Source organism: Eurytemora carolleeae, unplaced genomic scaffold (assembly GCF_000591075.1).
Source record: "Eurytemora carolleeae unplaced genomic scaffold, Eaff_2.0 scaffold131, whole genome shotgun sequence".
NCBI classification, from domain to species: domain Eukaryota; kingdom Metazoa; phylum Arthropoda; class Copepoda; order Calanoida; family Temoridae; genus Eurytemora; species Eurytemora carolleeae.
In genome coordinates, this window is record NW_019396496.1 from 144,372 (window position 1) to 201,275 (window position 56,904).

Here is a 56,904-nt window from a genome sequence, read left to right on the forward strand (position 1 = left end):
CTCTGTTGGCGCTGATATATAAATTAATGGAGATATATATATATTAAAACCTATTCAGAATTAGATTTTTCATTTAATCTTTTATTAGCTCCGAACCAAACAAAGTAGTTACGTCAAAACGGCTCAGCCGGTCACTTGACTCTGTCACCAGGGTTTATGCGATAAGATTATATTTTTGAATATCCGCAAAAAAACCTGCATGAACTGTTAGTGAAAGAATTTATCAATGTACTAAAGTCCTGCAGAAACATTATAAGAAAGAATCTAATTCAAATTCAAACCTTGTTTTTAAAAGTTACTAAAATTTAAATTTTAGATTATCTTAAATACCGATCTATCTATCTATCTATCTATCTATCTATCTATCTATCTATCTATCTATCTATCTATCTATCTATCTAACTATTTATCTATCTATATATTTATCTATCTGTCTATCTATCTATTGTGTATTTGAATAATATTTCTATATATTGTCGTCCATGATATATCTAAGATTGAGATGATATATCACCTGAACAACTAAGAATAAATAAAATGATGGATTTAAGGAAACCAAACATAGAACAAGAATGTGACGGGATATGACAAACGAGATATTGGTTATTATACAGGGTGTCTCAAATCATGCAATCAAGTATTCTCAATTTGCTTTGGTCCCAGCTCAGACAGCTAAAACAGTTCGATCCTTGTCCCAACAAACTTTGACTTTCGATCACAATTTGACCAATTAAACATCGATTTTTCGCTTTTTATCTTTTGTACTGTTCTGACGGTCAATTCGTTTTTTAATGAAAAAGTAGTAAAAGACAACTGAGTAAGTTTAAAGATTGTCGAGTTACAGATTAAAACCAGATTGAATTCAAACTGATGAAACAGAACGCATCAAAGGTTTACACCATCAGATTATGAAAGATTTACACTATCAGGTTGTAAAAGGTTTACACCATCAGGTTGTAATAGGTTTACACCATCAGGTTGTAATAGGTTTACACCATCAGGTTGTAAAAGGTTTACACCATCAGGTTGTAATAGGTTTACACCATCAGGTTGTAACAGGTTTACACTATCAGGATGTAAAAGGTTTACACTACCAGGTTTTAAAAGGTTTACACCATCAGGTTGTAAAAGGTTTACAACATCAGGTTGTAAAAGGTTTACACCATCAAGTTGTAAAAGGTTTACACCATCAGGTTGTAAAAGATTTACACTATCAGGTTGTAAAAGGTTTACACTACCAGGTTTTAAAAGGTTTACAACATCAGGTTGTAAAAGGTTTACAACATCAGGTTTTGAAAGGTTTACACTATCAGGTTGTAAAAGGTTTACAACATCAGGTTGTAAAAGGTTTACACCATCAGGTTGTAACAGGTTTACACTATCAGGTTGTAAAAGGTTTACAACATCAGGTTTTGAAAGGTTTACACTATCAGGTTGTAAAAGGTTTACACCATCAGGTTGTAAAAGGTTTACACCATCAGGTTGTAAAAGGTTTACACCATCAGGTTGCAAAAGGTTTACACCATCAGGTTATAAAAGATTTACACTATCAGGTTGTAAAAGGTTTACACCATATGTTTGTATATCTTTGTATTCCTGTACCTACATATGTATATCTATGTATTATTCCTGTATGGGTATAAAATGTATTCTTTTATCTCTATATGTGTATAATATGTATTTCTGTATCTGTATATGTGTATATCTATGTATTCCTGTATATTTATATGTGTATAATATGTTTTCCTGTATCAGTATATATGTATATCTATGTATTTCTGTATATTTATATAGTATGTATTGTATGTATTTTGACGCCTGTATTGTATATGTACATGTATATAGTATGTATTGTATGTATTTTGACGCCTGTATTGTATAAGTTTTGTTTATACTAGATCAAAGCATTTATCTTCCATTATCTTGCACTCCCAGTGTTTATCCACATTCACTAAACAAACAAAAAAACAACAAATCTAAAAATGGAGTTTCAAGCCTGAAAGAGACTGTAGGCATAATATCAAGTGACCATCCATTTATAAGGGGCATGCCTGATTCACAATGGTATCCTTTAAATCTTTGTCGGATTGACGATGGCACAGTAATTCGGTGTGTAATTGGTATAAAAAATTTATATTTATATTTTTTGAATACACAACAAAGTTTCAACAATTAAAAGTACTTCTGTAGATAAATAAGGGTAAGTCCGTAATCCTTGATCATTCAATAATTCAAAGGGGGTACTGTTGTGAATATACCCTTACAGTCCCTTTAAAGGGAGTGTCAACAAAACTAGATACTAAAGAGTGCTTTTTACGATTTTAATGATATTTTCTCCATTATTGGAGCTCAGACATTCAGTAGAATATATATTACTATATAAAAATAGGATCAGTAACCAATTTCGTTGCGAGTCCCTTTAAAATGAAATTTTGTTGAACTCTATGTATGGATCAGAAATCAGGATTATTATTTGCATTATTACAGGATGGAAATAATATATATATATAATCATAAATTTATAAATGTTGATGGTTCAATGGTTTTGCACATTTTAAACCATTCAATATAAAACTGATGAGTAGGCTTCAGAGAGAGGAAAATTAGAGATGAAAATTAACGCAAAATGTTTCCTCTGAAGAGATGAATTGGGTCATTTGTCCCAAACTAAAATCTTCTAATCCCTATACCTTTGCAACCTGATAGTGTAAACCTTTGAACTTTCAAACTTAGAATATTTTATCTAACAGATCATTCATAGTTTAAACTATCTAAGATCTTTGACATTGGGTTGCAAAGATTTAAGGATTAGAAAATAAGAGTTTAATTCCTTTGATGATATAAGTTGCATGAAGCACTAGAACACACTACTCTAAAAATTGCATGATCCAAGTACAACATGTACTGTATATGCATTCAGTCGTATCGTCCCGTCCAGACTACTCAGTGTAAAGTTGACCCGGCACGTTTTATGTAACAAATGTAGCCTGGCAAGATGACAGTGCGGAGAGATCACTTGCCTCAAACTTCTAACATCAAACTTTAAAATCCTCGTATCTTTGAAACCTAACTTCGCAGACCTTGTTGCATCAAACTATAAACTCTGCAAGATCTAAAAGTAAAATATTGAAATATAAAAAATTTACAGTTTTGCACCACATTGTATACGTTCCTTTTGCACCACATTGTATACGTTCCTTTTGCACCACATTGTATACGTTCCTTTTGCACCACATTGTATACGTTCCTTTTGAAAGGTTACATCATAAAAAAAATCTTAAGAATGCCAATTAAAGTATCATCATATTTTTTATTTACATGGCTTTAAAATAAAACTTACACATTTGTGATTTAAAAAATTGGAAACAGGAGCATTCATCGACATTAGACATAGGCATCAAGAAATTCAAGACGTGAGAAGCACTCTCAATTTTAGATTTAAAACTTGATTTAAGAATATTTTCAAAACTCCCCTGCATGGTTTAATATAATTCCCTGATTTTAACCCGATAATATTAAATATCCCCTTTATTCCCCCAGCTCTCCTTTTTATATTTCAATGGTGACAGATAAAAAGGATATCATGACATACAGTCATGATATTTTATTCAGTACTACCAACCAATAAAGTTGGAAATAAGCTCAATAGACATGTTTTTGCTAAATTTAATGTTCAATAAAATTGCGCAATTTTTTATTTCAGACATCGCTGAGGGCTATGTAAGGCAGCTTCTCTCCTTCAAACGCTCAATAATTTGCAGACATTTTTATCAAAAGTTAGTTATTTTAACTTTTCCTCGGCTGCTTAGAGTCCCATAGGGAGAGAATGGGAGGGCCCGCGGGTTTGTAATTAAGATATTATAAAGAGTTATAAAGGAAATCCTCATATTTCAAGTGGTGAAAACCTTAGGTAATTTTAAAGAAATTAAAAGAAATTAAAAAAGTTAAAAGAGTTCTTTTGTACAAGAATTTTAATCCATAAATTAAGATATATGAAATTTAATAACTTTAAAAATTATTTTAACTAAAACACTAGACATAAAAAATACCAACATCAATTTCAATATTAATATCAATTTCAATATCAATTTCAATATCAATATTTATATCAATATTTATAGTTTTAAAATTAAATCGTGAATCTGTAATAAAATCAGACACGTATAAAAGGTGGGGGGGGGGGGTATGGGAGCTAAGCTAAACCCCTTTGGAGAAATGAAAACTCAGAATTCCTGTGCACGCCTCTGAATTAAATTTTGTGTTCTAATTTAACATCAGAAAAACAAATGAAACAAATTCACACCCGAACAGACAGACAGACGAAAATACAATTTCCTAGACAGCAAGGGCGTATATAGAAAAATATCTAGGGTGGGCGAAATGTGCGCGAAGCTCAAAATCCCCCCCCCCCCCCTAGGAGGACAAAATTTAAACTGTAAATTCAAAACATTTGGCATCTTGGATATCAGGCATAAGTAAAAGATACTTTAAGGTACATACAGTCTAATTACCTTGCAAGTACTACTTTATCTCTCCTTTAAACAAAACTAGCAGAAAAAAACATTTTTCTAAACAATCGACATTTTATGATATTGTTATGTTAGTATTTAAACTAGGGAGAGTAAAACACAGACAGACAGAGACCCTGACACCACTGTAAACTGGACAAAAGTAAAAATCATAATTTATCTGACATTACTGATATACGGCTTTGCAACCTCGTATTTTCTTTATTTTCGATTGTAAGCACAAGCATGAAAATAAATGTATCCGCTTAAATATCAAAATTATAAACATCTTTGGTTCTCAATTTCTCTTCAATAAAAGGAATTATAATATTTCAATCAAACGTACTATTTACCTGCTCTACGGATAGACAGACAGAGATACAGACGACAGACAGCTGGATCCTTTAGATAAAAATATATTTATAAACCGTAGAGTGCATCCTGCACCTGTGTATACAGATTAAACCTTATCCTGCTTTAACCCTGCCCTTTACATAATCTTGAGATAGTTGTAAATATCTCATATTTTTAAATATCCCCCGGCCCCAACTTCAAGTGTAAATCACCTGGTGATTTTTTTAAGGCGGAGGAATCTATTTGTTTATGTTTATATGTTCATTTATATACAGTCCTTCTTTTATTCATCATTCATTCATTCATTCATTCATCCTTTCATTCATTCATTCATTCATCGTTCATTTATCCTCATATAGTCCTTCATTCATTCATTACTCATTCATCCTTATACAGTCGTTTATTTATTCATCATTCATTCATCCTTCTACAGTCCTTCATTTATTCACCATTCATTCATCCTTATACACCCCTACATTCATTTATCATTCATTCATCCGTATACAGTCCTTCATTCATTCACTATTCGTTCACTAATTCATTTATTCATCATTTATTCATTTATTATGCATTCATTAGGCATTAATTTATTCATTCATTCATATAAAGTCCTTCATTAATTTATCATTCATCCTTATCCAGTCTCCTTCATTCTTGCATTCAGTTTTTAATTTATCCATAATTCATTCATTCATTGGTCTATTTCTTCAGAAAATATTTATAATACCTGTTTTTAAAAATTCCCCCCCCCCTTTTTCAAGATTTCTTAGTTTCCCATTGGGAAAACATAAATATACAAAACTCAAGGAAGCTTGCAACAACATCAATATTCGTAGAATTTGATGCGAACTGCCGAGAGCAAGGTATGCAGAAAATATCTTAGATGGGAAGTAAAACGCTCTGGGGAATTTTTATATTAAAATCCCCCCCCTCCCTCTTTCTTTCCCCATATCCTATATGTGCCGACTTGTTTCAATGCTTTTAGGAATCTAGGGAAGACGTTATAAAAGCACGTTAATTTNGATTGAAGATTAGAGTAATAAAATAATAATACATGATTGAAGATTAGAGTAATAAAATAATAATACATGATTGAAGATTAGAGTAATAAAATAATAATACATGATTGAAGATTAGAGTAATAAAATAATAATACATGATTGAAGATTAGAGTAATAAAATAATAATACATGATTGAAGATTAGAGTAATAAAATAATAATACATGATTGAAGATTAGAGTAATAAAATAATAATACATGATTGAAGATTAGAGTAATAAAATAATAATACATGATTGAAGATTAGAGTAATAAAATAATAATACATGATTGAAGATTAGAGTAATAAAATAATAATACATGATTGAAGATTAGAGTAATAAAATAATAATACATGATTGAAGATTAGAGTAATAAAATAATAATACATGATTGAAGATTAGAGTAATAAAATAATAATACATGATTGAAGATTAGAGTAATAAAATAATAATACATGATTGAAGATTAGAGTAATAAAATAATAATACATGATTGAAGATTAGAGTAATAAAATAATAATACATGATTGAAGATTAGAGTAATAAAATAATAATACATGATTGAAGATTAGAGTAATAAAATAATAATACATGATTGAAGATTAGAGTAATAAAATAGTAATACATGATTGAAGATTAGAGTAATAAAATACTAATACATGATTAAAGATTAGAGTAATAAAATAATAATACATGATTGAAGATTAAAGTAATAAAATAATTATACATGATTAAAGATTAAAATTTTTATCTTATATTAGATCTTTATACAGCACAGGAAAATTTGCGTACATTATGCAACATACGGAGTAGAGTAAACCATAATACAATATGACCATGTCCGCAACATGTATTGTAAATGGTAATGATACATTATACACATGCATCAAAGTTGTCTGTCATATGGAAATCGGACTTACATTGTACAAATATATGTATATATTCAATATTCATATGTATTCATATTATCTATCTATCCATACTTATTTCTAACAATCCATCCTAACATATATTTATCTATCCATATCTATACTTATTTCTAACAATCCATCCTAACATATATTTATCTATCCATATCCAAACTTATTTCTAACAATCCATCCTTACATATATTTATCTATCCATATCCAAACTTATTTCTAACAATCCATCCTTACATATATTTATCTATCCAAATCCATACTTATTTCTAGCAATCCATCCTAACATAAATTTATCTATCCAAACTTATTTCTAACAATCCATCCTAATATTTATCCATCCATATCCATACTTAATTCTATATAATGATGCATGTTTATGTTAATATTGATATATCTGCCTAATAATGCATGTTTATGTGAATATTGAGATATCTGCCTAATGAGGCATGTTAATGTTAATATTGAGATATCTACCTAATGGTGCATGTTTATGTTAATATTGAGATATCTGCCTAATAATGCATGTTTATGTTAATATTGAGATATCTGCCGATTAATGGATGTTTATGTTAATATTGAGATATCTGCCTTAAAATGCATGTTTATGTTAATATTGAGATATCTGCCTAATGATGCATGTTTATGTTAATATTCTCACTAGAAATCTACATCTTGTTTTATAAATATTGGAATTTATTTGATAAAAGATCAAATCTAAACTTGTCATTACAGATGTCAAAAATATTACGGAACTCAATTCGCAATTTTTAATTTTATATTTTGTATGAAATCTTTTATCGCTGCCTGCCGCTCTTACGTTATTTGAGAAGCTGAACAAAGATTGATGTTTTTATTACTTAGGCTTAATTTAAAAAATTGCATCAACTTTCAAGACTGGGTTGAATTTGAACTGTCGCAACGCCTTGGCCTTTGATTTTACCTCTTGCACTCACTTATCACTCTAGTATGCCGAGTCCATTAGCGCCTGATCCAATCAGGGTCCAGCCATGTGTTTGTTGTCTATTCTGAACCAATAGAAATAGTATGGCGGTAACATCTATCTTTCTATCTATCTCGTTATCCAATTAGAAATGAATCCTTATACTGGCGCTAAAACAGTAAGTGGAAATATTTACTTCTACTGAAACTATAGAATATACTTTTGTCCTGGACATTTGCATTTTTAATCTATACAGGGATTGATTTTAGCTGAAGTTTTTTCACCGATAATTTAGTGAGACATTGCAACCTTTGTATCACTGTGTGTCCAGTGTTCAATGTTCATTATTCCAAATAAGTCTTTCATTCCTACCCCATTGATAAATTTCTATACACGCCCCGAGTTGTAATATTTCCCCTAATATGTCACTGAAAGAGCTGCGTAGCCAAAATAATTTAAATATCAATGGATGTTAATGAACTCAACTTTTATATAGTTTTGTCATGCTGTCTCTGCAATTATCTATCTATCTTCCTATCTAGTTGTCTTTTTATAAAATCTTTTTATAAAATTTTTTTAAATCTTGTTATAAATCTTTTATAAAATCTATCTATCTATCTATCTATCTATCTATCTATCTATCTATCTATCTATCTATCTATATATCTATCTATCTATCTATCTTTTTATCTATCTATCTATCTATCTATCTATCTATCTATCTATCTATATATCTATCTATCTATCTATCTATCTATCTATCTATCTATCTATCTATCTATCTATCTATTTCTACCCTATTTAATTTATAGTAAAACTACGTGAGAAATATTTTTTCAAACAGATTAAATCTGTCTGATTTAAATCAAAACATGGTAGAGAGGAGGGGTTGATAAATACTTTTTTTTAATATTTGAGGTAAGGGTGAGGAGTTGAAGGAGTAGATACCCTACCCTTTATATTCATCCCTGGTAGGCCTGGTTGCATTTACTACGGTCTGATAGATAACTGGGCCTGGTTCTTGGAGTAAATATATTATGTAAACATTTCCTTCGTTCCAAGTTTAAGATTACACAATTGATAAAAACTACGTGTTGAGTCTTTAAAAGTCGAGAAATTATTTTTTGCTAAATGTGTGATTTAAGCTGGGTATTATGGTATCAAAACTGATTTCAGAAATAGAACTAAAAAAATTATTTATATTTGAGAGAACTGAACACAGGACCTCACAAATTTGGCTCTTTTACAAACTTGTAGATTTGACTTTTTTGACTTTTTGACTTTTTGATGTCAATTCATTTTACATTCATTTTTTCCTTTTTGGTCACTTTGTTTTTTAATGTACACGTCGACACTCCAAATGTTAGTTAACCCAAAAACATTGGACACCTGAATTTTATAAAGAAGAAATAGAAATAAAGATGTATTTTTTAATCGATAGTTTAGTTTTTCATTTAAATCTATCTATATACTTTGCTTGTCTCTTTGTTTGTATCCAATAAACGTCAAAACGGCTGCACCGATCGGGCCCAAATTTTAAATAAAATTTTTAAAATCCACGATTTAAAAAAAATAAAATCCTCAAACTTTTGTTTTGTTTTTGTTTTACAATGTATACAAAGAGAAAATGTTCACAATAGAAATAGAAGATGGGCACGAAGCACCCTATGCCTAGTATTTAAATATTCTTCTCTATATATTTAAATATATCTCTATATATATTTAAACATTCTTCTCTATATATTCAATAAATCTCTATATATTTAAATATTCTTCTCTATATATACGCCTAGATTAAGCTAAAGACCTGTTTAGTGTTTATACAGGTTCAAGGTTGTTTATTCTCAGAAAACTATAGGTTTTAACTCTCATGTCTACTCACCGTTCATTTGGATTTATTTAAGGGCTGCAAGATTTTGATCATGGCGCTTCATTTTAATTTAATTTTCATAAATTAAAGGTAGTGGCAATTGAGTCTTTGCCACAAACTCTGATTTTCTAATTCCTATGTCTCTATTTCTAATACAAGAGAAAAAGGACATAACACCAATACAAGAGAAAAAAGGGACATAACACCAATACAAGAGAAAAAAGGGGCATAACACCAATACAAGAGAAAAAGGGACATAACACCAATACAAGAGAAAAAAGGACATAACACCAATACAAGAGAAAAAAGGGCATAACACCAATACAAGAGAAAAAGGACATAACGCCAATACAAGAGAAAAAAGGATATAACACCAATACAAGAGAAAAAAGAGGTATAACACCATAACAAGAGAAAAAAAGGCATAACACCAATACAAGAGAAAAAAGGGCATACCACCAATACAAGAGAAAAAAGGACATAACACCAATACAAGAGAAAAAAGGACATAACACCAATACAAGAGAAAAAGGGGCATAACACCAATACAAGAGAAAAAAGGGGTATAGCACCAATGCAACAGAAAAAAGGGCATAACACCAATACAAGAGAAAAAAGGGCATAACACCAATACAAGAGAAAAAAGGGCATACCACCAATACAAGAGAAAAAAAGACATAACACCAATACAAGAGAGAAAAGGGCATACCACCAATACAAGAGAAAATTGTTGCACAGCAGAAATTTAATACTTTGAAAACTAAGAATAAAAATCAAGTCCAACAGTAATCTGACATTAAAGCCTTGATCTCTGACTGAAAGTACCCAAATCAAAATAAAAAAGGTGTTATCTCTGTTGTCTGTCCATATTTGTTTTTGTTAAAAAATATATTTACATCTTTCTCTAAACATAAATCTGGCTTGACTGTTTGTTTTTTCTATCCAATAAACGGCAAAACGGCTAAACCTTGCTTTGGAACAATATTGTTAACACTACCCCGTTGAGAGTTTATGAACGGTCACAATTTAAAAATTTTGTCCGGAAAAAAATGTGGATTTTTGAAAATTCCTCAAATTAAAAAGAAAATCCACAAAAAGTTTGCTTACTGAAGTACGATGAAACAATGGCAACGAAAAGAATCAGTTAATTGCTAAAATTGTTACTAGACCTGAGTAGTTTATATATGTACCACTGCAAACTAAACAAAAGAAGAAGGTTAAAATGCGATTTTACAAGAACGACTTTCTCACATCGTACGAGGAAACCAAATTATATCCTTTCATATTAGAAATTCAAAACAATTCTCACAATCTCTTCAATAAGAGGATTTATGATTAAAAACATAAAAATAACTCGATCTGGCGTGCAATTTACTTTAGTTTAGTGTGGTACTAAATGTATATATATAAGTAAGCAATTTACTTTACTTTAGTGTGGTACTAAATGTATATATATAAGTAAGCAATTTACTTTAGTTAAGTGTGGCACTAAATGTATATATATAAGTAAGCAATTTACTTTAGTTTAGTGTGGTTCTAAATGTATATATATTAGTAAGCAATTTACTTAGTTTAGTGTGGTACTAAATGTATATATATAAGTAAGCAATTTACTTTAGTTTAGTGTGGTANTAGATAGATAGATAGATAGATAGATAGATAGATAGATAGATAGATAGATAGATAGATAGATAGATAGATAGATAGATAGATAGATAGATAGATAGATAGATAGATAGATAGATAGATAGATAGATAGATAGATAGATAGATAGATAGATAGATAGATAGATAGATAGATAGATAGATAGATAGATAGATAGATAGATAGATAGATAGATAGATAGATAGATAGATAGATAGATAGATAGATAGATAGATAGATAGATAGATAGATAGATAGATAGATAGATAGATAGATAGATAGATAGATAGATAGATAGATAGATAGATAGATAGATAGATAGATAGATAGATAGATAGATAGATAGATAGATAGATAGATAGATAGATAGATAGATAGATAGATAGATAGATAGATAGATAGATAGATAGATAGATAGATAGATAGATAGATAGATAGATAGATAGATAGATAGATAGATAGATAGATAGATAGATAGATAGATAGATAGATAGATAGATAGATAGATAGATAGATAGATAGATAGATAGATAGATAGATAAATAAATACATGGATAGATAGATAGATAGAAAGATAGCTAGACCCAAAAATATTCTCCCTCAAGCCAGTCCAGTACCCATGAATACATACTTGATTGGATTCAGTGAATTCAACGATACGAATAGATATTTACAAAAGAAGTTCATCATTAATATTTTTGTCGATGTAAATTTTAGTATTTACGAGTGTAAATACGTATATATGTTTGTCTTGGCACGAAGATTTTGGTTGTGGAAGGACGTTTTGGGTTGTGGGAGGAAGATTTTGGTTGTGAAGGGAAGATTTTGGTTGTGGAAGGAAGATTTTGGATGTTGAAGGAAGATTTTGGTTGTGGAAGGAAGATTTTGGTTGTGGAAGGAAGATTTTGGTTGCGGAAGGAAGATTTTGGTTGCGGAAGGAAGATTTTGGTTGCGGAAGGAAGATTTTGGTTGTGGAAGGAAGATTTTGGTTGTGTAAGGAAGATTTTGGCTGTGGAAGGGAAAATATGGTCGCACGACATGCAAAACTTGTGAAGTAGGTTTTTCTAAAATGAATTTTAAAAGAGCAAAAGGTTTGATTTGTAACTCTGATCCAATTGACTAGCTCCCTTTTTTGTTAAGACTAGAGCATTTTTCATTTTTCAAATTATTGTTATTTTTTATAAAATTTTTAAAGAAAAGAACAATTTTAACTTTTCTGGCAATTCAAATTATAAATTAAAAATTTAAATCATAATGCAGTTTCGGAATTAGTTCATGCAGTTCATGCAGTTCATGCAGTTCATGCAATTCATGATAAATCCAGGTATTTATCTTACTAATCTACAGGAATCTAGAGCAAGGTTGTTTCAAACATATATAATTTCGTGTTAAATCTTGCAAAATAAAATTCTAGATTTGAAAATAATTGAATTGGCCGATTTACGTTTTTCTGAGATGCTGTTTCTTTGCTTGGAAGTTAGGGGGAAAATATCTTGGATCAGTGGTTACCCCCTTAATCATTTTCTTTTTATAGTTTGTTTCGTGCTAAAAATCAAAATCGAATAATCGATTTGATTAATTACCTTTTAAAAAGGAAAATTATCATTGGATGCGATTGGATGTCATGCTCTAAAATTAATGTTTTATGACTTTGAGACTTCATAACTCCTCTTATTTTAATTCCATTCATTGGTATGAGAGAAATAAATTGATTTGGTTTGGTTACATACTAGAAATTGATTTGGTTTGGTTACATACTAGAAATATTTGGTTTGGTTACATACTAGAAATATTTGGTTTGGTTACATACTAGAAATTCATAACATTTGTCTATTCATACCTTTACACTTTTCCTGTACTTTCTTACCTTCTCCCTCCCACACGCTGCCTTATTTAAGAAACAGAATCTTTAACTCGCCAATTGCAATAATGGGACTAATAAATTCTTGCAGAAATGGACTTTAAGAGAAAGTAGTATAAAAGATGCTATACAGCAAGGTTATAATGCAAAGAAAGTTATTTTAGAGGTGTAGGCATCTTTTGTACTGCAGTGTACTGTCTTTGGGTGGTAATGGAAACACAAGACGGATGTCACAGCCTGACATTGGATCCATCTTTCACATAAAAATCAATTAAATATTCTGGTCATAGGAAAATAATTTGTGAAATATCAAAATTTTCAAAATTTAATACTTTTATCTGCCTCGGATACTACACGAACACTAATGCATGCATCTATACTTGTTTACAAATTCCGCCCACAGAGAACTGGTTTCAATATGTACGCAGAGTATACGCAACTGCAATTAACTTTCCTTGAATTATAACCTTGCTATACAGGACTTGCAAGTTCCCCATTCAAGTCCCCCCCACATTCTCATCCATAAAACTTTTCTTTCTTGGAAAAAAACTTTGATGAGAGAAAAACACTTTAATTTTTAATATGAGGCAACATGGGATTTTGGCATGAAGCCGAAAACTCATCCTGAGATTGAAAAGGTTAGAAAAAGAGTCTCTTATAACATTGGTTAGATCAGCCTTTCTATGTCTAAGTTCTGTAGCTTGGGAATCTTATGTTACCAGGCGCTGTGGCTAGGAAAGTTTCGGGGCCGATCGCTAGCTGCAGTGGCTATGTGAGACTAGGTGATCGACCCTTGTACTTTGTCTATAAATGGATTTTATAAAGGTTGTAGATTTTAAAATAATAATTCTAAACCATCTCTAATAACACACTCTATCTAGTATCTATTGTTTGATAACAAACTTTCATAGTACACCATATAGACTTTAATTTCCCTCTTGGTTAACTTTGAGTTGGTGACGGGAAATTATAAAATTAATTGTGTCCGCCGGCAATATGTAAGCTAACAAATATTTTCACATAGCTGGGTAGTTAACCGAGGTTTCGTGATTTTCAGTAAATTTAAGAATTCCAGGATTTACGCATTTTTGGTGTTACAAATTATTTCTTGCAAAAACGAAACCGAGTTAAATTTTCTAGCATTCATAAAATCTACCAATAAAAGCTTGTCAAGTTTTTATGAATATTTAAAATGGTGAAATATTATTAAAATGTAAAACCACTCTCTGAGAAGGGAGGAGAGGAAAGGGAGATTCAAAGACGATATTACCGAAAGAACACCACCCTTCCTTACGCCTAATAACTCCTAGAGAAATCCTCACGGACTCTGTCTCAAAATTCGGCATATTGGGATAGTGTGCGTAAGTGCGAACCATTGAGGAGGTGGGAGGGGGGGATGAACTTGCAACTAGCAAATTTTGAAGAAGCATGAAATCTAAGCTGCCTCCTCTGGTATTTATCCAATAAAGTAATTAATTAATTTTAAACAAGTCACCCGCGGTTAATTAAAGATAAACCATACTGCTCCTCCATTCGACTATTCATTCATTTCATTCATCTTTTCATAAAGAAAGAAATCAATTATTTATTGATAAAAAAAATAGTTTTATAAAAAAAAATATCCATTTTGACGTACTGAGTGACTACTTTGCTAATGGGGCTGTGTAAGAAATAGAAAGTGGACTAACCAGGGTTCTTCTATTTCAATTTAATCACGTGTTGGTCCATAATTCAACAATCTTTAGGGTTGTCTTTTTATACTTTTTCATTCAAAACGCTAATGCTGTCAAAAAAAGTATAAAAGAAAATTAGCGAAAAAGTTATGTTCAGATGGTCAAATTGTTCTCGAACGAAACATGTCATTTTAGTTTTAGTTTATGAGAAGTAATCGACAAAATTCTCGTCAATTTTTAAAAATCATTTCCATATCAGAATTGTCGGATCGAGATTGAATAAGATATTCATCCTTTTTTTCTAGCAGATCGATTATTTTCCATTGATGTTTCTCTGATGTGTAAACGGATATCTTCCAATGGAATAAATTGTTAGAATTATACACTATTCAAGCTAAACAAATTATTATTCGTATTCGTTTTCTTTTATTCTATTTTAATTCAATCGTGTTTTGATCTATATTTCAACCATCTTTAAACTTACGGTGTTGTCTTTTTTGTACTTTTTATTAAAAAATGTATATGCCGACAAAAAAATATAAAACTGAAAAGGCATAAAATTTAGGCTTAAAAGGTGAAAATTTAGATAAAAAGTCAGAGCTTCGGAAATGGCACTCTTTAAATGGAAGGTCACTTAAAGCGTAGATAAAAGAAAATCTTCTGTGGAAAAAAATAAATTATATGATTGAGCATGTAAAATTATAATTGATCAATAAATTGATTAATTGATTAATGGTTGGTGAAACGAATGCCAGGAATGTTCCGAAAAACAATTATTGAAGTTATCACCGAAAATATTTATCATTATGATAATAATTAATCTTTAATAATGCATTTATTCATTTATCTGTCTGCGGTTTACTTTGATTGTTCAGGAACTGTTCAATCCATCTTCGATCTCAAGCGTTATATTCAACTGTCGGAGTTTAGTTTAATTTATTGTATAGCTAGCTGATTTTGAATATACATGCAAATATATATATATATATATATTATGTAGAAAAATGACAGATTTGAATATTTCTGCTTTGACAACCATAAAGTTCTGTTGAGCTAATTATCTCTTCTGTCACGTCCAAAATACTTAATGTCACACTACATATTGCGCTAAAATTAGACATATGCATTTCTGACAATATGCATTAATCAAGCCCGACTGCATAGAAATGCATTTTAGTAACGTCAAAAGAGTAAAAAAGAAATGAAAAGAAGAAATACAAGTTTAGATGATTTATATGTCTTTTAATTCAATTTCTTTTATTAGGTTGATCATTTTTTACTAGAACTATATATGTTTTTTAATTACACTTTTTACACATAGGGTTACCCACAAAGGATGAGAAATGGTAAAGATCTATGTAAATGTGTGCGTGTTTTCGTGTTTGTGTGTTCACTATGTTTGTGTCATTTGTTATATATGGAAACAAATAGGAACATATATTGATATTAATGGTATTTCTTATTTATTTGTTGATCTGGGGGTGTGTAAGGGGGGGGAGGAAAGGGTCGGAGAGGGGTGCAGGTGCAAGGTGTTAAGGGTTAATACTATTGGAATATAGATATAAAGTTATGCAAACAAACACAGGGGTATTCAGAAAGAAACTTTTTAATAAACTAAGAAATTAAAAAGTTTCTTGAGTCACTTTTCAATATATATATACATTATTCATAAACATACATAGATATATAATATAAACTTTATATTTTACCGAACTGATCATTGTTTAAATTTATAAGTTTTATTACATTGTTTTCATTTCTTATTCTCGATTGATTGAAACAAATGGAAACCGCAATACAATTATTTATACAATAGGCAATAAATCTGTATTTTCTCAATAATTTCCCCCCTCCTACTCCCTTTCACTTCATTCCTATTTAATCAGGAGAAATTAGATAATTCTACAACTGTACAACCGTACAACTGTTCAACAGTACAACTTTTAAAATAGGTGCAGTTAAGACGTACATTATTATATATCACATGATTATGCTAATCATGCTACATATTTATTTGAAACGTAGTTCAAATGAGTAATAGTTTTTACGTAGAAGTTTACAAACATAGATAGCAAATAATGTACAATGTACTGCAGGTTTACATGGAATTGTACATATTTTCTGTACAATTATCAGCTATACACATTTTCTGTTTAAATATCAACTGACAACGTCAAAATTTTAAAGTCTGCTTCTGTGCCATTGCGTTTATTTGGATAGAAGCTGAAACTACGTTGCTAAAAGTAAATTTTTTAAATTCAAATTTTGCATGTCATCACTGTAAAACAGGTGGTGATTGACACAAATAAATAGTTTTAAAATTTTTAGTAAACATCTTTTAAAAGTGATCAATGAAATATTAATCAAGAATATTAAATCTTGTCAGAAGGTTTCTAAAAAATGTCTCATCGAAATTAAAGTAAATTTTTTATCCAGGCAAGCAGTGGAGTGAGGGAGGGGGGGGGGAGGGCAAAAGTCTATGATTAGTAATCACCGCCACCCAAACATGTTTTGCGGCATGCGCGCTCCTCAATTGGTAATCTCCACCACCTCAATTTGTAATCACCGTAAAATTTTGTTTTCTGAGATTTTAATTTAATGCACTTTTAACACAATTTTCGACATCTATCGGGGTTTCATGGCATCTGTATTGACTTAAACTAAATATTCAATTTGTTTTTCAGATTGGTTTGTTCAACAAAAACTGAGAAACAAGGCATCGTTTATTTCAGCCGAATCTTAGATTCAATTCGCTGATTTAATGACTGCATTTTATGAGTGGAGTTAATATACTAAAAGGTTGGGCTGCACCCACTAGTGAAAATGAAGTATTAAGTTCACTAATTATATTTTAGTGCTTCATTGCTAATTGAGGATCGCGCATGTGCAAAGGTTCAAAAACGTAATTTTATTTCCAGCGCTAAATAAGGCATATTTATAGATTTATTTTTGAAACTGAGAAGCAATAAAGAATTCAATATGGTCTTATTTCTAAGAAATTAACGATTTAATGTTAGCATTTTTATTTCTGATTGCAAATTGAGATGGTGGAGATTATCAATAGAGGAGCGCGCATTCAGCTAAACACGTTTGGGTGGCGGTGATTACTAATTGAGGACTTCTGCACCCCCCCCTCGTGCAGGTTGTTGGCCTGACAACTGACGACTGCTGAGAGATGGGTTAAAGATCAAAAATCCTTTTCAACATATTCTGGGTGTGTTTTTATCTGGTTTTCTGACGCTAGCTTTTCTCAACATTTCATTTAGATACGCTTTCTATAGTTTTCGGCTACACAGCGTTCAAACAATTTTTACTTAGTTTTAAGAAAAACAGCTTTAATTTTGCCTTCTGCAGGCGGGTACACGGGGGGGGGGGGCAGTAGTCCTCTTGCCCCCCCTGGGATTTAAGGAAAGAAAGGCTTAAATCAGGCGTGGTGGATAAAAAATGAGCTTGCCCTCATCTTTAAAGAGGTGTTTTTCCCCTTGAAAATGTTCTTGGCGAATCTCCCCCCCCCCTCTCTTGTTAAACAATTATGCAAGTGTTTGGCATGTCTTCCCTCAGCCCCCCATGAAGGTCAGAGGGAGTTTACATTAGGAGAGGATTTAGGGAGAAAAAAGAGGACGGAGGACTAATGATAGTCTTCAGGAGACTACTCAGAGAGTAATATAGAACTTAACTCTTAAAATGTTACGATCCCAAGGATGTATGTTGCCTTATAGACATAGTAATCGAATGGCTTCTTAAATGATCTTGCAAGCAAACAAAACTCCCCCCCCCATGCATAAAATCCTGTGTACGCGCCTGTTTGCTTTCGTATACTATTTTCATTTTTTAAAGTGTACTTCTTTACAAACACTCAGAGAAGTTTACTTTGAGCCTTCTTTGATAAAAAGGTTATAAAGTCACCCATTGTCTCCCATGAACAATGACAAAGCAGATAAACCATCAACTCCGTCATCTGTAGTTTCGGAAATTCACATAATCTTAATCCATCATGATTGGCTGAAGAAATTCTTTTTAAATTATTATTACTCGTCTCAACATCTAATTTTCAAAATCCTTTTATGATTGCAACCTGATGTCGGCTTTGAATTCTGTTGAAATATTACAGGTTTATATATTCAGATTACAAATATATAAAGTTCAGAAATAATAGACTGAGGTGGGGAATCAGTTCCTTTCATCCATCATCATATGTCTTGTTCCATCCCACTTTGAACTAACCAGGGCTAGATGCGTTTGGTTTCTTCAGTTTGAATTAAATCATGTTTTGGTTATATGCAGTAAATGCCCTACTCCATAAGGTTTTCTGAAACCCGTATCTATCCAGGTACAACTCTATCTCACTTTATTATCAATGTCGAACCAGACATGATCTATCTTTATCATGAACTATCAATGTCTTAACTCGGACAGGATCTCAGAGTCTATCAATGCCAAAAAATATTTTGTTACCCCCCCCCCCCCCCTTCAACCCTGGACCTACCCTGAACTATTTCAGGATATTTTGTAACTATCTCCCCTTCAACCCTGGACCTCCCTTGAACTATTTCAGGATATTTTGTAACTACCCCTTCAACCCTGGACCTACCCTCTTTTGTTCTCTCTATATTGCATGTTTCTAAAACCGGTTTGTGTTGTGAACCTGCAATAGTCTGCATTCCTGTCTACAGTCTATAGATGTGCGTCTGTGTGTCCATTTGTCTGTCTATCCATCTGTCGCTGGGAAAAACTGCAAGGATAAGGCGTTGAGACCCTGGCTTGGAAATTTATGCATTACTCATAGCTGTCTGATATCTGTACTGTGTCAATCCATCTGTCGGTATGTGTAACGGTTTTTGTGTTTAATTGTGATGGTGTCTATATCTGTATTGTTGTCTTATATCTGTATCTAAATATCTGTATTGTTGACAGTATATCTGTATCTAAATATCTGTATTGTTGTCTGTATATCTGTATCTAAATATCTGTATGAGTCGGTCTGATATGTCTAAATTGTCTTATTTATTCTTTTGTCTAACTTTAATGTTTAAAGGGACTGTAAAGAAAAAATGAAAAGGGGTATGTAATAAATATCGTGTGACACAATATCTGTAAACCTGAACTATGTTGTACATTATTAATTATCCATGCTGTAAATAACTATGTAACATGATTAAACCTGTATTGTGATTAGCTTAACTACGTTTAAATTTATCCGCGCTAATCTTGTAAATGCGTACTAATCTTGTAAATGCGTACTAATCTTGTAAATGCGTACATTAAACTTAAACTATGCTGTATATATCAACGTAAAACTTGTAATTACTTCGATTTACGTTAATTTGTAACATTGATCTCTCTAAATACAAATTAGTTGGAAGATACTCTGCTTTGATTATGGTGATAGAGTAATTTGGTCCTCGTTGAAACATACCAGCTGAGATTGTGCCCATTGGTTTGGCATTGATCGCTTAAGAGCTTGTGTCCGTGTTGACATTGATAGCTGACAAGATCATGCACATTGGTTTGGTATTGATCGCTCAAGAGCTTGTTTCAGTCTTGACATTGATAGCTCGCGTTGTGTCCATGTTGACATTGATAGCTGATAAGATCATGCCCATTGGTTTGGCATTGATCGCTTAAGAGCTTGATTCAGTTTAGACATTGAAAGCTGAGCTTGTGTCCGTGTTGACATTGATAGCTGACGAGTTGTACCTGGATTGATACAGTACTGGTAGCAGTTTTACGATTACGGCAGTTGGAGATGACCCATAAGAGCTCTATCTGATGTTCCTGTCTCGAGAAATTTTTCACACTTTTTTATCAATTTCTCGAGACAGAAACATCTGATAGAACTCTTATGGGTCTCGATCAACTCCTAAAATGCGCAGGTTTCAGCCTATACCCCCTTTAATTTTTCCTTTACAGTCCCTTTCAGCCCTAAAACTTTCTCTGTCTGAAGTTTGAAATCTGAAACTAGTTTTTATATCTTTATTCTGTTGTTTACTGTATTTTATATCTTTATTCTGTTGTTTACTGTATTTTTTTTTGCAACTAAACGAGTTTAATTGACAATTTATGTTCAAGTCATGTTAAGTTGTAAAATGTTCAATTCACAGTTTACAAATCATCAAACCCCNGCTAGGGATGGGGTTCAGATGTATAGCTAGGGATGGGGTTCAGATGTATAGCTAGGGATGGGGTTCAGATGTATAGCTAGGGATGGGGTTCAGATGTATAGCTAGGGATGGGGTTCAGATGTATAGCTAGGGATGGGGTTCAGATGTATAGCTAGGGATGGGGTTCAGATGTATAGCTAGGGATGGGGTTCAGATGTATAGCTAGGGATGGGGTTCAGATGTATAGCTAGGGATGGGGTTCAGATGTATAGCTAGGGATGGGGTTCAGATGTATAGCTAGGGATGGGGTTCAGATGTATAGCTAGGGATGGGGTTCAGATGTATAGCTAGGGATGGGGTTCAGATGTATAGCTAGGGATGGGGTTCAGATGTATAGCTAGGGATGGGGTTCATTTATTAATGTTTAAAAGGACCTTTCATTGATTAGAGATAATATGAGAGATCAGGATGAGAACAATTTATAATCTTATTTTCTAAATAGTTAGCTGTCTGTTTCGTTTCCACAAAACGTTTCTAATTCAGTGAACGGTCCCTTTCATGATTGTATATATTTAAAGAGATTGGTCACGTTTTCTGATTTGGTCAAAGTTTGTGGAATATGTTCACGTTTTATCAACGTTTAATGAAAAAAAACGCAAAGCAATTGGATTAGTTTAATTTACTAATACAATTAAAGGGGTCAAATGAATTACGTTTTTTCATGTTTAAGGAATTAAAAACATAGCAAAGATATAGGGAAATTAAATTAGATTTTAAGGCGAACATTTTTGTTTTTGTTTTTTATTTTTACTCTTTTACTTTTAATGCCCAGGACTAACTTGTCTCAGCCTGGTCAGAATCTAAATGAATTGATACTGGACCATCCTAATATATTCAATCCAACTTTTATTCATTAATCCCAGCTTTCTGCTTATAAACTTCTTTTCAAATTTTTCTTCATTTTATCTTTCTTATTTTTTTTTCTTTTTTACCTTCGTTTTTTTCATTAATTCTTTCTTTTATCAAACTTATTTTCAAACTATTCTTTATTTTAATTTTTTCATGTTTCTCTTCTTAGATTTATTCACACACAAAGATATAAATACATATATAAATGGTGTAGTTTAAATTAGTTTAAATAAATTTTTGAAAATACACCAACTTCTTTTCAAACAATTCTTTATTTTATCTTTTTAATTTTCTTTTCTTTATCTTACCTGCGCTTTTTATTAATTAATTATACTTTATATTATCTAAATTCTTTTTATTATTTCATCTTTTTACTATTTGCGTCTCGAATTTTTCAAAAAATTCTTTTTTTATTTGTTGTACAATATTCATTATAACATTTTATTTAAATTTATTGTGCCATTTTGTCTCTGTCATCTTTTTTATCATCTGTTTGCCTTTCTTTGCAATTTCACTTCAATTTAGTAATCAAGAAAATCCAAACTTTCTCGAAAAAAAATTCCTGCCGTGATTCAAATTTGTAATTAAGAATGATTTTATTTATGAACCATACTTATGCATTTGTCATTGTTCTCATCAGCAAAATGGGACCAACTGCAAATGCAAATGCATGGTTCGGAAATTTTTTAAAAAAGATGTTGATTATTTATAATAATATATGGTTAAATACAAAATTATAAACAAAAACTGTTTTTAGTTTGGTTCAGGTTATTTAATAATGAGAAGGTGAACTAGGAGCAGAAATACTAGAATACCTAGAAGAAGAAATTTAGGAAACTTTTGAATGGTCACTGGATATAACTGTCAACAGTTTCTTTCAACGAAAAATAAATTTTAAAAAAGCTTGGAGAAATTCTTGAAACTAGAGAAATATCTATAAAGGTAGAGTAGAGAAATGCTAGAAAAGTAACTAGAGAAATATCTATAAAGGTAGAGTGGAGAAATAATAGAAAAGGAATTAGAGAAATATCTATAAAGGTAGAGTAGCAAAATGCTAGAAAAGGAACTAGAGAAATATCTATAAAGGTAGAGAAGGAAAATCCAGGAAAAGTTATTATAAAGTTGAAAGTGACTTGAAAAGATTTTGTGAATTCCATCAGGAAATAGCTTTGAAGTAGGAATACTCTGTAGGTTCAGTATATAGACATATCTAATATTGAAGAACCTGGAGTAAATTCAGTGTATTGAAGAACCCGGAGTAAATTCAGTGTATTGAAGAACCTGGAGTAAATTCAGTGTATTAAAGAACCTGTAGTAAATTCAGTGTATTGAAGAACATGGAGTAAATTAAGTGTATTAAAGAACCTGTAGTAAATTCAGTGTATTAAAGAACCTGTAGTAAATTCAGTGTATTGAAGAACCTGTAGTAAATTCAGTGTATTGAAGAACCCGGAGTAAATTCAGTATATTGAGAACCTGGAGTAAATTCAGTGTATTGAAGAACCCGGAGTAAATTCAGTGTATTGAAGAACCTGTAGTAAATTTAGTGTATTGAGAACCTGGAGTAAATTCAGTGTATTGAAGAACCTGGAGTAAATTCAGTGTATTGAAGAATCTGGAGTAAGTTCAGTGTATTAGAGAACTTGGAGTAAATTCAGTGTATTGAAGAACCCAGAGTGAAATTGAGTGTATTGAAGAACCTGGAGTAAATTCAGTGTATTGAAGAACCTGGAGTAAATTCAGTGTATTAAAGAACCAGGAGTAAATTCAGTGCATTAAAGAACCTGTAGTAAATTCAGTGTATTGAAGGACCTGGAGTAAGTTCAGTGTATTAATTAAATTGTTGTAAATTCAGTGTATTAAAGAACCTGTAGTAAATTCAGCGTATTAAAGAACCTGTAGTAAATTCAGTGTATTAAAGAACCTACAGCAAAGTCAGTGTATTAAAGAACCTGTAGTAAATTCAGTGTGTTAAAGAACCAGAAGTAAATTCAGTGTATTAAAGAACCTGGAGTAAATTCAGCGTATTAAAGAACCTGGAGTAAATTCAGTGTATTAAAGAACCTAGAGCAAAGTCAGTGTATTAAAGAACCTGTAGTAAATTCAGCGTATTAAAGAACCTGGAGTAAATTCAGTGTATTAAAGAACCTAGAGCAAAGAGTACCAGGAGTAAATTCAGTGTATTAAAGAACCTGTAGTAAATTCAGTGTATTGAAGAACCTGGAGTAAATTCAGTGTATTGAAGAACCTGGAGTGAATTCAGTGTTTTATTTAACTTGGTGTAAATTCAGCGTATTAAAGAACCTGTAGTAAATTCAGCGTATTAAAGAACCTAGAGCAAAGTCAGTGTATTAAAGAACCTGTAGTAAATCCAGTGTGTTGAAGAACCTGGAGTAAATTCAGTGTATTGAAGAACCTGGAGTAAATTAAGCAACCTTTCTTGAATACACAGAACGCAGAACACACTGCAAACAATTAGTTCCACACATTCTTAGATTTATAAATCAATAGATAGAGTTCCACACATTCATAGATTTATAAATCAATAGATAGATATTATTTATATCATTCTTATATTTGTATTATAAGTAAAGTATGTTAGAACTGGGAGGGGTATGGTTTTGATGTGGAAATGAATATTCCACAGTCCTTTCTGCTTTTCTTTCCTGAATCTTCTTTTTTTCCTTTAATGAAAGGAGAAGGGGTTTGAGACGCCGTTCATGGCTTTTAGAAAAATTGATCTTTGGTAACACTTGTAAATGTATGGGAATAAATAGGTTATCCTGAGTTAGAAACTTTTCAATAGCTCTAATCTATAACGCCTAAATACAATTTCAGCAGTGGAAACTTTATCCGTGGAAAACGATTTCACATTTTTCCTATTTTACTCCTGTATGCCGAGTCCATTAGCGCCTGATCCAATCAATGTTCAGTCATGTGTTTGGTGTCTATTCTGAAAGAATAGAAATAGTTTGGCGGTAACATCTATCTTTCTATCTATGTCATTATCCAATCAAAGTTATGAATCCTTGAAACGGCGTTATCAGTAAATGGAAATATTTACTTCTACTGAAACTATACTGATTTTTTGTGGCTTCTTATTGTTTGATGTATTCAGCAGACAAAGCTTTCATTGGTAGAATCCTTGGTCCGTCAGACCACAAGAGATATAGATTAGTTGCTATCTCAAGAGATTACCAACACAAAATTTCAGACCTTTTGTAATTTTATCTAAGCTTTTTAATCCCTGGTTTCAAGTATCTGCAGATATGAACGACTCTTGACCCTCCTGAAGTTTAGGGCCAATCAATAAAGACAGCCATTATGGCTTGATTGGCCATGCTAAAAATCAGTATATGTCATAGAAAACTTAAAATGTATGATTGTAATATTTAGTTTTTGTAGCAAAAATAAATAATAATAGCTAATAATTTAGGCCGAAAAAATAAAGTTTTGCTCAGGCCTAATTTTACTAAACTTACTCCCAGAATTTATACTTTATATTAAAACGTAGATATTGGGATTACTGGTATATTCCTTGGACACATTTAGGCTTATAATAAACTTACTTTTGGGGAATAAAAATTCTATGTATACATATCACCCCTCCATACATCTATAACTATTTTATAATTGTTGGGTGCAGAAAATGAATGATTTAATTCAAGGTTGGATGGTATGATAATCTTCTTTGGTTATTAGACTGAATTATTGATCCTACCGTTAATATTTTGACCATCCTAACATTATAATCTTTTGTTTTATGTTGATAGGTCCTTAATTGATCATCCTAGTTGTATAATCTTTGGTTGCATGGTAGGCTGCTACTAGTTACTTAATCAACCATCCTAGTAGTTTAATCTTTGGTTGCCTGGTAGGGTGCTACTAGTTACTTAATTAAGCATCCTAGTAGTTTAATCTTTGGTTGCCTGGTAGGCTACTACTTGATACTTAATTAACCATCCTAGTTGTTTAAACTTTGGTTTTATGGCAACAGTTACTTAATTTAAACATCCTACCAGTAAAATCTTTGATTCTCTGGTACTAGTTACATAATTGATAGTCCTACCAGAATAAACTTTGGTTGCTTGGTACCAGTTACTTAATTGACTATCCTAGCAGTATAATCTGTGGTTGCCTGATATCTACCCGCAATTCTAGAATAATGATCTTAGAATGTTAATATATTATATAATATATAACATATTGTGTTTTATATATTGGTTCATTTACAGGACTGCTGTGATCGCATCATTTATATAAACATATAGATAAATCTTCTCACAGATTATACATATATGTAATAATATACTGCATAAACTGTATATAAACATATAGATAAACCTTCTCACAGATTGTACATATATGTAATAATATACAGCACAAACTGTATATACCTACTGGTAAATGTACCCAGCGTTGCCTGTGGCATTTAAAAATCGTTTAATAAAATTTATATCGGCTATCTTTAATTTTTTGTGAGACATTTTTTATAGAGTTCATTTTGCTAGAACAGTACTTCTCGGGGGTACTGAAGGCTACCAGTAGGGCCTGCATGCACTGCATAAAGAACGCATTACACTTCTTTTTTATAGAAAAATTTGTAAAGTAACAAATCAAATTTTATTTTTTTGAATTCTATGTCCTGATAAATCTAAAAACACAAAAGGATTCAAATATTGAATAAAAAGTCTGCCAAGTTTTTAAATAAGATTAATGTCAAAAGTTTCCATGGATTTTCAACTGAAATATTGAAAATGAAAGATTACAATTTGAATTTTTTAAATTTCCTCTTTTTAAAAAGAAATGGAAAAGAAAAGTTCAAAATTCTCCTTAAACATTTCCTGGATAGTTTCTTTATTCTATTCTTTCTTTCTTTCTTTTTTCTTTGTACCGTTCTTGTACCTTCTTTCAACCTTTCGTTTTTTCTTTTTCTTTATCACTATATATCTAGTTAATTTCTTTTTCTTTCATATTTCTTTCCTTTTTCATCCTCTTTCTATTTCTTCATTTTTTCTAACATTCTTAATTTTTTGATTTTTCAGTCTTTCTAACATTTTTAACATTTTTATATTTTGTATCGCTCTACATATATGTGTATTTAAATAATAAGATTGAAAAATAAGACAAGTATCACTAACAATCAGATATTCCAAGTATGGGTTTGAAACTAGAGATTTAAACAAACAAGAATCAATTATTCAAAGAGCGTGCGTCTGCGTAGATAGTTAAACTTGCTTATCAAATATAACTGGAATTAAAGGGATTGCTCACTTCATTTAAAATAGAAATAATAATATTATTTTTGGGATTTTAGAAAACAACTAGTTAATATATTATTTTGACAGGGTCTGGTTTCCTAATTACTAAACTAGGTCTGCTACTCCAGATTTCTAGATTGGGTCTGCTACTCCTAATTTCTTAAACTAGGTCTGCTGCAGCTAATGCCTGGCCTGCTTATTAATCACGATCATGAATCGATCTTGAATTTTAAATCTATTTCTTAAACTTTCTGTTAGAAAATATCCCCCCTCCCCCCTCCCTCCTCCTTAGTAGAATAAATTCTATGTGTGGGGTTTAGGAATAGACATAAAGGATAGTTAATAGACTAGTTTTTTATACTTAACTTGAAATTTAGGAGTTTTAAATGTGAAGAATTTCGAATTTACTTTAGACAGAACGAATTTACCTTTAAAATATCCAAACCATGAAATTTTTATTATTTCTACTTTACTAAAAACTTTTAAACCCAGATTATTTTCCAATTGAAGAATAAGTTTTCGTTAAAAACTTTTTTTTCTTTTGCATTTTAAAACAGTAATATAAAACGTAAAGTTTTAAGACTATTTTACCAGATTAATCTAAGCTTCTCTATTGAAACTTTTCCAGGTTTGTACAGAGTGTTTTTTTTCATTCTGTAATTTATAATTATTTAACAATTAAGGTTGTCTACATTTACGAACTTTTGGTATATAGCAACACAATTATTTAGATTTCGTCATTAAATGTTCAAAATGGCTACTGTTCCCTTTGGCACACAATGAGATATAAGCTTTTCAAATATCACAGAATTTAAAAAAACACCCTGTAGAATGTTGAAGTTAGGTTATCTAACGAGATTACAGAAGATTAGAGTTTATTAGAGTAGAATTAGTCTAATACTCTTGTAACATTAGGGTCTGGAGAATATACTTGTACTACACTGAAAACTTCATTTAAAGTAGCGTACCGACTTTCAAGCAGCTGATGGAGCAAGTTGTACATTAAACATACAGACTATGGACTGCAAAACAATACAGAACGCAGTATAAATTATTCCCTGCGAGATTAATATGAATATCTAGGAAACCATGCTTTGCCTGGAAACTAAACTTTTCCGTAAATATCAATCCCTTCAATTTGGAATTTTTTAGTCAAGCTAAAAACATTCCTATGGTTCTTTCTAGCTCCATAATCAAAATTTGAGACAAATCTGTCCAGGGGTTCAAGAGTTATAATCGGACATACAAACAGAGATTGTTAATCTATTTATTTTGATACTAGCCTGGGAACCCAGCGCTGCCCAGGTTACTATAAAAGTAACTCTCGTCAGTTACCCGCACTTGAATGCTTTTAAAGGGGAACTGAATTTTCGCTTTTTAAGTCGACTTACTTTACTTACAATCTCAAGACCTAGCTAAAAACATTCCCGTGGGTCTCCCGAGTTCTCAAATTAAAATTTGAGGCAACTCGGTCCAGGGGTTCCCAAGTTGTGATCAGACAAACAAACAAACAGACAGAAAAACAGAGATTACAATTTTATATGTTAAGATATAAATAGATACTTGGTATCTTTATAGGACTGCTAGGAGGGGTTGGGGGGTGTAAACTATCCCCCCTGTCTCCGCTTTACTAATTGCAAGAAAACAAACAATGAATTAAAAGCTTAATTTCCTCTATTTAAATAGTTGAAAAGAACTCTTGTTCCTGGGTTTGTTTGAAGAGAAAACCTGATGTTAAATTTGCATAAAACCTGTCATAAACAATCCGTCTAAACTACTTCTGTTTGCATAATTTCAGGCAATCATGGCAGAGACTTAGCAACCGGGGACATGCAGCATCATGGAGATAAACTATCTTATAGCAGCTATCTAAACTATCTTATAGAAGCTATCTAAACTATCTTATAGCATCTATCTAAACTATCTTATAGCAGCTATCTAAAAATAGTTAGATTCTTGTCATTTCTCCATTGTTTCTGAAGCAAGAAATGTGCTAGTCACTTTTGCAGAGAATCCACAAATAAAAAAAATCACTTTTAAAAGCAAAAACATGGATATATCAGACAACGTTTTGAAGGTTACCGTTGTGAGTCAGACATACCACTCTATCAGTTTTTTGTCACTTGAAATAACTTCTACAGTCGCTGTAAAGGAAGTTGTTGAACATATTATAAAGGGTATAGGATAAACCTAAAATGAAGGGTATATAATAAACCTAAAATGAAGGGTATAGGTTAAACCTAAAATGAAGGGTATAGAATAAACCTAAAATGAAGGGTATAGAATAAACCTAAAATGAAGGGTATAGAATAAACCTAAAATGCCAAATCTGGTGAAAGTGTCTGTTTCTGAAATCAATGAGTTATCATCGTCCAAGGTTGAACCGTCGAACGTTCGAGCGCATAAAATCTCAGGTTAAAAATACAACAGTTTGTAAATTTAAAATATAAATTTTCTAATTTAAAGTAAATATATATTTAGATTGTATTCCTGGTGGGAGCAAGATTGTTTCTGAACAAACAAATAACAAGGTATACAGTGCTCAGTAGGCGGTCCGTGTATAGGGAGTCTTAGGGAGTAGATAGAACCCCTTCTTAGAACCCCCTTGTAAGTAGATGTCCCCCCCCCCATCCCCCCCGGCCTCAAAGACCCTGAAGTGCCAAAGGGTAAACACGACAGTCGATAAGACCCTAAGACCCTCTTTGAAATTCGATGATGATGATGGACCATCATGAAGTAATTAAAGTAGTAGAAGTTAGTTCCACATTTTATTGAAAATATATTTCGGTTTGGGTTGATTCTCATCAGTTCTAACGATATCATAATCATCACAATAAAAAATAAAAACTGTTTAAAAACCACAAGTTAACCCTTAAAGTGAGTAAAATTGCAAGTATTCTGAGCCCCCCCCCCCACCCCACGAAATATATGTTTTCAACATAAACTTTTATTCCTACACATACAGGCTTCATGATGAAATGTTTTATAGGAAACTTTTATGAAGAAATATTTTAGGATCTATGAGAGTATTTTTTTAAAAATGAAACTTTTACTAGGGCTCAACCTTGCAATAAAATGGAACGCACCCAACCCCCTGCACCTTATAGTTGATACACATATATCCCCCCCTCCCCCCTCTCCCCTCCTCCTCCGAATCTATGTTAGAAAGTCCCGGGAAAAACCTGGAAAAAAAACCTGGAAATAATAACTTTGGAAAAAAAGTCCGAATTTTATCAAGTCCTTGGAAAAAATGTCAGTGGAAATAAAGTCCTGTGTTTTGGATTCCTGGGACTTTTTTTCCTAAAATAGTGTGGGGGGCTGCCAAAAAAGTCTCAGGAAATAAGATCCCAGGAAAAAAGACATGAAGAAAATAAATCATAGAAACAGAAAAACATAGAAAAAAAGGCCTTTTTTCCATTGTGAATCATGCATTTTCACTTGTTATATGACTTTTTTCCGGAAACTTTTTTTCCAATGACTTTTTTGGCGGTTACCTCCTCGTCCATACCTCCTGTATCCTCCAGCTCCTTTGTCTTATCTCCCCCTCTTTATATTCTTTTTATAGTTTCCTTTAGATTACCAACCCTCCCGAATATCTTGAGCTGAGTTTTCTCTTTGTTCTCTTGGATCTTTCTAAAACTTTTCTAATTGATTTATTTCAAAACTATTTTACAAGAAATTAAATTAATGTAATTTATTCAGCTCTCTATTTATGTCAATATGTAGGAACATTTTAGAACCAAGTTTAATTAGTGTAATCAGGATCACATGTGAAGAAGAATGCAAGAGCAATCCTTGCACCGGAAAGAACGGGTTCGATGTAGTGCTCATTCTCCTCTCCAGCAGTAAACAGTACTACGGGATATCAGGGTATATTCATAAACTAGGAGACATCAAGATATGTTCATAAGCCAGGAGATATCAGGATATATTCATAAACTAGAATATATCTGGATATATTTATAACTAGGATATATCAGGATATATTCATAAACTAGAATATATCTGGATATATTCATAACTAGGATATATCAGGGTACATATTCATAAACTAGGAGATATCAAATCAGGGTATTATATAAACATAATATAATATTATAATATATATATAATATATATAGAATATATAATATTATATATATATAATATTATAAACATAATATAAACATATAAACTAGGATTTATCAGAATATATTCATAAACTAGGAGATATCAGGGTATTATCATAAATAATGATTTTCATATTATAATGAAAGACAGTTTTCAAAACATTAAATTAAGTTTAAATAAAAATGAAAATAGATATGTAACGAATTACTTGTTTACAAATTAAGTTTTAAAATGCACTGACGGGGCCACCAACCCGAGACAAACAAAAACAAAAACACAAAAAAACTGTTCGACATTAAAATATGAACAATAATGTGACAGACAGACATGTAAAAAGACTGACAGACACTAAAGGACATGAAGATTGAAAAGATAAAAGTATGAAGTGTCACGTGATGTGCCTGGTTGCCAGGAAATGACAAGACAAGAGGGAATAATCGTCTTCCCAACATTTTACAGGAATATATATTCCTTAGATCTAAACTGGGTCTGCTATCACAGTATTGCTAGAGGTAATTTCTTTCATAAAACATAATTTAAGCAGAATATGAATAAAATATAATTCAACCGAAATCCCAACAAACTACTACATGAGCCGTTCAAAAGATTGTAAATAACTAAGGAAGTGAGTCTTTGTCACAAACTCTGATTTTCTAATCCCTACATTTTATCAACCTAATTTCGCAGACCTTAGATATTTCAAGTTATGAATTCTTTTAGATCAAATAATCTAAGTTTGAATTATTAAAGGTTTACAACATCAGGTTGCAAATATATAGGGATTAGAACATTTTAGATTGTGGCAAAGACTCAATTCCTTTGTATAAGGATTAACGTGTTATTATTATTAACACAAACCAAAAAGCAGGTTTTCTATGGCCAAATATGAATTAGGGTTTTATTTTTACACATAGAGAATAGAATATATATAGAGAGAGGAATTTACTAGAAAAAAGTGTAAAACGGCCATTTTGTTGTACTGTTTCCATACTGCAGATGTACTTCACATATTTGTGCTATATAACCTGTTGGGCCCTGGAATATAATTTTATTGAAAATCTAAAATTATTGTTAAAAGAAACCCAAATTATGAAATAGGCTGGTTTCATAGTTGACCAATGATCATTTCACATAGACTCTATGCCTTCCACTTTACAAACGATGATTTTCCGTTATAATTATAAATCAAATGATGTTTTTATTCACCTAATTCATAATAAAGTTTATTTAACAGTTAAAAAAATTCGAAATTGAAATGAATAGTCTAGGGAACAAACTGTATTAATGTGCTCTACTGCATATAATTTGTGAACATTTACATGATTTGTAAACTTTGAACTCTCTTTAAGGCTGAAAGGGACTAAAAAAATTCATACCGAGAGATTCTTTTAATTCCTCTCTATATATTCTATTCTCTATGTTTGTACAGCAATTTTTCAGACAAAATGATTTTCTATTTGTTACATATTACTTTCAGAAATGGCAAATGAGACGGATATTAGAAAAATGGCCAAATCAAAAGAATTTTAAGTTTTTCACACCAACCTAGTATCGTACATTCAAGGCAATATCATATATTTAGATTTTTAATATAATGTTAAAAATTGTAAGTAAATAATTAGGTTCAAAAGTAAGGTGTGAATATTCCCATGACATTCCTAAGCTGTTTTTAGATGGATGGAACACGTTGTTAAATGCACAATTTCTGTGACAGGGCCCCTCAGAGGAATATTCTGATGTCTGACAGGGCCCCTCAGAAGAATATCCTGAGATCTGATAGGGTCCCCCAGTATAATCTATCCTATTGAAGGATCCTCCAGTAAAGTCCTGTCCACTAGAGGATAGGTAGAGGACGGCTGAGTAATGAATAAGCGTATCCTCGTAAGTGAGAATATCAACATGCGGTCTCCAGTATTCTATAGAGCTCACTTCTCCGGTTATTAAGGTCAAACCTAAAAAAACGGCAAGATAAAAAATGTATTAATCGTACATACAAGAGTAAGTTTTACCTAAAGGTTGGGTTGGATAAACATGGTTTACTCCGAAGGTTTCGTGAACCTTGTCCTGCAGCAGGTTTCTTACTATGTTCAGTTGTACCCTGAGCTCTTCTAGATCCGTCTTAATCAGATATAAATCCAATCCATGATAGGATTCAGTAATTTCCCAATCTACTTGATCTGAAACCCCTTGACAGAAAACAGAATTAAACTTTTCTTTTCTCTTTCAATTATTTCTTTTGGTTGGTTTCATGTTCGAGAAACAAGAACTTTCCGAGGTTTTAATTCAAAAAGTGCAAATCATTTCTTGTCGAAAACAAAAAAGTAGGAAATCCCCGAAATTGAAAACAATTTTACAAGGTAAATAAAGAAAACTATATTGCAGTTTTCAAACTTTAATTTTTTTACTTATTTTGTTTCTTACTATTACTCTATCATCATAAATCTATTAATACTTTTGAAGTGACGTATTTTGTTGTTGTTCTTGTTGTTGATGTTGTTGTTGTTGTTGTTGTATTGAATTATATTCCTGATTTTGTATGTTTATAGTTCCATTCTCTGTAGTTAAGCTTCCACTACAATTTGAAAAAATAAATAAAAAAGTGGATGTTAATTGTTATTAAAAACGCCAATTTACACTAAAAAAGAAACTTTTTAAAAAATTCTAGACCTATAAATTAACACAATTAGGGGGATTAAGCTTCTCTGTTCTCTGTAGCTTTAGCTTTAAAGAAAATATTTTTTATTCTTCACAAGATAACAAGAACACACAAGAAGAAAAACTAATATAGCGACCTTCCCAATATCAAAAGAGAACACAAGAAGAAAAACTAGAGTGCACTTTACAAGATCAGAAGAAAATATTCAAAAAGGGTATATAGAACTTTTTGAAATAAAAATATTTAAAAAACTGTGAATGAATAGCATTAAAGGGACTGTAAGCGTAATTTCATGTAAAAGATGGCAATCTCCGATTAAGAACAGTAGATATTAATGTAGTTTGAAAAATTGACCTTTTTTCGAACTCCTAGAAAAACGACAATATCTTCCATATAAGAATCTAAGGGTAACGTTGCATCTTTGCATGGATGGTCACTTGAAATTACCCTTACAGTCCCTTAAATTAATCATTACTAAACGTGTCTAAAGCTAAAAAAATAACGTGTCCTTGCCGTAAAAAAAGAATTTTTGACCGTCTTTTTTTTTACCATCATTATGAGGCCTTACTTGTTTTCATTAGATTTTTAAATATTGTCTTAGTAAACAGATATTATTGTTTTAGTTTTCTAAAAATAATAACATTCTGGAATTTTTCTTTGTTAAAAATCTGTGTTTCCGGCCAACATACATTCAAGATAATGCGTCTCTGTGAGCCGAGAGTAATTTTACGCTCCGTGAACAATAATATGTAAATCTTAAATACTTTAAGTTTTCTTATCTCTTTGCTAAAATGGGGAATGTTAAAATAGAATTTTTAAATCTCCAGACTAAAAAGGGATTGTCAACAAAATTTCAAATGAGTGCCAAAATCGATTCACGCATTCACTGTTTACCGTTTTTATTGGAAAGAAAGAAGACATAGAAAAAAAGTTGTCATTTTTAAAGATACTAGGCTTTTAGGGCACTTTGCGTCAATCTTCTATTTAAACTTTTAATTGTGGCTCTATCTGTGAGCATCTTCCTCTTTGTACAATATAAAACAAGAAAAATAGTTCGCAGATTTAATAATATTTTTCACGCATTTTCAAAATCAATCTTTGGACACACATTTTTGTAATTTTTAGCATCCATAAGTCATGTAAGGTCCCACACAAAAGAGCCGGATATTGTAAATGCTAAAAAACAAAGATAAAGTAACTATATATATTACCTATCAACGTCTATCGCGATGAATGGTTCGATGTTTTTATATTTCTGCAGTAAGTTATGTACTCTTAGTTCTACTGAAGCGTACAGCTGTTGTGACAGAAAGTTTTGTACATGCGAAATTCCGCAAGTTTTTGTGACACATGTACTGTACAGTGTTCTTTCTCTGTCGTACTCAGCACTGCAGGGTACATAACAAATGTTTTTACTTGTGCTATGATATTGAGCAGAACTTTTATCACAATTTTTAGATTGTATCAGGAATTTGTCAAGCGTACTTGCTTTACAATATAATTCTTCACTATTCATTTTTTCACTAAACTTAAGTTCCGCACTTCTACATCGTAAATTCAATATTGAAACTAAACTTAAGTGAATCAAGATATTCATGAAGAAATTAACCCAATTGGTGAATAAATGACGTGAATGAAAGATGAGAATAATTGGGTTGAATATTAGATAATTGGATTATAAAGTAATGTATTTACTGAAAAGTGTAGATTTACAGATAAACTGTACAATTATCCCGGTTATAATTGTAAAGGGTAAACTGTAGCGCGGGGGAAACTGCTGTGTAAATTGTAATATATAAAACAGGTAAAAATAAGTTAAAACAGTTATCCATCTACACTCTACTGTCATACCTATCTATCTATCTACAGGGTGTTTCCTTACAACTGATATTTTTTATTTACTTATACTTTATAAATATATTATTAGTTAAACTGGATTGGGGCTTTTACGTTTTAAGAAAAACCACCATTCATATGAACTTTTCTAAGTTGGTTTAGCTGTGTGTTTCGCGACGAATCCTTCTCAAAACTAAATTCGTCGATATAGTAATAAAACCCTTTACCTAGAATCCATCCTAGGTGACCGAATATTTGTATCCTGTAAGCTTTACTCCAAATTCTCAACTTAGATCATTCTTCTGTAACTTACGAACTGTAGAATCAAATCTAATAAAAAAGGACAATCTTAAGCATATAAAAACACTAAATATATCATCAAAAGCAAAAGGATAAACGAAACTGCTTATCATGACTTCGCGGTATCTGACATGTGGGAATGAGAAACCTACGGGGCATATTCCTTTTAATGCAAGCGGGAAATTTAAAATAAGGCCGCAGAAACAAATGTCGTACTTACATATGCTGGCGTCCTGATCAATGGATAAAAAGGGTTTCTGTCTTAACTCAAGCATACAATATCTGAAATAATAAATCTGACAAACAATGCAAGTGACGGGGCAAGTAACATGAAATGTTATCCGACCAAGGCCCGTCTCAAGAATGAGTCTGATTTATCATTTCTCAGGCAGCTTTCAGTAAGGGGAACCAATAATAGATGATCTTACATATTCTGATTCTATCAGACCAATCAGAAGGTTCCAACTCACGTTTACAGTGAGTCTCATTAAACACTGGTGAGTTTGACTATTTTCGAAAGCTCAGAATATACGCGTAACACTCCGGCGGGGGGAGTGTTTCGAAAAGTAGTCTAAATATCCTCGAAACTAAAAATAAAACCCACACGCAATCAATAAGGAATAAGAAAAACCCCCTTAAACATAACCTCAAAGGCACATGAATAGAAAACAATATTTATTGCAATACAACGAGTTAACAGTAACATTATTCAACAATATATAATTTGTTACAGAAAATTTTTGTATAAACTAATATAAACTATATAAGATGTGTATGAGATCAATATATATATGGCAGGATTATGGTCACAGCCGCAATTTATGAATATCTCAGGTACATTATTTCTATCTTTTGTTATGTATATGTATATACCATTGTAATATCCGCAATCTATGACAGGTTTTTGAAAAAGAGTTACAATATCAAAAAAAAAACGGACTACGTTGAATAAATATCTTTAGGATTTTCATGGGACCGACACACAAAAAACAACGAAAACTGGTTAAAATGAAGAAAAAAAATATCAAGGATTAAAAGGTCTCCTCAAACTCTGTCTCCAGAGCATAATCCTCATCAGAGAACATTCTTTTCTCAGACTCTATGGCTTCTGCATAATCGAAGAATACGGGAGTTGCAGCCCTTTTCTTCCTCTTCCCTTTTTTCTTAAGAAATTGCACGGATCTAGTCTTCATGGGAACCACCTCATCCAGCTCCTCCTGGATGGTTCGAAGCCTTTTATGACTCCGATCTTCAGGCTCCAAAACCTCTTCAACCTCCCCGTCCTCGGTACAAATAACAACTTCTCCTTCCTCCTCGGACTGAGACCCTTGCTCCAGGGTTTCAACATCCTGAGGAGTACTAACGGAGAACTTCACCTTTTTGTGAACCTGCTCCTGGTTATTATCATCTCTAGGTCTCTTCTTTGCTGTCGTCCTCTTCTGCCTTGCTATCACCCACTCTGGCAGAGCTGGGAGATCTACAGACCATTTTGCCCTGAGAGTATCATCCCCACACTCTATCAGTTCATTGAAATAGGCGATCCTTGCATCCCGGATTTTCAGCTCCTCTCTCAGTCTTGTTGTGCAGTTGACCTCTTCCTTCCATTTATTCGTGATGGTTTTCAAAAGAACTCCCTCCATAAACACAACGGTTAAAGCTTCACAGTTGAAGATCCTCCTGTACATATGTCTCATTGGATCATATAGGTGACGATAGAATTTCTGAAACTCAATATCAGAACCCATTCTCCTTAAGAAATCCGATATCAGGGTAGGGTTTTCACGAGCCCACTCCATCACTACAGGAACCTGCTCACGTTTGAGTTTCTTGCACTGCTTCCCTATTGAAAAACTGCGCACAGTGACAGGATCCATCTCCAGGCTCTTGATTTGTAGAGATTTGGGACGTAACAGACCTGAGGAAAGTAGAGCTGGCTCCTTGAAGTTGCACGCTGAAATCTGCACTGGTGAAATCTTAAATGTTGCATAATGCATGAGTTCTCCAGATACAGATGGAAGCTTGGAATCTTCGTCCCATCTGAGCCCTTGCTGAGTCCATATCCGCACCATCTCAACAAACCAGGACCTGCACTGATGAAGAAACCTGCATCCTCCCCTGGTTAGGGAGGGCCATTCTCCAAGAGTCTTTTTCCAGAGCAATACTCTGGGAGGAGCCTCGTCCATCAAAGGAGAATCTTCTGAATATCTGAACCTGAGACATTTTATTAGATCAGATCTGGAGACTGCAGTTTTGAACGATTTATCATGCACCTCCGTGCTCTCTAGTGTAGTAGCGAGCAGCTTGAGAAACCAGTCCGCAGCAAGCCACTGGTCAAACCTTCCCACGTAAAACAGAAAAATTTCAGGGTCCGGTATATAATCCCTAAGGATTATTGATGCAAATACACAGTAAGCTAGGTGACCTATCTTTAAATCAGCTATTGCATATACCTTGAGAGCATCTGGGATCTCCTTCCATCTTACACCCCACAGGTTGTCAGCTGTGGAACACATCTTGTTCATGACCACGCCCAGCACTTGCATTGCAATGGCATTCATGTTCCTGGCTTGCATAGCGTACCCAGCAACCAGAGCAATAGAGCTTGTCTCAAGGAAACCTTTCATTGTCACTTCTTTCTCCGTGATTAAGCTATAGAATTTTATCAGACCCTCAACATCATGCTTCACAGCCACTCCGGTACAGATGGGGAGCAAGGAGAAGAATCTGATGATACTGTCAGGGGCCCGGATATGGTTTAGGATATAACGCCCTTTGGCATCCCGGAACAAATCCAGGCTGACCATAAGGGCGTGGTTCAAACCATTACCAAGCATAACTTTGACTGGCAACTGCTGCATCCTGTCCTCAGGTTGACCCATAATCGTTTTTTCTTCCTTCTTTGACATAATCTGTCCCTTCTTGAAAGGTATGCGTCCAGCTATCCTGAGAGTGTCATAAAGAGTGGATTTGATTTCCTCTACATCCATACTAACTACATGTGTTGGGAGGATTTTCTGGTCCAAGGCATACTTGTCCCAGAACCACGAGGTTATATCTTCAATTTCTTGGTCTGTAGACTTGCCTACAATTATCTCTTTGACCTCAACTTGATCAAGAATATCCATTGTGATACCACGTTGGTAAGACCAGAAATCTACCTCAGCTCTCCCAGGCAAGTTCCAATCTCCAGGTCTCTCCATAGTACAGCTCAGGAAATCCAATAACGGAGTACCTGTAGGTAAGAGATTGCGCAGGGAATCAAGTTGAGGATTCTGCATCCCATCCTTCTCAGTCTTGTTTAAATAATCCTCCATGCATCTCCGATCTCTCCCTCTATTTATCACTGGTTCATATCCACAAAATTTGGTAACGAGACTGGGTTTGGAGTAGGGTTTGTTTTTCCCCCACATGTTAACCTCCGTCCTTGGAATAAGTATGGAGTCATCTTGGGTTGCAGGGATGGATCTGGCTCGGGCCATGGTCTGGGCAGCTCTCTCTCTTAGCTCATTGGTTTCTGTGTGAAGTATGGGTAGAGCCATCCTCCTCTTCAGGTCCTGCTCCGTGGGAAGTCTGAACAATAAAAATGTTAAAAAAACCGGAAAAAACTTTAAAAATTTAGAAACTTGGATAAGGTAACAATTCATATAACTCAACAAAAGTTGGGAGGGGGGTATAATCAATGAGTAAATCTTTGAAATGGGAGAAGGATTTGGGAAATCGTACTCAATTACAGGAGTGGGAATCCCAAATATATCCTTCTCCATTATGTCTAAGGTTTGAGGCCGGAAATCTTGNTAGTACTAGAGTTTAGACATCGCCAATAATACGACTGGGAGAGCCAAATTCCTTTATCAACCATTTTTTTAACTCAGAAAAATTATCTGAACAATCTAGAGTCCTGGATTTGATGTCTTCTGATAGATGACGGTTGTAGATCTGTGCAGCTCGTTGCTTTGAAGTCCCCCATCCCAACAATCCTATCTCAATTTCATCTATAAATTCATATACAGTTTTCTCAGCATTGTCAGTAAATACTCCAATGTTTGAAATGTCCCCCTTAGAGTTACCAGCTGCATGTGCTTCAGAAGCTGAGTATATAATTTCAACTTGTAAAATCCAATTATTAGCCTGATCTAATAAAGATTTTACTGAATCTACCAAATTTTCATCAAAGTTTTCAAATGCAACATATTTCATAAGAGAGTCCTGACAGGACTTGACATAAGCATTGATCTTTCTGATGTCATCATTACTCTTTTTTATACTATTTAAATCAGAATGAGTTGAAATCTTGGTAGCAATTAATTGCCGAATTAATTTTGCAGAGTTTTCAATTGACTCATGCATTAAAGAACGTTCATTATCCCTGTTTACTCTTGGCCTTGATGAGTAGGAGGATTCGTTGGTGAATAATCTGGAGTCATCCAGGGTGGAGTCGACTTGCTGCTTGACGTTGGCGATGGTCTCGGTTATGAGGGAGATAGCACATTCATCTGATTGTTGCTTTCGTTTTAAAGATTTAATCTCCCTTTTGAGACTCTCAAAAGGATTGTTCTGAAGGGGGGGGGGGTGTTGAGAAGACTGGAGGTGACTGGCATTTATCTTAGAATCAATGTAAATTTTTATGCCACGATCTAATTCATCTACCCTGTGTTCAACTGCAGTTATTCTAGTGCTGTTTGTAGATGAATTATCAATCACAAGATCAAGTTTGTTAGAAATGGTTGAACATAAATTGGAGATGGATGTCATTGACTCCTCTAAAGTCTTCATTTTGACATTTAACTTATTGTTAGATAATGATCCCCCCTGATGGGAATTTCTAACAACCTCGACAATATCATTAAGGGATTTGGAAATGGGAGATTTTCCTAAAGTACTTGAGGTTCTCTTTTCTGTCTCTGGCTCGATACAAGTGGATGGATGGCATCTCTGATTACTCGACTCAGATTGAATATTATCACCACTAAGAGTGGGGATGGGGGGGGTTCTTCATCATCAAAAACAATTTCATCATTACCCTCTGATTCATCAGTGCTAGTGGAGGATTCCGAGATTAGATTGTTCAACTCTCTACGGTCGCGTCTTTCGGCTTTGACTTTTATAAGTCGCAATTGAACAAGGAAGTCGCTAAGTTGAAATGTGTAATGATTTGCTAGTTTACGCAAAATGGCCTCTTCAGATGCTCTCTGAATGCGTCTTTTAAAACGTTCATAACCGTCCACTACCACTAATAATTCGGGGGGGGGGATGGGCTTTCATAGCCGATATCCATACATTAAGATCTGTGATTAAATCTTTACACATTCTCTCAGCTCTCTCCTGTTGTTGGAGGAGACGAGGGTTATTACGGGTTTGAAAACGAGTACCTAATCCTACCCCTAATGGTGTCTCAATTAACCCACTCCCCAATGGAGATATATTGGGATTGGATCTAGTGATATCTAGATCTACATTGCTTGAAATAGGGGGAGATTGAATGGGATCATTAGAATGTTTGCCCTGATTTAATAATCTGACAGCGGATGAAATTCGGTCTGATTCAGAATCTGACATGGATCGTTTTCGCGACCCGTTCACGGGAGTGCGATTTACCGGCATATTTGAAGTGGTTCCCTTTGATCAGTAAATTAGTAGGTACAGGCAATGATAAGGGTAACAAGGGATTATGTTAGGATGTTAACTAGCAGACAAGATGAAATCATTGTATTGAAAATGTAGAATATTAATTGTATTTTCCTACTCTATATAATGGCAGGAATGCTAATTTTATTCATAATAAGAATGAATAAAGAATTGAGAAGGATTAGTGCGTAATAATGTATGACTCCCTTTTAATCTACGTTTGCAATCACTGGCGAAACTAAGAAAAATAAGGGAGTTGATAGGTGATAATGAGTGAACGCTTGAATAATAGGTTGGAATTACAGGCAGATCTAAGATAGGTAGATTTAAGAAGTATTGATAAAATTATCAGCTTGTTATGTTTGTTCCGGGTTGAGACCGCGGATTTATAATTGAACTTTCAGATAAGATGTCAGCTCAGAACTAGGGTGTGCTCCGGACCCAAACCGGAGACTTATAATTGAACTTTCAGAAAAAATGTCAGTTCAGAGATAGGGTATGCTCCGGGCCCAACCGAAGACTTATAATTGAACTTTCAGATAAAATGTCAGTTCAGAAATGGGGTGTGCTCCGAGCCCTAGTCGAAGACTTATGTCTGAATTCGTATTAAACAATATAATTCAGAGATAGGGCAGGGGATAAGGTATCTTTTACTTTTCATGATTTAATGTTTGCAATTGCTGGCAAAATTAAGAAAAGGAAAGACCCAATCCGTAGAAATATAATTGAACTTTCAGATATAATACTCAGTCTGTATCAATCCAGATATGAAGCTCTTGTATCCCTCAATATGTATCGTACAGATAAAACTTGTGTTGACTCTCAGCTATAATACACAGTCTGTATCAATCCAGATATGAAGCTCTTGTATCCCTCAATATGTATCAACTCAATCTTAAACTCAAGGTTCCTTAAATCTGTATCTATCTTTCAAGATAAAACTTAAGCTTAAACTCTGTTCTCTTACAAGAGACAAATTAAGGATCTTGTTCAACTGACTTATATTTTATTGGTATGAAATTAATAAACGTAATTAAAGTAAATCATAATACATGATAATGATATGGACTGATAGGTCTTCTCAGAAATTAACAAACATAGTAAGGTACAGATAATCTTAACATGCAGTGTATGGGGGGGGAGATAAGAAGTGTTGAATAATCAGGTTATCTATCCCTATTTTCATCATAACTCCACATCTCTTTCTTTCCTTGTCTCGTTCCCATCTTGTTATTTTGTTTGCAAATAGGGCATTTACGAATTTCCCTATGTTAACTTTGCCAGTCGTCATAGGCATCTCTGAACTGAGGCTTACTAGTATGCCAGATACAGCATCTTGTACCGAGTCTAAATATCCGTGCGAAGAATTTGATTCAGCGGTAGCATGTGTATAACAGCCAACAGGGAGCCTTTGGACAGGAACTTATTCCTGTTCTTCATCGATACAATTACATTGCCCTAATATCAGGGGACATTAGTTCCAAAACTAACACTTGGCCCGTTTCTAACAGCGAGTGTCAGAAATGGGCACAAATTGAAAGACCGGGTTTTTGGGTCCCCGTCTTATATCCAGAGTAAAAGTCGAAAAAAAACTATAACCAAAATTTTATTAAGCATGACGAGGACAACAATTCCCAATTTTAAACTTTTTTAAATTTCTAAATTAGAAAAGGAGTTCTTTTTATATTAAATCTCTTGGCTGTTTTCAATACAATGTCAGGTTTTCAATTTTGGAACATATCCTGAATTTGAAACATTGTCGCGTTTTCGAGACAAAACCCAATTTCCCGTTTTTGAGTATAATCCACAAGTTAAAAAATCTCACTTTCATAACTTACAAAATAAATCACTGAAATCAAAAATTATCTTATGAAGACTAAATTAACTTCTGAATTATTTCTAGAATCTAAGTTTCAACATTTTATCTGTTAACTTGAAGAATATCGATGATTTATTATCAAGCATTTTAAACAAACAGTTTCATCTATTTTGAAGCTTTCGTGAATAAATTTATTCTTACTCTCTTTTGTCACTTTGTGGGATAATCTGATTTGTGCATAGAATTTACATTTACTGATAACATTCCATCTTCTCCCTCTTCAACTACCAGTTTACTGCTCCCTCTTAGTTCTTCTTTGAGCCAGGCTTCTTCATCGATGTATAAGCTATGAACTTTCCCTAATCTCTGACCTGTAAATATTTCCATTTCCTCCTCAGCATGGTTCTCCGCGTATATAGCTTTTACACTGCCTGAAAAAGTATAGGCATTCTCCGGAAGTATTAATTTTTGGCCTGATTCTTGTTCTTCTGGTAGCATGGATTCTACAAAACCTTCGCCTCTCTCCAATCTCCTTCTACTCTTACTTTCACTAATTTGGCACTTCCTGCAGGAATGGACACCTTCTCCACATGACTACATTTGTCGTTCTCTTACTTCCAGTATATGATTAACAGTAAGTGGCTCTCTTTTCACTCCCACAACATATGTCCTGTTTTCCCACAAGTATAACAGGACATATTTAGTATTTAGTATTTATTTTCAATTGAAATCTCAACTAAATATACATTCATTGAAGTAGATAATTAGTCAGCACTCAAATAATCAAAACATTTTAAGGAATGCATTCAATGAACTTATAAATACATATTGATTCAGCAAAAGTAACAATGTATTCTGGTTAACTGTAGTAGACTTTGACATATACCATTAGCAAAGGGTGTGAACCCATTCTTGTTGACTGAAGAAGATTTTGACATTTACTATTAGCAAAGGTGTGAACCCATACTCGTTGACTGTAGTAGACTTTGACATCTACCATAAGCAAAGGGTGTGAACCCATACTCGTTGACTGTAGTAGACTTTGACATCTACCATTAGCAAAGGGCGTGAACCCATTCTTGTTGACTGTAGTAGACTTTGACATCCACCATAAGCAAAGGGTGTGAACCCATTCTTGTTGACTGAAGTAGATTTTGACATATGTCATTAGCAAAGGGCGTGAACCCATTCTTGTTGACTGTAGTAGACTTTGACATCCACCATTAGCAAAGGGTGTGAACCCATACTCGTTGACTGTAGTATACTTTGACATCTACCATTAGCAAAGGGTGTGAACCCATACTCGTTGACTGTAGTAGACTTTGACATCTACCATTAGCAAAGGGTGTGAACCCATACTCGTTGTCTGTAGTAGACTTTGACATCTACTATTAGCAAAGGGTGTGAACCCATACTCGTTGTCTGTAGTAGACTTTGACATCTTCCAATAGCAAAGGGTGTGAACCCATTCTCGTTGACAGTAAAAAGGTTATACAAGGGTTGCGGCCCTAGTCCTGAATATATTCTGCAAGCATTTTGCATGCTTTCTCTCAGAGAGAGGAGGTTTTAACACCTCAACTGCTTTCTACTAACTACTAACTACTAACTTATTATCTTCCCAGTTTGGATAATTATTCTTCCATTTCATCTTTCAAGATGCAACTCGAGCTGACACTCTTTTCTCTTATGCGAGACAAAGGATCTTGTTCAACTGACTTATATTTTCTTGGTATTAAATTAATGAACGTAATGAAAGTAACTTGTAATACATGGTAATAATATGGACCGATAGGTATTCTCAGAAATTAACAAACATAATAGCTGTACTATTTATTACAAAGGATCAAATACAGGATGTTCAAAATCTATGTGAAATTAATATAAAGCTCATATTTTATGAAAGTCTAGTACTGATTGTTTTTGTAGATGGTATTTTGTATGCTGTGCATGCAGCAAAGAGAATAGAATATATATTAGGGGGGAATTTACTAGAAAAAAGTGTAAAACGGCCATTTTGTAGTACTGTTTCCATACTGCAGGTGTACTTCACATATTTATGCTATATAACCTTTTGGGCCCTGATATATCATTTTATAGAAAATCTAAAATTAATGTTAAAAGAAAACCAAATTATGAAATAGGCTGGTTTCATAATTTTGACCAATCATCATTTCACATAGACTCTATGCCTTCCACTTTACAAACGATGATTTTCCGTTATAACTTGAATCAAATGATGTTTTTTATTCACCTAATTCATTATCAAGTTTATTTAACAGGTTTAAAAAATTTGAAATTGAAATGAATAGTCTAGGGAACATACTGTATTAATTTGTGCATATAATTTGTGAACATTTACATGATTTGTACACCTTGAACTCCCTTTCAGGCTGAAAGGGAGTGAAAAAATTCATACCGAGAGATTCATTAAATTCCCCTCTAATATTATTCTATTCTCTATGTTCATCACATATTGATCCAGACTGCTATGAAAAGTTCCATCAATAATTAATCACACATTCATCCAGACTACTATGAAAAGTTGCATCAATTTTCCAGACCATGGATATACGGTAAAGTGATTTTACCTTACCAACTCAATAATACATTTTTGTAACCCTAGACAAGTACATTTAAAAACTACAAAGCACTTGTGTTTAGTGTCAGTTTTAAAAGAATAGTTGGCAAAATAATTATTGAGGTTTGCGTGAGAGCTGGCAACCTGAATCACTGTACGATCAGAACTATATGTTTATTTTCTCTGTTTTTTTTTATTTTCTAAAATTCTATGCACGCTTATTTCTGTTTGCAGCTCCATATCCGTTATAACTATAAATCAAATGATGTTTTGTATTCACCTAATTCATTATAAAGTTTATTTAACAGCTTTAAAAAATTCGAAATTGAAATGAATAGTCTAGGGAACATACTGTATTAATGTACTCTACTGCATATAATTTGTGAACATTTACATGATTTGTACACTTTGAACTCCCTTTCAGAATGAAAGGGACTGAAAAAATTCATACCGAGAGATTCTTTAAATTCCCCTCTAATATATATTCTATTCTCTATGGCATGCAGGCATATTCCTTCTTAGAAATATCTGATAATAGTTTTGTATTCTATAGTTTTGTATTCTATAGTTTTGTATTCTAAAGTGTGATGTTTTGGTTGGTTATTTGTTGATTTGTTTTTGTCTGTCTTTTTGTATTTGTATTGGCGAGGTCAGATTTCTATACATGCCTTCTCATGACGAAACAAGGGTGTGTCATTTCATGTCAGACTTTTTATCACGGAGGTAGAATATTAGAACTCCTCAGACAAGAGGAGAAAATAAAGTTTACACAACATTACTGCTTTGATTTTGTGACCTCGTAGCTCCCCTAGTTTTTCAGTTAAGTATTACACACTTTTATTTGTAAATATTATGTTTTTTTAAACCAATCAAATGTGTCATTCATAGAATTTGTCAATTACAGAATTAATATCTACCATAAAATGTTCATATTCACACGGTAAATTATGGGTCCTGGTTCAATGTCAGTGACTTTTCTTTAAAACCCATTTTTACTGTTAAATGAAGAATTCTCGTATGTTCTATTTTATGCTTTTTTTGTTGCGAACTATATTCCAAATATAAGTAAATTTGTCATGGGCAGATACTTGGGTGGTGAGCAATGGAGCGGCCTCTCACCCCTGGAAGATTGCTCACCCCTGGAAGATTGATCACCGCTGGAAGATTGCTCGCCCCTGGAAGATTGCTCACCCCTGGAAGATTGCTCACCGCTGGAAGATTGCTCACCGCTGGAAGATTAATCACCCCTGGAAGATTGCTCACCCCTGGAAGATTGCTCACCCCTGAGCTAGGTTGAAGTTTTAAGGATGAGTTACGGTAAATAATGAGAAAATTCTGAAATAAATAAATTCTATTTGGTTTTTAAAAAAAAAGACTGAAGAGTGAAGAGTGTTTAAGAGTTTTATGTTTGGTTTGAATTTCGCGCTCAAATAGGTGTGTTGAGCCAGGCTTTAAACAATGATGTGATATTGTAATGAATATTGTGTAACACTTTATCTGTAAACCTGAATTAGGTTGTACATTATTATTATCTAGGTTTGTAAATAGCTACGTAAAACCCGTATTGTGATTTATCTTAACTGCACTGTAAATGATACATAAAATGATTAGCTTAATCATGTTGTATTTATATCGACGTAAAACCCCAAATACATTTAGTTGGACTAGACTCTGCTTTGATTATGGTGTGAGAAGTAATATGTTCTCTTGTAGGGAACGAGTTGATGAGAACTTGCCCAGTGTTTGGCATTGATAGTTTAAGAGATCGTTTCCGTGTTTGACATTTATAGTTTACGAGATCCTGTCTGTGTTTGACATTGATAGTTTGACATTGATAGTTTACGAGATCCTGTCTGTGTTTGACATTGATAGTTGATGAGATTGTTCCCAGTGGTTGGCATTGATAGTTTACGAGATCCTGTCTGTGTTTGACATTGATAGTTGATGAGATTGTTCCCAGTGTTTGGCATTGATAGTTTACGAGATCCTGTCTGTGTTTGACATTGATAGTTTACGAGATCCTGTCTGTGTTTGACATTGATAGGTTATAAGATCGTGTCCGTGTTTGACATTGATACTGAAGAGTTGTTTAACTGATTAGCTCTTTTGCCTCGTAGACCAACAAGAGAGATTGATTGATTGTATCTGGTTTGAAACGTGTCTGAGAGAATCTTATGGAGTAGGGTATTTACTATAATATGAGTGTGAGTCCAATGCTATAAAAATAATGCTTCCCTCTACGCGCATTAACAGTTTCGCTGACCCCTAATAAATTACTGTATACGCCCATACCTTATTTATTATAAAATTTGAATAGTCGCTATGAAAATGTGACTAAAAAATGTCAATACAGGATGTTCCTCGTTTCATATTAGTTTAACGTGTGCAATGCAATATGGTGTTTGTCATAATTTTATTTTTACAATTTGTGTGCTTAGCTCTAAATTATATTAATATGCATAATAAATTTCTAGAAAACCCAATAATATGCTGATATAAACGGTTTTAGGGCAAATAAAGTAACAGTGGTAATACAATATTACTGTTTACATAAAGAACACTTTAGTATTTACATTTATGCATATGACGTAAATATGTGTAAAAAGCTATGTTTTTCTCTCAAAATTGTTATAAACATTTTCAACCCTAAAATAAAACTTATACAATTCATCTAATCAATTCGTGTAAGAAAAAAAACCCTAATTTTTAGAAGAAGAAAAGCTAAATCTTGAAGTTTATCACTACATAGGCTTAAACGAGGCTTTAACAGATTAGTCTCAAGTCTAAATCCATTAGTGTCTAGTCTAAATCCATTGGTCTCAAGTATAAATCCATAAGTCTTGAGTTTAAATCCATAAGTCTCAAGTCTAAATCCATTAGTCTTGAGTCTAAATCCATTAGTGTCTAGTCTAAATCCATTGGTCTCAAGTATAAATCCATTAGTCTCGAGTCTAAATCCATTGGTCTCAAGTATAAATCCATAAGTCTCAAGTCTAAATCCATTAGTCTTGAATCTAAATCCATTAGTGTCTAGTCTAAATCCATTGGTCTCAAGTATAAATCCATTAGTCTCGAGTCTAAATCCATTGGATTCAAGTATAAATCCATAAGTCTTGAGTCTAAATTCATTAGTCTCAAGTCTAAATCCATTAGTCTCGAGTCTAAATCCATTGGTCTCAAGTATAAATCCATAAGTCTTGAGTCTAAATTCATTAGTCTCGAGTCTAAATCCATTAGTCTTGAGTCTAAATTCATTAGTCTCAAGTCTAAATCCATTAGTCTCGAGTCTAAATCCATTAGTCTTGAGTCTAAATCCATTAGTCTCGAGTCTAAATCCATTGGTCTCAAGTATAAATCCATTAGTCTCGAGTCTAAATCCATTAGTCTCGAGTCTAAATCCTTTCGTCTCGAGTATAAATCCACTAGTCTCAACTCTAATGTTCTAATTTAGTCTTGTAGAGGTGATTTACTGGTTTTTAAATTAGACGAAAGCCTTTTTTACCTCGATGGCGGCTTAGTCTTGAGACTATTTTCTCGCGAATTTTTTAAATCGTGGACGTTTGGACGTTTGGACGTTTGGACGTTTGGACGTTTGGACGTTTGGACGTTTGGAGCAATGTGCAAAAAACCTTGATGAAAGAAGAATCTAGATCGAGTATCCTGACATAATGTATTGTATAATATATATGCCACATGGAATATTTTACCATATTCTGTCAATATCAATATTCACATTATTTAGATTATATATACTCTTCAAGGTCAAACTATTGGAGTACTTACAGAGACGAGTTTATACCAAGAGATAAAAAGATGTTTTTTTATCTCCGAAATTTTTTTTCCTTGTAGCATTAAATTTGATTCATTACACAAGACCAATTTTAATTTGATATCATTCAATAAAGTGACAGTATTTTAAAATCATATGATAAACTTTACTGCTAATTTTAAGCTATTAAAACTTTTTTTTTAATAGTATACTTCTTATAACATGTATTTAAATAAGATTATCTCTATATATCTCTATCTCCTAATATTCATATTTACTTTGATGTCTCGTTTTTGTCCAAAATCTGATGTATATTTATATAATTCACCCATCTTTATAATAGATTTATAGTTCGACACCTAATTAACAGTATTTGAGCAGGTAATCGTCCCTGCACCTCCCACCCCCTTCCCGTATGGAGGGGGGGGGGAGGGCAGGGGTGTACTTAGGAATTTGTCAAGGGGGCTTTTTTCTTTACAGAGGAAGGGGGAGGGGGCTAAGCTGCGACCCCAAAAAACCTGGAAACCATAGCACGGCTCGGGGGGCGGGGGGGGGGGGTTCGACTCCAACCCATTTATGTTGAATCCTCCCTGAAAATCATAGTTTTCTTTCTTTTTTATTTTAAAGCTTAAACCACCATTTATTTACCATGCATCAAAGCCTCTTTTGCATAACGTCCTTTTCTAAACTTAAAAACTAAAATGCCCAATCCACCTCCCTCCTTCCCCCCAACTTAGCTCTTAGTCTTTAAGTGATGAATTGCTGAAACCCCTCCTTCATTGAGAACGCCCGTCTACGAGCTGCCAAAACTCATGATTTTATAGAAAAACTTTAAAGAATTTAAACTCTTTTAAAACAAACACATTTAATATTTGTATTTTTAACCATTTTATCAAATTTGAAAACCTGAATGTGATTCCAGACTTGAAAGAATTTACCATGAATTGGGCTTTTGTGCTCTTTATGAAATGGGCGGGTCAATGGGCGTTTTAAATCTTACACCCTCATTTTAGATAACATAAATAGAGTGGGAGTGGGAGTAAGAGGGGGGGACATTAATATTTTTGACCATCAGCCCCCCCCCCCCCAATATATTCTTGTCCATACCTCATAGCTCAACTAAATAATACCCTGCCTGAAAAACCTAGTGTCAAAACGTCCTGAGAATTAATGGGATCCTGGAATGTGAGAGTTAGACCCGACGCAAAACCTATTCCATTATAATTTATTTCTCGAACACACGTATGTACATTGTACATTTTCTTAAAGGGATTGTGTCGTTGTAATTTGAGGTTCACCTCCATTATGGAACTCAAACATTATAGCATCCGAACATATAGAAACCGCTAGTTATAGCAACAAGGCGTATATTTATCATATGATTTTGGGAAACGCTGTATTTTTATCAGAAATTGTCTTCAATTACCATTTTATTTTGGGGAGCACTGAATATTTGAAAAGTCGGCTTCATTTACCATTTTATTTTGGGGCGCAATGTATAATAATGAGAAGTTTTCTTCATTTACCATATTATATTGGTAAACACTGTATATTTACGAGAAGTTGTCTTTCCGTACCATTTAATTTTGGGGAGCACTGTATATTTGAAAAGTTGACTTCATTTACCATTTCATTTTGGGGAGCATTGTATATTTTCGAGAACTTGACTTCACTGCTGACAATATTATTTTGGGGAGCACTGTATATTTCTGAGAAAAATAAATTTTCCCTGACATGGATAATGTTCCCCTGCATTTTATGAAATGTCCCTTTTCTTGTTTTTTGACAGCAACGCACTGTAAGCACTATCAGCCCGTTAGGGTCCCCGAGCACTGTAAGTACTATCAGCCCGTTAGGGTCCCCGAGCAACACACTGTAAGCACTATCAGCCCGTTAGGGTCCCCTAGTTTGCTGTACTAAATTAAACCAATAACATCGATCAAGGATATGATGCAAGGAAAGTTATTTCAGAGGTGTACGCATCTTTTGTACTGCAGTGTACTTTCACTGGGGCGGTAATGTAAACACAAGAGGGATGTCGAAGCCTGACATGAGAGTGTTTGTATAAAATGCCTTCTTTTTGAGCGAAAATTTTATGTTTTTTTAAAAAGAAAATGGTATTGAAGGTTTTAAAAGCTAGTTTTTGTACATTTTCTTAACACTTTTCAGATTATTAAATGCCTTTTTTTCGAAATTAGAAAATGTAGATACTTTCAAACTAGAGGTTTTTGCAGTATTGAGATTTGAAATTTCAAAATGAGAATATAAAATTTCAACTTTTATTTTCAAACTCTGGTATTGGCGGTAGTGAGATTTCAAAATCCAAAATGAGAATATAAAATTTCAACTTTTATTTTCAAACTCTGGTATTGGCGGTAGTGAGATTTCACTTTCACTGGGCGGTAATGTAAACACAAGACGGATGTCGAAGCCTGACATGAGATCCATCTTTTACATAAATAATCAATGAAATGTTCTGGTCATAGAAAACTATTATGTGAATTATCAAAATTATCAAAATTCAATGCTTTTAACCTCATCGGATACTAAATGAACACTGAGGCATCTATTCTTGTTTACAAATGCCGCCCAGAGAGAACTGGTTTCAATATGTACGCAGAGTATACGCAACTGCAATTAACTTTCCTTGCATTACATTCTTGACATTGATAATCATTAAACTATTTGGCCCCTTTAATGTCTAGAGTACGTTAAAAAAAGAAATTATGATAATAATAATGATAACCTGCAATGTTTTAAAAAACGTTTAATTTCTCAAAAATATAAAATAAATTCTCCCGGAAAATACGCCTTGTTGAGCTATGCCTAGCGGTTTCTATAAATTCGGTTGCTATCATGTTTGGCAGACGATGAACTCCAACCTTCGAGTGTGCGAGGTGGGGAAGACTTCACTGCAGATTTTACTTTTGTACATGACCACTTTTTCAATAATTTAAAATTAAATTAGTATTTGTTTAGGGTTAGGTTAGGTTAAGACACTTCCTGGGCCGAACGCTGCGGCTAGGACAGGCTAGGGGGCCGAGCGCTGCGGCCACGGGTTAGGTTAAGTTATGACATTTTCTTTTATTTAGGGTTAGGTTAGGTTAAGACACTTTCTGGGCCGAGCGCTGCGCCTAGGATCTAGGCTAAGGGGCCGAGCGCTGCGGCCACGGTTAGGTTAAGTTATGACACTTTCTGGGCTGCGGCTAGGAATCAATCTTGATATACAAATGTCATCCCCCCATAATCACTAGCACACTCTAAGGTTTGAGTTCAGCGTCTGCCATAATGTTTGACTTTTAAATGGGCTATTGCCCGATTCACATTGGCACCCATTAAACCTTTATCTGATCAGATCAATAATGTGGAACAGTGGAAGAAATTGTTTTTTTTTTAGCATAAAAAGTGTTTAGTTTGCAGACTTTCTTCCATTAAATTTCTTCAGCAATGACTCTCTTTTATAAATTACTCACAATTGAAACTAATCATTTTATTAAAGATAATATGATTGACGTGTCATTTATCCTTGATCAGACAAAGCTCTAAACAGCATTGTAATGAATCAGACATGCGTCGCTGTAAATAAGGGTTGACTGGAAATGATGTCTCAGTCTCTTTAAAACTGTAAAACAGAATTTTATTTTTTCCCTTTTATTATGTTTTTCTTTTCAAATTACTGTGAATAATTAGGTAAAGTTTTACATTATAAAATGTGTTAACGCAAATTCAAAGAATTTCTTAAAGTAAATTGCATTGAGCTTACGCTATTTTTCTCCTTCAATGTACGATGCATACATGCATATTTCATGCATGCAAAAAGAAAATGCAAAAAACTTTGACCCTCACTGTGCCTTACATTTGAGATTGGAAATGAAGTGCATGTAACTTACATGTATTTATAAACAATAAAAAATGTGATTTAAAATTCTTTAAAAATCTTCACTTCATAAATGCAAATTAAGATATTGCACCACAAACTTTCAAATTATTTTTGTTTACAATGTGTTCCCTCTTTCTATTCATTTATATACACCAATTCAAAAGTCAAATAAATATCACAAAAGTATCATAAACATGAAATTGTTTTAAACCTTTGAACTTTTAATGCGTCTGTCCGCCATTTTAAGGACCGCGTGTTGTTTGAACTGTCTGCAAGTGCGCGAACAATATTGCGGATGCCGCGGTAGAAGATTAGAATTAGCAGTAAATACGCAAACTGTGCTTACTTTTCAAAATGAATTTGCCGCTACATCCTGGTATTCTGGCTAATACAGTTAGGAGCCTGTCAATAAAAGACAGGATGAGTAGAATTAAAACTAATATTTTTTGCACAGAATTCAAAAACCTATTACTTTCCTGGACCTATTTAGTAACATTATAACTATAAGTGCATAAAAGTAAAAAAATCTTATTTTACTCAACTTCCACCCCAAGAGGCGCAACTAAGGGGGGGGGGGAGGCCAGGCGCGTGCCCCCTGCAGAATGAAAAGAAAGATTGGCGAATATCAGTATCACAGGAGTCAGGAAAAATTATACTCTTCTATGTTTTTATCTTTCTGAATTCTCAAGGCTAAAGGCTATTGTAAACATTTAATGTAAAAAAGTTCCGAACTGTATTTTATTTGTGTTGAGATATCAAAGGTTTACACCACTCGGTGCAAAGATTTATAGATTAGAATATTTGAGTTTGTGGAAAAACTCAGTTCCAAATCTAAGGAACATTCTGAGACTGAACTTGGCAAACTTCTAGCTGATTATCATATTTGATAACTGTAACCTGTTTATCTTCTTTAAAAGAACTTCTATAAAATCGAAAATGAAAAAAGATTATGAATCTTGGTTAGAATGATCAATCATAAATTCAATAACTTCAGGAGAAAACGTAACATTATCTGTCCTTTTTCAATGTAGATGATTAAAATTATATATGTATTTTGATGTTTTTTTTCAGAATATGTAAATGATTATTTCTTGTAATTATATCTGTAATTAAACCAGGTACTTAACAAGTTTTCTCTGGCGCTCCGCGCACACATTAAAAGAATTGACCCCCCCCCCCACTGGCCATTACAAAATAACATTTTGCCCCCCCCCCCTAGCAAAAGTGCTAATTGCGCCTCTGTAACATTTTGTATATGTAGTGAATTTTGTATATGAAGTGTTCGTGAAAAATGAAAGGGGGCAAAAATTAATCGCTTTTGATTGCTACTATAATCTTACTTCTATCTGTTGTGTCTATAAGAATAAAATTGTTTAAAAAAATAGTTAATATTTCATAATATTTTTTATTTGTTTTGTATACAATGAGTTTTGTATAAAATTAAATCTATTTAATAGAAATGTGTTGTTATCATTATTGAAATTAGGTGGAAAAAATAATCAAAACAGCCAAGAGCTATTTTCTACCATAATTGCTTTATACTTGTACTATTAATATAATCATCAATTTGTAACTGTAAACTCGTTCTGTACACAGATACATGTAATTTAGCAATAAAATTTATCTTATCTTATCTTATCTTATCAATGCATGACTTAAAACGCCGAAATATTTGGTGTCAAGATGTCTCTGCCCTCGATGCTTTGGATGATTACACGTGGCAGAGACACCTAGCGTAAAAAACGTCGTTTTAAGTGCATTGCATATAAAACAAATAACAAATATTATGAAATATTAACTATAATATACTAATGCATCGAAAAATAATCGAAACTTTAGGTTGTAATATCTAAATATGATTTGTTTGAAATTAAATTGATCATTTTACGATACGAGTCGTATATTGGGCTCAGTAACATTTTGCCTAGTACAAGTTCGCCTAGTACAAGTTCGCCTAGTACACTTTCGCCTAGTTCAAGTTCGCCTAGATAACATTTTGCACAAAATGTTATCTAGGCAAAAAGTTAGTAGGCGAACATGTACTAGGCGAAAGTGTACTAGGCGAACTTGTACTAGGCAAAATGTTACTGAGCCGTATATTGCAACTTTCTGAATTTGTATGGACGCCACGTTCTTCAGTATAAGTCGTTTTTAACAATTTTCTTCTTACAGACGCAACAGAGAAGTAAGATTAGTAGCGATCAAAAGCGCTTATTTTTCGCCTTAAGCCTATACCCCCTGTTATTTTTCGGGAACACTCCCTTTAAGAATTTATTGAAGATGACTCGTTTGGAACATAAAAAATGTATTAAAATAATGCCAATGTGCTTTTCATGAAGTTTTTGCATACATAAGAAAAAATAATTTCACATAATTCTTTTTCATTTTTTCTGTTGGTTGAAGTATTTCTGTAAGCAATAGACATCCCTTGCTCAAATAAAAAACACAAATTTAATTTTTATATAATGATATTTTAAGTGCCAATCTTCTTAAAACTACATAAAGGATTAAACCATTGTTTGTTGGGATTTGTTGATTAGGTAGGGGGGGGGGGGNTGAACTCGCATTGTATTGTTACACAGTGAGAATGGTGTGGGTTAATAATACAGACACGGTTCAATTAAAAGGATATTGCATCTAAAGATGTGCATTGTTTTTTCGGATCGTTTTACAACATTTTGATTTTTTTTTATTTCTTTTTAAGCTTTACAAAAACGTAAACAAAAATGGAAACAAAATCGGAAACAAAAACGGAATCAAAAAAGAAAACAAAAAAGAAAACGGAAATATTAAAGGGACTGTCGTTGTAATTTCAAAGGGCCCTTCATTTAAATAGCGGCATGCCCGATTCAAAATAGTGTCCTTTAAAACTTTTCTTTTTCTATAACAGTAATCCGCAAGCTATTTTAATAGAGTAGCTGAGCTGAAAACTTTAGAATGGTGGATATCGGGATTAATGCTTGATCCTCTCTTTTTGATAATCTCAAGATTAACATAATCTTGCAAGATTATCTTAAAAGTGTATGAAAAACGATAAAATGCAAATTAATATTTAATTATCGGAGAAACTGTAGCAGCCAATCAGAGAAAAGCGGGCAACCAATGAGAGAACAGAAATATTCTCATTGGAGAAAACAATTTACGGATATCCAAGGAGAGATTAAAAGAGTGGATTAGGACTAAAATGAAAAGTTTCCACAGTGGATATTCGGATCAAGAAGTCAGGATTAAAGTTTATCCATTCT

General features: G+C 33.0%; 2 protein-coding genes across 2 annotated transcripts; both read right to left on the bottom strand.

The window, feature by feature from the left end:
• Window positions 1-30,831: 30,831 nt before the first annotated feature.
• On the bottom strand, window positions 30,832-34,245 carry LOC111704371 (2-oxoglutarate and iron-dependent oxygenase domain-containing protein 3). Its single transcript, XM_023476599.1, has 4 exons — window positions 34,207-34,245; window positions 33,206-33,314; window positions 32,942-33,148; window positions 30,832-30,941 (listed from the first exon to the last, which is right to left on the bottom strand). Exons 1-4 carry the CDS (start codon window positions 34,243-34,245, stop codon window positions 30,832-30,834), a joined length of 465 nt encoding a protein of 154 aa, XP_023332367.1.
• Window positions 34,246-35,921: 1,676 nt separating this feature from the next.
• Window positions 35,922-39,776, bottom strand: LOC111704379 (uncharacterized). The gene is made up of 2 exons (XM_023476607.1): window positions 36,209-39,776; window positions 35,922-36,018 (listed from the first exon to the last, which is right to left on the bottom strand). The coding sequence occupies exon 1, from the start codon at window positions 39,750-39,752 to the stop codon at window positions 37,020-37,022; it is 2,733 nt and encodes a 910-aa protein (XP_023332375.1). The 5' UTR covers window positions 39,753-39,776; the 3' UTR covers window positions 35,922-36,018; window positions 36,209-37,019.
• Between the last annotated feature and the right edge of the window lie 17,128 nt (window positions 39,777-56,904).

Bases quoted from the DNA above. Each gene is read 5' to 3' on its own strand.
- LOC111704371 (XM_023476599.1), bottom strand. From the start codon at position 34,245: ATGGAAGATATTGTCGTTTTTCTAGGAGTTCGAAAAAAG. The intron at 33,315-34,206 runs GTCAATTTTTCA...TATCTGATTAAG, and splicing joins TTCTAGGAGTTCGAAAAAAG to ACGGATCTAGAAGAGCTCAG. The intron at 33,149-33,205 runs GTAAAACTTACT...CCGTTTTTTTAG, and splicing joins TTATCCAACCCAACCTTTAG to GTTTGACCTTAATAACCGGA.
- LOC111704379 (XM_023476607.1), bottom strand. From the start codon at position 39,752: ATGGAGAAGGATATATTTGGGATTCCCACTCCTGTAATTGAGTACGAT.